This window comes from Nomascus leucogenys, chromosome 7b, assembly GCF_006542625.1.
Source record: "Nomascus leucogenys isolate Asia chromosome 7b, Asia_NLE_v1, whole genome shotgun sequence".
Classification (NCBI taxonomy): domain Eukaryota; kingdom Metazoa; phylum Chordata; class Mammalia; order Primates; family Hylobatidae; genus Nomascus; species Nomascus leucogenys.
In genome coordinates, this window is record NC_044387.1 from 80,705,780 (window position 1) to 80,777,868 (window position 72,089).

A 72,089-nucleotide genomic window follows, 5' to 3' on the forward strand; every position below is an offset into this window, starting at 1 on the left:
GTATTGAAACACCAAATTGTATTCCATAAGTATGTGCAATTACAATGTGCCAATTAAGAAAAGGAAAGCTTATTATGAAATAAATGTATACAAGTTTATTATTATTTTTATAGTGAATAGAGCAGATTTGTTAAGAATACTGGCTATGAAGTTAAATATATGTGTGTTCAAATTTCTGTGGTGAATGCTAGATGACATAATGGTCATAATTTGGCAACCATTAAGGCCTGGTACAGACTAGCTGTTCAATAAATGGTGAATTATCATTGTCATATTTCCTGTCAATTGTTTTGGGTTCTGTGCTTTTATATACAGAATTGTTCTTTCCTGTGTTCCCTTTACAAATGAAAATTTGCTTCTTTATCTTTGTTACTATAGGATAATCCACCCACTTAAATTAATTAAGGACTACTTTCTTAAATCTAATACTAATATTTTTGAGTTTTATAATGTTCACATTAATCAATCTGAAACATAAATTTTTGTATTAAATATAAAACTTATTAATTTAAAATAATTTTTCCATGAAGTAAACTTCAAAATTCGTGATAATTTTGAGGAGATAATTATTTTTCCTGACAAGGAAAATTTACAATATGTATTTGAGCACATCGGAAATGTTGATTTATCAAGTTTCCAGGTAAAGCGACAAGTAATAATTTTTGTGGTTGGTTTCATTGATTTTCCTGTAGTTTGAAAATTTTTTAATTTTTCAGATGGCACTTTTAATTCCCGATGAGCACTATTTGTCTATGATTTAGCAGCAGGTTTGTTCATAATCTATGAAAAACAATGTTAGATATTTTCTAAGATTATCTTTTGTCAGGAAGCAAATACAGCATAATCCATAGTGACGCAGATGCTCAACATGTAATTTTAACGTTGTCAACATGTTTCTTTTAGTATTGGTGTGTTATTGTGAAACCAGTGATGTGTATAACCACTATACTGTCTTGATTCTTATTAAAAGAGGCAGTGGTCTATAAATATGAATGTGAATGTTTCCAAACAACTGAGGGCCCAAAGATGAAATCAATAGAAAAAATGGAAATATAAAAAAAATGAATAATTGGGTAGGAATAGTGTACTTACAGTTTAGCAGGCATGGTTTTGGATGTAGAAGTTAGGGGCAATTACAATCATCTATGTATATATGTATAGACATGACTGGCTTAGATTACAGTAGTAGCATTAGCAGTTGTAAGATTCTGAATCTATTTTTAAAGTTGAAATTTGAATTGGATGTAGACTGTCAGAAAAAAAAAAAAGAGAAAAAAAAATACCAATTGGAGTATGGCTCCAAGGTTTGTTTTGCATTACAAACCAGAAAGATGGTGTTTCCATTTGTTGAAGAGTAGAATAGAAGGCTGGGGAAAAATTTTTGATGATAGTGTGGAAGTAAGAATTGCAATTTTAAAGATGTTTAATTTGAGATGCTTTTAGTTATTGAAGAAATTGTCTGAAAAACTATTAGATACTTGAATCCAGAGTTAAGAGAAGAAATATAAGAAGGAAATACAAATTTGTGAGCTACCATGTAGATTGCTTTTAAAGGTATGAAACAAAAAAGCATATAGATTGGGAATGAAAAAATAGGAAAAAAGAAGAGATCTAAGGACTAAACCTGAGTACCACTCTACACTCTAAGTCATATGAAAAGAATTCCAAAAGGATATATGAAAGTATTTACATATTAAAGGAGTGCAGAAAATTCAGCGGGTGGTAACATATAATAAACCTAAGAGACAATAGCTTTATTAAGATGGTAGTTTGTAAAGATTGCTATGCATATCATTTTCCTATGTTTATTGCCTAAAATTATTTACTTAATCTTAAGGTGAGATATCTGATTATAACAATACTTGATTGAGTTCTTTAAATTTGGATCTTATAAATATGAATAAGTACAAACATTTGTATATTTGTTGAGAAAGAATGGATCTATACCACACGTAATTATATACATTATACTTAGTTGACCTCAGTAACTGTAACCGGCAAAGTATACGATGGGCTCTGCATCAACATTCAGCTTCTTTTCTTAGTAATTAGTAAAGACTATTCTACATTTTTCTTTGATTAGCTTGATTTTTTTCTCCCTTTTACCAGCCTTTTCCTCTCACTTAACATATGCATTTATTTACAGTCTCTTTTGAATTGTCTCTGTTAATTGATTATAGAATTCTCCCTTCAATGTGGTCTACTACATACTGCTTGCTTAATTTATATTTTAACCAATCAAATTTTGATTTCTTGCTATTGCAGAATAACTGTATAACATTAGTTTTGTGTACCCGTTTCTGCATGCTGCTGGCCAATGCCAACGAGAGAAATGTTAGCATTTTTATAAATTAAAAAAATTTCTGATTGGAATGTGAGCTATGTTATGATTTCATTTATTGGGAAGAGAATTGCTAGTATAATTCCTATATTGCAATGTTAAATATACTTACTGCTTGTTTATAAATTCAGTGAGTTTAGAATTTTCACCACATCAATGCTGACATCATGTGGAAACCACTAGCTTACTAAAGTGGTAAATGAAACACTATGTTTCAAGAAACGGCTTGTCTTATACCAAACTCCACATTCTTTCTACTGCCTCATCATGACTCTAGTATGGATCTATCAGGCTTCCATACAGACAAGAAGGAAGTTGGGATTAAAACAAGAAAAGCTTCTAAATATGCTCAGATGTTGGTAATTTAAGTCAAAATTTGTCAGCTTACTCTGTCACTCTTGTAAAAGTATAAATGTTGAAAGATGATTTTTTTCTAATGCTCTGGTCATGAGTCTATGCTTGTTCTCTTATGCAATTCATATGGGAAAATACAGAACTGAATAATCTTACCATTGCCATTGTATTGCTAAACTAAGACAATGTGTTCCTTCCTCAAATCCTGCTAACCCTGCTTTTGAGATATATGGCACTAGTCAATTTCTAAAGGCTAATGATAATCATACAAGATAAAATAAGAACACTTCTTTTCCAGGAGTAGGATATTATAAAATTATAGAAAAGCCAAAGATCACTTAATTTAATATGGGGCATATTAATTTAGCATCCAAGGAAATTGAAATAGAGTCAAATTACTCAGTAAACCTGGGCATCCTGTTCTTGTTTTTATTTTGCTACACTAAAGTTTATATCAAGAGGAGTGTTTTGAGTACTGTGACAAAAAAAATAAGTTTATTGAATTTTGCTTTGTATTGCTTCTGCTTGGGCACATGGAAAACCACACTTACTAGCTTGTTAGGCAGATCATATGACTATTTTTGATGAAAGATTTTGAGCATAAAGGACATTTGTCACTTCTGGCTTGAAGCAATAGAAACTCCCTATGTAATTTTTCAATTTTTCTCCTTTCAAGCAGGTATCTTGATAAAGTCTTTTTGAGATGGCAGAGCCACAAGATTGAAGTGAACTTTATTCCTCCTGCTTGAGGACAGCATTCTTGGGCTTTTTTGAGTGAGAAATAAACTTTGCTTACATTAAGCCACTGAGATATGGGGTTGTTTGCTACCCAAGGAAAAGTCTATCGTTTTCTGACTTATTCAAGTACTTAAAAATGCTAAGGCGGAGCCTTAACATCTTTGCGAATACTAGAGTTAAAAAAAAAAAACAAACCCAGGGTTCTGTAAACTAGAAAAGCACTGACTTAAAGTCAGATGCAAATAGACAACCTTGCAAACTGGGGAACAATTATTTTATTTTATTTTTTTTTATTTATTTTTTTTTGAGACGGAGTCTCGCTCTGTCGCCCAGGCTGGAGTGCAGTGGCACAGTCTCGGCTCACTGCAAGCTCCGCCTCCCGGGTTCACGCCATTCTCCTGCCTCAGCCTCTCCGAGTAGCTGGGACTACAGGCGCCCGCCACCACGCCCGGCTAATTTTTTTGTATTTTTAGTAGAGACGGGGATTCACCGTGGTCTCGATCTCCTGACCTCGTGATCCGCCCGCCTCAGCCTCCCAAATTGAATGCATGCTATGTGGGACTGGTACCTCTGGTTTTATTTCCTTTTAGGATTTACTTCATCTTCCACTGCAACTACATTGCACATTTAGGAAAGGAGAAATGCATATTAGAAGCATAAAAATAGAATTCTTTCCTTGAGTAGACACCACCTGCTCTGTGCAGAGTTTTTTATTCTCTTTTTAATTTTAGCAAAGTGCATTTGACAAGATTTTTTTATCTGAGGAATACTGTCAATGAAGGAAGTGGATCTGCTTTATTCTGGAGAAATGCTATTTAGTAATGATAGTCACAGATCAGCAACACTGTAAGAAGGTATTGCAGCATAATCAAATGCTGCCTGTGGACTAGCAGAGTGATTAAAGAATCAATCATTGGTTCTTGGAGAATTGTATCAGTCTGTTTAAAATAATTTAAACCTACTGATGTATAGATTCTTTTTTTTTTTTTATTATACTTTAGGTTTTAGGGTACATGTGCACAATGTGCAGGTTTGTTACATATGTATCCATGTGCCATGTTGATTTCCTGCACCCATTAACTCGTCATTTAGCATTAGGTATATCTCCTAATGCTGTCCCTCCCCCCTCCCCCCACCCCACAACAGTCCCCGGAATGTGATGTTCCCCTTCCTGTGTCCATGAGTTCTCATTGTTCAATTCCCACCTATGAGTGAGAACATGCGGTGTTTGGTTTTTTGTCCTTGCGATAGTTTACTGAGAATGATGTTTTCCAGTTTCATCCATGTCCCTACAAAGGACACGAACTCATCATTTTTTATGGCTGCATAGTATTCCATGGTGTATATGTGCCACATTTTCTTAATCCAGTCTATCGTTGTAGGACATTTGGGTTGGTTTCAACTCTTTGCTATTGTGAATAGTGCCGCAATAAACATACGTGTGCATGTGTCTTTATAGCAGCATGATTTATAGTCCTTTGGGCATATACCCAGTAATGGGATGGCTGGGTCAAATGGTATTTCTAGTTCTAGATCCCTGAGGAATCGCCACACAGACTTCCACAATGGTTGAACTAGTTTACAGTCCCACCAACAGTGTAAAAGTGTTCCTATTTCTCCACATCATCTCCAGCACCTGTTGTTTCCTGATTTTTTAATGATGTCCATTCTAACTGGTGTGAGATGGTATCTCACTGTGGTTTTGATTTGCATTTCTCTGATGGCCAGTGATGATGAGCATTTCTTCATGTGTTTTTTGGCTGCATAAATGTCTTCTTTTGAGAAGTGTCTGTTCATGTCCTTTGCCCACTTTTTGATGGGGTTGTTTGTTTTTTTCTTGTACATTTGTTTGAGTTCATTGTAGATTCTGGATATTAGCCCTTTGTGAGATGAGTAGGTTGCAAAAATTTTCTCTCATTCTGTAGGTTGCCTGTTCACTCTGATGGTAGTTTCTTTTGCTGTGCAGAAGCTCTTTAGTTTAATTAGATCCCATTTGTCAATTTTGGCTTTTGTTGCCATTGCTTTTGGTGTTTTAGACATGAAGTCCTTGCCCACGCCTATGTCCTGAATGGTATTGCCTAGGTTTTTTTGTAGGATTTTAATGGTTTTAGGTCTAACATATAAGTCTTTAATCCATCTTGAATTAATTTTTGTATAAGGTGTAAGGAAGGGATCCAGTTTCAGCTTTCTACATATGGCTAGCCAGTTTTCCCAGCACCATTTATTAAATAGGGAATCCTTTCCCCATTTCTTGTTTTTGTCAGGTTTGTCAAAGATCAGATAGTTGTAGATATGCGGCATATTTCTGAGGGTCTGTTCTGTTCCATTGATCTATATCTCTGTTGTGGTACCAGTACCATGCTGTTTTGGTTACTGTAGCCTTGTAGTATAGTTTGAAGTCAGGTAGCGTGATGCCTCCAGCTTTGTTCTTTTGGCTTAGGATTGACTTGGCGATGCGGGCTCTTTTTTGGTTCCATATGAACTTTAAAGTAGTTTTTTCCAATTCTCTGAAGAAAGTCATTGGTAGCTTGATGAGGATGGCATTGAATCTATAAATTACCTTGGGCAGTATGGCCATTTTCACGATATTGATTCTTCCAACCCATGAGCATGGAATGTTCTTCCATTTGTTTGTATCCTCTTTTATTTCATTGAGCAGTGGTTTGTAGTTCTCCTTGAAGAGGTCCTTCACATCCCTTGTAAGTTGGATTCCTAGGTATTTTATTCTCTTTGAAGCAATTGTGAATGGGAGTTCACTCATGATTTGGCTCTCTGTTTCTCTGTGATTGGTGTACAGGAATGCTTGTGATTTTTGTACATTGATTTTGTATCCTGAGACTTTGCTGAAGTTGCTAATCAGCTTAAGGAGATTTTGGGCTGAGACAATGGGATTTTCTAGATATACAACCATGTCATCTGCAAACAGGGACAGTTTGACTTCCTCTTTTCCTAATTGAATACCGTTTATTTCCTTCTCCTGCCTGATTGCCCTGGCCAGAACTTCCAGCACTATGTTGAATAGGAGTGGTGAGAGAGGGCATCCCTGTCTTGTGCCAGTTTTCAGAGGGAATGCTTCCAGTTTTTGCCCTTTCAGTATGATATTGGCTGTGGGTTTGTCGTATATAGCTCTTATTATTTTGAGATACATCCCATCAATACCTAATTTATTGAGAGTTTTTAGCATGAAGGGTTGTTGAATTTTGTCAAAGGCCTTTTCTGCATCTATTGAGATAATCATGTGGTTTTTGTCTTTGGTTCTGTTTATATGCTGGATTACATTTATTGATTTGCATATGTTGAACCAGCCTTGCATCCCAGGGATGAAGCCCACTTGATCATGGTGTATAAGCTTTTTGATATGCTGCTGGATTCGGTTTGCCAGTATTTTATTGAGGATTTTTGTATCAATGTTCATCAAGGATATTGGTCTAAAATTCTCTTTTTTGGTTGTGTCTCTGCCTGGCTTTGGTATAAGGACGATGCTGGCTTCATAGAATGTGTTAGGGAGGATTCCCTCTTTTTCTATCGATTGGAATAGTTTCAGAAGGAATGGCACCAGTTCCTCCTTGTACCTCTGGTAGAATTCAGCTGTGAATCCGTCAGGTCCTGGACTCTTTTTGGTTGGTAAGCTATTGATTATTGCCACAATTTCAGAACCTGTTATTGGTCTATTCAGAGATTCGACTTCTTCCTGATTTAGTCTTGGGAGGGTGTATTTGTCGAGGAACTTATCCATTTCTTCTAGATTTTCTAGTTTATTTGCATAGAGGTGTTTGTAGTATTCTCTGATGGTAGATTGTATTTCTGTGGGATCGGTGGTGATATCCCCTTTTTCATTTTTTATTGCATCTATTTGATTCTTCTCTCTTTTCTTCTTTATTAGTGTTGCTAGTGGTCTATCAATTTTGTTGATCTTCTCAAAAAACCAGCTCCTGGATTCATTAATTTTTTGAAGGGTTTTTTTGTGTCTCTATTTCCTTCAGTTCTGCTCTGATTTTAGTTATTTCTAGCCTTCTGCTAGCTTTTGCATGTGTTTGCTCTTGCTTTTCTAGTTCTTTTAATTGTGATGTTAGGGTGTCAATTTTGGATCTTTCCTGCTTTCTCTTGTGGGCATTTAGTGCTATAAATTTCCCTCTACACACTGCTTTGAATGTGTCCCAGAGATTCTGGTATGTTGTGTCTTTGTTCTCATTGGTTTCAAAGAACATCTTTATTTCTGCCTTCATTTCATTATGTACCCAATAGTCATTCAGGAGCAGGCTGTTCAGTTTCCATGTAGTTGAGCGGTTTTGAGTGAGTTTTTTAATCCTGAGTTCTAGTTTGATTGCACTGTGGTCTGAGAGACAGTTTGTTATAATTTCTGTTCTTTTACATTTGCTGAGGAGAGCTTTACTTCCAACTATGTGGTCAATTTTGGAGTAAGTGCAATGTGGTGCTGAAAAAAATGTATATTCTGTTGATTTGGGGTGAACAGTTCTGTAGATGTCTATTAGGTCCACTTTGTTTAGAGCTGAGTTCAATTCCTGGATATCCTTGTTAACTTTCTGTCTCGATGATCTGTCTAATGTTGACAGTGGGGTGTTAAAATCTCCCATTATCATTGTGTGGGAGTTTAAGTCCCTTTGTAGGTCACTCAGGACTTGCTTTATGAATCTGGGTGCTCCTGTGTTGGGTGCATATATAGTTACGATAGTTAGCTCTTCTTGTTGAATTGGTCCCTTTACCATTATGTAATGGCCTTCTTTATCTCTTTTGGTCTTTGATTCTTAATTTAAAATTTCTTACATGCCTAGCAGACTGAGCATTATTTTTTTAAAAAGGTAATAATTAAGAAGTAGTTTGGTAACAGTAGAAACAATTGGCATGTTGTGTACTTGGCCAAAAAAATAGTGGCTGTAATTTGACTTGGTGGCAGGAACATAGACTATTAAAGTGTTGCTTTCCTTGGTATGATGGCACTGGCAGAGGATGACTATCTATTACACAGTTAGGAAAACAAAATAACAAAGATTTGCATTTAAAATGTTTTTAAGAATTTAATAAGATTTATAGCTCGATATAACTGGCAACGATTTGTGGTATATTTATTAAGCATATTTGTGGTATTTTTTCACTAGAAAAACAGACTGTAATTAAAAAGCAGTGGTATTTGTACTTAAAAAAGAGTAGGTGACTCCAGAATATATAATTTTAATTAGCAAATATATTTGTATATATTACAGCCATATTTGCATGTTGTGAGCTTATCGATGAATGGACATTTGAACACTTTGTATGTACTTGTAATATTGATAGATGTTCTCTAAATTGAGATGAATTTGTAAAAATAATATTTTACAAAACTTTGTGAATATCTTTCCTTCATAAAACAGGATCTAGATACGGGTATTAATGTGAATTAACCATCTTCCTTTTAATGTCCTAGAAGTTCCCATTTTAATCTTGGATCCATCTTGGGTTGGTGAAATCTAAAAGGAACTTAAAACTAGACTTACAATACTCTCCACTGAAAAAGTGCTCATTTCTAAGATGGAGCCATGGTTGTAGATTGAATTAAGGCCCCCATTATCTACTCTTCCTGATACCCACTTCCTTTGCTCTATGAATTTTCAGTTTTTCTCACAAACAGTGGATTATTTCACTACACTTTGAATTAGAATTCTGCCATATGACATACTTTGGTTAATAATCTTTCTGCTAGTGGATGGGATATGAGTTGAGACTTTAAATGTTTCATTATGATTGGGACTTCCTTTTATGCCTCTGCAATTACTTGGAGAAGAACATGCTTTAGCTAGACTACTGGTCTAAGGAGGAAGAGAAACATGTAGATCAGGTGAAAGCTCTTAGATCTGCAGTGTGTGGTGTGTGGTCACCACAGGTCGACACGTAACCACCCCAATATACCCATGAGAATAGTGTTGCATCGTTTTAAACCACTGGGTGCTGGGATGCTTTCTCATGTCATGTTACCGCAATGACAGCTGATGAATAAACTAAAGAATTACATAGTTTTAAAAAATTAGAGCTGGATCATTTTTCTGGACTAAGTTGAAAATTTCTAAGATGTGAAAGAACTACTATCATCTAGTGTTCTGTTTCTGTTTATGAGCCCAGCAGCAAATATTAAAATGGGTCAGTACATTTTATTATTTTTGCTCATGGGTGCCAATATCTACTCCCCTTTTTTCTTAAGATGTGGATTTTTTCTATCTTGACACTTGAGACCTTAAATTTCTCTGTAACTTTTTACCTGTATAATATGTCTTTTAAAAATATCTAGATAATTCTGAAATTTCTGTGTTTCATTAACTTTCCTTTTATTTAAGTTATCTACCTCATACCTCAGAATATTCCTATATTCTGACTACACTTAAACTTACCTATCTGATTTCTTTAGCCTTGTATACTATATCCTAGCTATACTTAAAGTTACCTATTACTGTCCTGCTATAAGTCACCAGATAGACCTTAGTACCATATATAGCACAACAATTTCTTACTTTCCTTAAAATTTAAAAATATCAAATTGGTATGTAGACATCTAGCAACATGATTTTTAAAGATATATTCTTGATTTTATTCAGCTCTCATTATATGAACAAAAGCTGATAATCTGTTACTTATAAGGCATCTATGATCCAAGTCTTAGTCTATAATCTGAGATATTTTATTGTTAAAGTATTTATAAATCCTGAGGCTGGATGTAGGAAGCTAAAATTAAAAGTGCTAGAAAAAAAATCTAATATTTTTTTCTTAACATCTGAAGAAGTATAGATAAAAAAGCTCCAAGTAGAGACAAAAGAAGAACTAAAGTGATCAAAGTCAGAAGAGCAATGTTTGCCATCTGCCTCCCAGATTTATTACGGGCGCACCTTATGACTAACTTGTGGGTTTATGTGGGATGTTATTGTGAAAATCACTATAAGATATATAACATGAGCAAATGGAAAAGCAGAAGGCTATTCAAACACATTTGAGCTATAGTCCTTTAGTAAAAGCTGGCTCATTTTACAATTTTTTTATTTCAGGCAGGGGAATATCCTGGCAGCAAAAATCCAAAACCAGTATAAGTTTCTTTCACTTTACAAAAACTTTTCTTTAACAACTATAATATGAAACAATAGGTTTTGATTTTGTGATGCAATTTTAAATTACCTCAGATATAAGTATGTTTGGATAATTCTAGTATATAACTTTTGTGTGCTTGCACATTTTTTTATTATCAGAGATATTTTCTAAAATTATTAAATATTACATTTAAAATAGTTAATTGATTATGTGCTATAACTTTCAGAATACACAGAAATATAAATAATTTTAGGACCAGGCAAGTTATGGAACTATTCATTAGTTTAAACTCTAACCAGACACAATTATTATTCTTCTTGTTTGGGATTTTTTTAACCAAGGAATTAATATTTAATATTGTAGTGAATGTTCATAGGAAAGTAAGATATATTTATATAATCTTTAAGTGCAAGCTTTGATTGAAATATTTTATCTATGTATACATATGCACAAATTCCAAAGGTAAAGCTTCATACATTTTCAGAGTGAATGCACCTGTTTAACCTATACCCAGATATAGCAGTCTAGAAGTTCTTCTTATATGTGTTTTTTTTTTTTTTTTTTTGAGACAGAGTCTTGCTCTGTCGCCCGGGCTGGAGTGTAGTGGTGTGATCTTGGCTCACTGCAACCTCTGCCTCTTGGATTAAAGTGATTCTCCTGCCTCAGCCTCCTGAGTGGCTGGGATTACAGGTGTGCACCACTATGCCTGGCTAATTTTTGTATTTTTAGTAGACATGGGGTTTCACCATGTTGGCCAGGCTTTTCAATACTCAGTAACTTCACTTTCATCAAGAATAACCACTAACAATAGTATATTAAAAATTATTTCAAAATCAAATTTTCGGGAGTTTCTTTTTCTAGTAAGCAAAGTATCTCTTTATGGTATGAAAATGGACTGAGAGCATATGTTAGAGTTTGAAAGTAGCTTATCATATGCCCACTGTAGTGTTAAGTCATAAATGTCCCCAAATCCTTTGACACTCCTCCCATCAAAAGGTGGAATCTATGTTTTCTTCCCTTGAATCTGGCTGGACTTTTGACTATGTAGGAAGAAATGCTGAATGCCTTCAGAGGCTAAATCGGATAGAGCTTCTACCCGATGGTTTTTGAAAGTTCACACTAAAACATAGCCTTCAACCTCTGATAGCCTAGCAGCCATATGAATAGGCCATATAGAGATGCTCCAGCCAATAGCACTAGATGGGGTTCCAGATGATAGTGAGCATCACTTCAAGATAAGTGAAGGGAGAAAACTTTGTGGTGAAGCCAGGCCCAGCCTCCACCTGACTATAAAACTTGTGAGATCCTGGGTGAGAATCACCTAGTTGAACCCACTCAACCCTTAGGAACATGAAAGGTTATAATAAAATGTATGTTACTACTTTTTTGGGTGATCTGTTACTAAGCAATAGTAACTAAACCAATTTTTGTATTTCAAAGTGCTGTAACAAAAATGCACAACTCATGTCATTGGCTTTGGAACAAGACAAGAGTGAAAGGTATCCCGGAGTGTTTTCGGGAAAGTTTAGGGTTGTGAGGAGAGGGTAAGCAGAAGTCTAAAGGGCATCAGGAGTATATGGGGTCTTGAAGGAAGATAACAAAATATTCTGTAAAACTAGAAGAGGACCCTCATTTGGCAAAAAATTTGGTGACACTGACCTGTGGTAACATGAAAATAGGAAATGTAACTAAAGGATTTGAGAGCACAACTACGTTGATTTTCAGGCAGACTATTAAAGGTACCACTTGACTTTCTAGCTGACTATACTCAAATGTGAGAAGAGAGAGGAAAGTTAAAAAAAAAGGAACTGTGCAGTTTTCAAAAAGTATTGAAAATATCTGTGCAAGAGATACAGGCTGTTCAATTAAAAACATAAAAGTGTTTCTCGTTGTTTTTTAGATGGTACCTATGTTTCAAGTTAAAAAAAAATGATAAAATGGGTTCCATGCCACATCCAGAGTAGGACTGTTAGGTGCTTTGTGAAGACCTCAGAGAAATATAAGGTGGTACCTCATAGAAACTTTTAGAAAGATAAAAGGCCTTCTAAGGCTCTTAAAGGTATGTCTTGCAAATCCTCTTCATTAACATCAGAACCTCTAAGAATCTCGAGGACATTGTCCTGCACGTTTTATTGGAGCCCCAGTGTAGAAGGGCATGTGTGGTATCAACTGATAGTTTTTTTTTTTTTTGGAGACGGAGTTTCGCTCTTGTTGCCCAGGCTGGAGTGCAATGGCGCGATCTCGGCTCACCGCAACCTCCGCCTCCCAGGTTCAAGCAATTCTCCTACCTCAGCCTCCCGAGTAGCTGGGATTACAGGCATGCACCACCACGCCCAGCTAATTTTGTATTTTTAGTAGAGATGGGGTTTCTCCATGTTGAGGCTGGTCTCGAACTCCTGACCGCAGGTGATCCACCCACCTCGGCCTCCCAAAGTGCTGGGATTACAGGCATGAGCCACCGCGCCCGGCCGATAGTTTTTTATTTTGTATAAAGAAGTGAACTCCAGTAAGATTGATAGAAAACACACAGTTTTTAAGATATTGTTTCTTTTGGAAACACTGCCAACATGGACTTAAAAGAAAATAGTGTACAGGTTTAAAATAAATTTTTGCACTTCCAACATTTCTGGACGCTGAGTAAGTTGCGAAGAGTACCCGGCTGCAAGCTTGGTTTTCTTATGGAGAAAAGATAGTTGTTTCAAAGTGTTGAATCAACAGCTCAGAAATGAAGCCAAGAGCCATGCAGCATCATTCCCAGGGAAGAGTACTAGGGCCCTATAAAAAAAGTTTAACAGAGGCCGGGCGTGGTGGCTCATGCCTGTAATCCCAGCACTTTGGGAGGCCGAGGCGGGTGGATCACGAGGTAAGGAGATTGAGACCATCCTGGCTAACACAGTGAAACCCCGTCTCTACTAAAAATACAAAAAAAAAAAAAAAAAAAAAAAAAAATCTAGCAATATGTGCCCAGCTAGGTCTCTGAATTGCTGCACACCAGTAACTGCTGCACTCATTCTGCTTCCCGCTTTTTGAATAGCAGTGTCTATTACTATAATGACACTATTGTATATGAAGTTTGCATAGGGCAGATAACTTGTCTTTTTTAGTTCATAGGCTGTTAAGTTGAGAGGAATATTGTCAGGGGAGTTGTTCTCCAGCAAACCCAAACCATCAGCCTCATTTCATCTTGGATTTGATTTAAATGACAAGATCGTGGACCTTAAACTGTGTCTGGTGACAATGATAGGATGAGACTTTAGATGGGTCCTAGGTCTTAATTCCGTCTGTCACTATTACATCAATTTAATTGGCTAAAAGCTGCAGCTTTCTCAGGAGGTCAAAATCCTTGTTTGGAAGGGAAGATTATTAGACATATGAATTGATTTTGCATTATGTAAGATGACAAGTAAATGTTACCTCATCTAGATTCCTGATTTTTTTAATATAGGAGAAATGTGAATAATTTGTTGATTTATTACATATCCCTCAAATACATGTATTTGATGTTCCTCCCTTGAAGAGGTAGAGATTTTTGTTCTTTCCTCTTGAATCTTGGTGGATTTGTGACTATGGAAGGAAAGACATTATATAATTTCTTTCTGGCTCTCTTGAAGCACATTGACTTTGCTATAAAGAAGCCAGGCAGCCACTTGAAGTAGCTGCAAGTGGAGGTCCTATTTGATGATTGTGGAAGAGGTGCCAGCTGACAGCATCAACCACTAGGGAGGAAGCCTCTATAGTTACATCAGCACCAGACACCATCTACTGTAGCTGCATGAAAATTCCTGAGTCAAGAACCACCCAGCTGAGCTGAGTCAAGCATCGGAACCATAAGAAACAATAAGAAAATAACTGCTGTTGTTTTAAGCCACCGTTTTGGGGTTATCTGTTGCAGAGCAATAGTAGCTAGACATTAGATGATATATAAGAATTGAGCTCAATTTAAATAAGTGTAAATAAGTTTAAATAGCAAAAGAGGCTAACTGCTGTTTCCCAACAGTTCAATATTTCTGACAGGACATTTGATCTTCTGCAGTATTATTCTATTTTGTATCAGGGACTTTATGATTATCAGATAATTACAAAAGTCAATAAAAATGCTTTTGACATGGTTGTTGATCTTATTTAGAAATCCAGGTCAAATGGAACTTATTTTCCCATGTATTTGATAATTCTTCCTTCCTAAGCAAGTATTTTGGAAGATAAAGTCTTTATAAAAAGGGTACGTGTGGCGGGAGGGTGCTATAATGCTGCGGAACTATCCCAGAATCTTTAAATCTCCTTATGTACTTTGAATCTGTTTGGATCCTGAAACATATTGTTTTAAAATGTTGCTTAGTATCAGTGTTTTAACCTGGGGTTCACTAAGACATTATTTTTAAAAGTTGTTTAACTTGTCTCATGTTTCTAATATATAAGCTCTTTTTTTTCAGTGATAGTTCGATCTATGCAAATGAAGATACCAACTTCACTTTGCTAGTGTTTTAGAAGGTCACCAGTGCTTTGTGTTCAAATAGCTTATTCTGTATTCCCAGAAAATGCTTGCTTTCTTTTGTAAATTGACTGTTAACAAGGAGTTTATAAACCATTTTAATTAATAAATCAGTGTTTTCCTCTGTGAATTAAATGCACATTCATGTAGGTGGAGCGCATAGTAAGCTCTACTTCAAAGGCAGTCAGGATTTCACCTACAACAGTAATCTGGTCTGAAAACCTCATTTAAGCTTTATCTGGCATTACAAAAGCTCAAAATCTTATATACTGCTTTCAAGTAGAAAGTAATGGAATTTTAATTTTGCTACATAGATTTCTTAGTGATGCTTGAAGAGTTTGATTTAACCAGATAAATGAATTAAGGGGTTGAAAAAGTAAGCACAAGGAATGAATTCTGTATGTGTATACTGGGATATTTTATAGAAAAAATTTAATAGTATTTATTTTTAATGAAAATAGAAGAATAATTTGATTTAAATCTTAACATGAGTCATTGGAGAAGATAATTTGCTGACAGGTTTAAATACCTTGGGAATAATTTCCTGAGGGGAGTTGTAAAACAGCTTTCCCTGGAAGTTAGCAGTTCTTATGAAATTACATAGGTAAAATCCTAAATGCAAAGAAATGTCTATACTCAGAGCTCATTTAAGGTTTTGAATTGTGTTTACTCATATTGCATTTAATAAACTTTTGAAAATCCATGCTCCCTTTTACATATTTGTAAGTTTCATCTAAAGTTTTTCATTGTGATTTTACATAGTTCTCATGCATGTAGTTTTTGGCATGTTGTAAATGTTGACATTGAAAAGTAAAACTGTGACACCGTTTTAAGAAATGCAGGCAATAGAATCTAAATTCCACCTTGATTTGATATCTACCACAATTCAGGTTGAAAAAAAATATGTGACAGCTTTTTATTAACATTCAGAATTTTGCATTTTCATTTTGTCCTTGCAAGAAAGTCATGAAGCATTACATATATTTTGGGATTTAGATAACATAATTATAATGAATACACAATTAATCAAATACATTAAGTGCTTTGTAAAGTTTAATAAATAACCAAGGCAAAATGTAAAATTATATTCAAACTGAATATTTTAATGAGACAAATCCTGATCAATATTTCTCATGTATTTGATAAAGGGGAAATTTAAAATTCATAAGCACAAATTAATCCACTGACTAGCCTACAGTTTTACTTTTTGTTTATAGAAAGTATAAAATATTAAATAGTTTAAATTACAAAATAAGATTAGGAGGAACTGATTAGACTATTTTATGATATTATTTGTTAAAATAAATGTCAGCTATGTTCTTGAATAACACTAATTTGAAAAAAAAAGTTATACAAATGTTTTATCCTTGAGTTTTATTCAATCTACCTTAAAAAGTATTGTTTTCCAGTAATGCATTTTTCTATTTAGAAGAACCAGTATCAATATTCTATATGGTTTTAGCTGTTTGAAGGTGTATTGCTCCTCATATTTGTCCTAATAATGAGTAGTAAGAATAATTAAAAATAATTGGTAATCTGTTAAAATATGTATACATATGTGTGTGCTTACATCTGATGCCCCCTGCTTTGCTCTCTCATGAGTCTCTCTAAAGAAGGAAACATTATTTTTAAAACAGTGGAAAATGAATAAGGAAAATCGCTAAATTGAAGTTGCTTTTATTTGTATTACAGAACTTTGCCATATATCCCATTTTGAGGTAAACACTAACAGAAAGATGCATAAAAGAGACAAATAAATGCCCTATAGATTTATGGTAAGATGGTTATATATTAAAAGAAATTTCTTGGTTGGGCAATCTAAAAATATTTCTATCTTGAGAAAATGAGCCATAATAAGATTTCAAATGGCCGAGGGATAGGTGTACCTATGAAAAGGGCTACTCTGAACTCAGCTCAGGGTTCAAGTGTGGCATACATATATTGCTGTCAGTTAGCTGTCTTTTGCAGACAAGGGTAAAGATGACAGAAATCTGAAAGAAGGGAGTGATAGGAGTCCTTAAGTGGAAGGTCGAAATGAGAATGAGTTAGGATGTAAATTCAGCAAGTTATGTGTGGGAGGTAGGGAGTGAGAAGTCATGCTTTCTTAGTGTCTCACTTGACAGACTGAAAATGGGGTGGTCCCATAAATAGAGATTGAGAATTCCTGGTATAATAAATTTGGGGGACAGATGACTTCTGTTTTCAACCCCAGGACCTCGAGTTAACTTTGAAATATCATGTTAATATAATCAGCATTTACTTGGTGTCTGAAATTTGGAGGAAATGTATCAACTGGAGACATGACTCTTAAATCTATGTCTCCAGCTCATACTCCTCCCCAGAATTTCAGACATATTGAAGGGGACACTGGAAGCGGATGTGAAAGGGGTGCAATGCAGTGGAAGACAAATATCAACCTGTCTTCTTTGGAGATCTGGTTATATATCTCTAGTTTCTACCATAACTCTGCATTCAGATTCCCTGACCCTGACTCAAGTGTAAAAATCTTAAAATTGAATCTGTTATTCTTTCACCACTTCCTCTACTGTGTTCCCTTCATCAGTTATGCTTGTTCTTCCAGTTATCAAGGCTAAAATATCTTTGTTAATCCGTTGCATTGCCTTCTGCCTCCTTCTGATATTAAATCAGACATTATGATTGAGCCTGTTTTACATTATCTTGCTTTTTTAGTAACTTCACGCCTAATTTCCTCCCTTTTTTTTCCTAATGAACTGTCATTCATTCATTTTCCCTATTTACCACAAGAAACATTACCTCCATATTTGTTTTCCTAGGAAAACGTTATAATCATTTCATTTTCTGATTTAAGAACATTTTAATGAATCCATTTCCTTCTGGTAATTATTTAAAAATCTCTCCACCTACTAACTCAAAAATTACTGTGGATGAGTTAATTTTCAAAATATGTGCAAGTTCTTCTTTGTGTGAATGAAAACTTGAAGATATTAATATTTCAACTTTTACTTGTCTTTAAAGTAGGGAAAATATAGGACTCATCTTCAGACCAATATTTTTCATAAACGTAGATGTAAAAATATTCAACAAAATATTAGCAAATTGAATTCAGCATTGTATAAAAAGGATTATACACCAGGATCAAGTGAGCTTTATTCCAGGCATGAAATCTGGTTCAATAACTTAAAATCAATTATTATAATTCATTATATAAACAATATAAAGAAGAAAAGTCATATGATCATATTAATAAATACAGAAAAGCATTTGTCAAAATTTATCACCCATTCCTAATTTTGTAAAAAAATCAGCAACTAAGAATACAAAAAACATTCTAAAATTGATAAAGAAGATCTACAAAATATTGCAGTTAACATTATACTCATTAGTGAAAAACTAGGTGTTTTATGCTAAATCAGGTACCAGTCCAGGACGTCTCATTTCATGACTTCTATTCAACATTGTACTGGCAGTCCTAGTTGATACATTAACATAATAAAATAACATGCATATGTCTTAGAAAGGAAAAAATAAACATGTCTTTGTTCACAGATGGCACAACTGTACATGCCGAAAAATGCAAAGAATCCACAAAAAATCCTCCTTTAACAAATAAAAATTATAAGGTGGCAAGATACAAGGTCAATATAAAAAATCAATTATTTTGTCTATATCAATAATAAACAACTAGAATTTGAAGTTAAAAACACAAGATTATTTAAATTAGCATCTAAAAATATTTAGAAATAAATATGACAAAATATGTGCAAAATCTATGTAAGAAAAGATATAAACTCTGATGAAAGAAATCAAAGATCTAAATAAATGGTAATATATTCCTATTCATGGACAGGAGAATCAAATATTAAGCTATCAGTTTTTACCAACTTGATCTATGGCTTCAATGCAATCCCAATAAAAATCCCAGTAAGTTATTTTGTGGATATCAACAAATTGACTCTAAATTTTGTATGGAAAGACAAAAGACTTAGAATAGTCAACATAAATATTAAAGTAGAATAACAAAGTTGGAGGACTGATACAAGCTGATGCCAAGACTACTATAAAGCTACTGTAATCAATAAAATGTGTTGTTGACAAAATAATAGGCAAATAGATAATTAAAAGAGAAGAGAGAGCCCAGACATAGACTCACATAAATGTAGGGAACTCATCTTTGAAAAAGGGTCAAAGACAATTCAATGAAGAAAGAATAATTTTTTTTTTAAAAATGTTATTTGCAGACCTTACCTTTTCACAAAAAGCAACTCAAAATTTCTCATAGACCTAAATGTAAAGTGCAAAACTTTAAAACCTTCTGTAAGATAATGGTAAGAAATAAACTTTACCTTAGATATGGCAATGAGCTTTTAGATACAGCACCAAAAACTTACTCCATAAAAGAAAAAAAAGAATAAAGTTTGCATCATTAAAATTTTAAAAATCTTTTCCTCAGAGTGAGACACTGTTAAGAGAATATAAAGACAGCCACAGACTAGGAAAAATTGCAGCTCATATCTGTTAAGTAACTGATATCCAAAATATACAGAGATCTTAAAACTCAACAATAGGAAAACAACTCAATTATAAATTGGCAAAATATATGAACAGATACCTCACTAAAGAAGATAAACAGATAAAAAATAATCATATGCTAAAATGGTCAACATTATACATCATTAGGGAATTGCAAGTTAAGACAACAATTAGATACTACTACATGACTATGAGAATGGCTGAAATCCAAAACACTGAGAGCAGCAAATGCTAACAAAAATGTGTAGCAACAGCAAATTTTTTAGAGTCTAAATGATTATTTTTGTATTTTTTGTGTTTTTATTATTTACCATAATGGATACATAAAATTTGTATATATTTATGGGGTATGTGAGATGTTTTCACACTGACATGCAATGTGTAATGATCAATTCAGGGTAATCGGGATATCCATCACCTCAATCATTTATCTTTTCTTTGCCAAAAGGGTGACTATAGTTAAAAAAAGCTTTTTATACAGGATTTTTTTCAGCACCACTTCACCATCCAGAAGTGGCACCTATGCCCTTGCTTTGCTCGGATATGCTCGTCCTGGCAGGCTGTGCTTGGCTTGTGCTGCTAGACCCTGTGGGTGAGCCAGGAACAGAGCGGCGAGGGGTGTGTGAGCAAGTGAGCACGGGCTCGGGCCACAGCACACAGTCAGGCACTTTGGCTGCTATGGTGCAGCGTGCAGCTCCAAGCGCCTGCACAGGCTCGGCTTGTTCCTCAGCCTAGATCCCACAACAACTGCAGGCACGCTCAGTCCGTGGAGGGACCAAGTGTGCCACGAGTGGCCTCCTGGCTGGGCACTGGCGTCCAGATGAGGGGAATGTGGTGGTACCCGAAAATTCAAGATGCCAGCAATCGCCGAGCCCCAACAGGGTGTCACAGCTTCTGCTGGAGGAGTCCCGAGTCTGAGTCACCAGGGAATGCCACAGCTCTCCCTCTCCTTCCCATCATTCACAGCCCTGGGAACAGGTGTGTGTTATAGGTCTGGCCTGGGGAGTCCTGAGGCCTAGGCCCCCAGAAGGGTCACCACTGCTCACTCCAGTAGTCCAGCCCTTTTTGCCCCTGCCATTCAGCGGGTTCTGGGTTTTTTTCCCATGTCCAAGAAGAATGAGGTATGCAGACACCGGAGAATAAGTAAGGCAGAGAAGAATTTTATTAACAGAAAAGCTTTTGACAATAAGAGGGGACCTAATGTATGTAGCCCTCTGTGTGAGCAGGGGCCTGAAATGGGTAGCCCAACGTGTGGCTGAGTTCAGGGTTTTAATGGGCTCCGAATGGGAGAATGTGTGCTGATTCGTCCATGAGTAGTCCTGGAAAAAGCTCTATTTGGTTGAAAGGCATCATAGAGGTTGTAACTCCGGTCAGGGATTCTCTCTGGAACTGGCAGCTTGGTTTTCAGGCTTCAGGCTGTCTTTGGTTTGAAGGTTGAGTTTTACCAGAGACCAACCCCTATTTGCCTAGGAATTTGTCTGTCTCCTGCTGCTGTCAAAATCATATAGCCACTTTGGCAGATAATTTGACTTTTCTTAGAAAACCAAACATATTCTTACCATATGATCCAGCAATCATGTTTTTCAGCATTTACCCATATGAGTTGTAAATTTATGCCTACAAGAGCGCTGCACGTGAATTCATAAATAAACCTTATTCATAAATAAACCAACTGCAGTACTTCCATACAATGTAATATTATCCAGTGATTAAAAAAATGAGCTCCAAAGACATAGAGGAACCCAACTGCATTTTGCTAAATGAACAAAGCCAATCTAACAAGGCCTCATACCATATCATCCCAACTATATGACATTCTGGAAAAGGCACAGCTATGGGGACAGTCAAATGATCAGTGTTTGCCAGGGTTTTAAGGGTACAGAGTAAAGGATAAACTAGTAGAACACAGGAGATTTTTATGGCAGTGAAATAGTTCTACATAATACTATAATGGTGAATGCATGTTATTATACATTTGTCAAAATCTAGAGAATTTACAACATAAAGAATGAGATCTTATATGAACTATGAACTTTAGTTCCTAATAATGTATCAATAATGAATCATCAGTTACAGCAAATATATAACACTAATGCAAGATGTTAATAGTAGGGGAAACTGTGAGGGGAGAATGGGTAGGTGAGAGCTCTGTATACTTTCCCTTTAATTATTTTTTATACCTAAAACTGCTCTAAACATAGAGTCTATTAGTTTAGAATGATGCGATACAGATGCCCAGCTTGAAGTCTTATTAGCAGGGATGACAGATTCCACTGCTTGTGTCCCATGACTTTACTATATCATGCATGGACATATTCTGAGTTTGTTTTTGGATATATTCCTAGGTAGCCATCTGTTTTGAGACTTTGTATCAAGATAATTAACTGTTATAAATATGAAGATGAATTGCTTTGAATATCATCTAGGCCATGATTTTTATCTTGACAGTATGAAATTTGTAGAATACTTAAGTATCTCAAATGCTCAAGCCCACTTTCCTACTGCTTCCTTTTTCTGTGAACATTTATAGACTGAGATTATATTTTTATTTCATACTTTAGGAGTGAAAGTATGTATAGTCTGTGTTCTCTAGAGGGACAGGACTAATAGGATAGATGTATGTATAAAAGGGAATTTATTAAGTTGTATTGACTCACGTGATCACAAGGTGAAGTCCCATAATATCCTGTCTGCAAGCTGAGGAGCAAGGAAGCCAGTCCTAGTTCCAAAACCTCAAAAGTAGGGAAACCGATAGTGTAGCCTTCAGTCTGTGGCTGAACGCCTGAGAGCCCCTGGCAAACCACTGGTGTAGGTCCAAGAGTGCAAAAGCTGAAGAACTTGGAGTCTGATGTTTGAGAGCAGGAAACACCCTGCACAGGAGAAAGATGGAGGCCAGAAGACTTAGCCAGTCTAGTCCTTCCATGCTCCTCTGCCTGCTTTTATCCTAGCTGTGCAGGCAGCTGATCAGATGGTGGCCACCCAGATTGAGGGTGGGTCTGTCTCTCTCAGTCCCCTTCTCAAATGTTATCTCCTCTGGCAACACCCTCACAGACACACCCAAGAACAATACTTTGCATCCTTCAATCAAATTGACACTCAGTATTAACCATCACAAAGCACAAATTGAAAATCGTGTTAACAAGTCAGTGGAAAACATTACCAAAACTCTAGGCCAATTGTGATGTGGGAAAATATGTATATTTTCTAGAAATTTTTATTATTTTCCCAAACCTTTCATTATAAAAAATGTTAAAAATACAGAAAAGTTTAAATGTTTGCACACAGAGCTCACATATACCTGTGATCTAACTTCTAGAATAAAAATTGTTGCTGTATTTGCTTCCTTATATATTCAGACATCTGTTTATCTTTTTTATCAATCCATTAGTTCATCTTATTTGGTGCATTTCAATGCATATTGGAGTCATCAGTACACTTTATCCCTAACATCTTAGCCACAAAATTATTATGTAGTTTGTTTTTGTTTTCCTTTTGTTTTCAAGAGAGAAAAATCACAATTCTACCATCTTTTGCATTTTGACAAATAAAATACTCCTGCATTACCCAAACCCCATCAAGATTCAGAACACTGCTATCAAGCCAGAAAGTTCTCTCTAGCCCTTGAGTAAAAGCAATCACTCTTCTGATTTAAAAAAAATTAATATATCTTTTTTCTAGACTCCATATAAGTGAAACCACACAGTATAAACAATCTTATTCAAGGTATTTTTCACTCGGCAAAATATCGATCTATGTTTGTTTCTTTTTATCACTAAATAGCATACTACATGTGATTTCTCATTCTTCTGTTGGTGGAAATATGAACTACTTCCAGTTTGGAGCTATTGTTTATAAACTGCTATGTACATTTTTGAACGAGTCTCATGAATGAATAGACAAAGTCAATTGTCTACTTATATTGTTTGCTGAAATTTGAAACTAGAAAAACATCACTTTACAACAGCATGAAACTACGTATAAAATAAATAGGTATAAATCTAAAAAAATGTGCAGAATCTATATGTCAAGTTAATAAGACAGTGATGAGAGAAATCAAAATTGTGTAAGTAAAGGATATTTGGGTTCATAGATCAGGAACCATTATTAAAATGTCAATTATTCCCCATTTAATCTTTAGATTCAACACAATGACAATCAAAATTCCAAGTTGTTTTGGGTAGGTCAGTAAACTGATTCTGAAGATAATGTAAAAATGTAAAAACCCCTCAACAGCCATCACAAGATTGAAAAGTCAAAATCAGTTTTAATTTGACCAGACTTAAAAATTTACTAATATAAAGCAATAATTATCAAGACAGTGTGATATTACTAAAAGAATAGACAAATAGTTTACTGGAAAAGAATAGAAAGCACAGAAATAGACCAATACAAATATAATCAAACAATCTTTGACTAAGATGCAAATACAAATCAATGGATAAAGAATAATCCTTTCAACAAATGATGTGGGAAAAAGTAGATATCCACATGGAAAAAAAGTGTATCTGGACAGGGTCTTTCAGCTGCCACCAAAATTAACTCAAAACGTATTGTAGACCTACATATGAACTATAAAACTATAAAACTTCTAGAAATAGAAGTAAAATAAATTCTTCATGACTTTGTGCTTGTCAGTAAATATTTAAATATAATATAAAGAATCCAATGCATGAAACTTAAAAATGACAAACTGGATTTTATCAAAATTCCAAATTTTTCATTGTGAACAATTTTTAAAGGAAATAATAAATGATTTCTGTATGTTAAAACAACCTTGCACCCCAGGGGTAAACCCCACTTGGTTAGGGTGTGTAATCATCTATTTGTACTGGTGAATTTGGTTTGCCATTGTTTTATTGAAGATTATTGCTTCTATGTTTATCAGAGACACTGGCTTGTAGTTCTCTTTTCTTGTGGTATCTTTGTCTGGCTTTGGTATCATGGTAATGTTGGCCTCATAAAATGAATTTGGCAGTATTTTCTCTACTTCTACTTTATGAAAGAGTTTTAAAGGGGTTGGCATAAATTCTTCTTTGAATGTTTGATAGAATTCAACCAAGAAGCCATCTAGTCCTGGTTTTGTTGGGAGTTTTTGATTACTACTCAAATTTCTTATTTGTTATGGGTGGGTATATTAGTTTGTTCAAGTTTTCTATTTCTTGATTCAGACTTGGTAATTTGCATGTCTCTAGGAATTTATCTGTTTAGGCTATCTAATTTGTTGGCATATAATTGTTCATAATAGCCTCTTATAATCCTTTTTATTTCTGAGGTACTTTTTATTTCTTGAGACATTGTAATGTCTCGCTTTCAATTATGATTTTATTCAATTCTTTTCTCTTTTTTCTTAGTCTCTTTAAGAATTTGTCAATTTTGTTGTATCTTTTCAAAAAACCTCTTAGTTTTGATAAATTTTTCTGTAGTTTTTCTATTCTCTATTTGATTTATTTTCTTGTGGTTCAATAAAAATGCATTATATTATCATTTAAAAGTATCCATAACATACTGGCTAAAAGACTTATATCGAGAATACACAAATAACTTTTAAAACTCAAATATAAACCATATAAAAAGGTATAAACAGCATTTGTCATTAGAGAAGTGCGAACTAAAATGAAAGGCACCACTACACAACTATTAGAATGGCTGAAATCCAAAAAGAACCTGACAATATCAAAAGTTGGTGAGGGCATGGAGGAACAGAAACTCTCACTCATTGGTCATGGAAATGTAAAATGATACAGTGGAAATCAGTTTCATGGTTCTTCTAGATTTAAACATAGCCTTACCATATAATCCATCAATTATGCAAGTTATTTAGAAATTAGTATCTCCACTAAAACCTGCATATAAACATTTATAGCATCTTTACTGATAATTGCTCCAAGCTGGAAGTAACCCAGATGAACTTCAGTATATTAATGGATAAATCGTGATATATCCATACAGATGAAAACTATTAAATAAGAAAAAAGTAACGAACTACTGATTTATATAACAATATGGTGAGTTTTACGTAAATTTTTCGAGAGAGAATTTCACTTAGAAAGAAGTCAGACTTTCACATATTGTATGATTCTATTTATATGATATTATGGAAAAGGGAAAAAACAGATCAGTGGTTGCCAGAGATTGTGGAAGCAAAAGAGTTTCATGAGAAGCAGCATAAGAGATGTTTTAGAGTGATTGAATTAATTTGTATGATGAAACTTAGTAAAAATAATCAGCCATGTGTTAGGGAATCCTACAAACTGTGACAAAAGAGTGTAACAGTATTTCAATTGTGTACAAATGACTTAATTTCAGTGGTGAGAAAAGATGGTGCTGATCCAAATAATTTTGGAAAACTGTTTTGACTGGAAATGGTAGGACTAAAGATAAAAATGGTTGTACATAAACATTGTGCTTTAGCTGACAAAGTAATTACTAATTCCATTATAAGTTAACATTCTGAAGCTGTTGTAAATGTATGCTGGAATTAAACCAATGAATGAATGGATGACAGATAGCGGAAGCCAGGTATCTCGTTCTTGAAATAGAAAGTAACAGATAAGAAAAAGGGGAAGACTAGAATCAACTATGTGGTACTGGATTAGAATGAAGACATCAGTATTAACTCTTGACTTAATTAACATAGATACAGAGCAATAGATACAAAAATACTTGTATTTATAGGTATAAATGGGTTAGTATTCATGCATATATTTCCTTCTTTCCACTGACAGCAACTAGAAGCTGCTTTGGAGAATAGTGATGCTAGCTCTGGGGTAAGAAATATACAAGATGAACCTGGAATATTTCATAGTGACAAAAAACAAAAAAGTATACCAAAAATATGGACATGTTAAAGGGACACAGAAGTCAACCTGAAAGAGTTCCCAATAGCCAAAGTTGGAACAATTAAAGCAACAATATAAGTCATATAGAATTATATTATTACTCCAAATAGAAAATGATATAAATATCCGATTGACTTAAGCAAATGAGAGAGAAGAGACATATTTTCTATATAAAAGAATTTCAAGTAATTTAGGTACATAGTCTCTCTTAAGGAGGTGGACCTTAAATACCCTTGCCCCTCTAATATGTGGGTTGCCCTTACTTACTTGCTTCCAGATAGTACAGTATGAAAAGGGGAAGAGGAGTAACTTTACAGTGATTAAATCTGGAAAACACTCCCTTATCCAGGTCATCAAATTTAACACTATCAATAATAAGTCATGTTGATAGCTTGTGCCCTTGATACTTCCCTTCTGTGGTCTTCATCCCCAAAATACATAATGTCAGTTAAGCCATGAGAAGAATATAAGATAAACCCAAATTGGAAAAATATTCTACCAAATATTAATACTTGACCAATACTCCTCAAAACTGACAAGGCTATCAAAAATCAGAAAATCCTGAAAAACTGTCACAAACCAAAGGAAGATAAGACTATGTGACAATTAAATGTAATATGGTGGTCTGCTTGATTCTGGAATAAAAAAAGGACATGAGAGACACACTAGTGAAATACAAATAAAATACGAAGTTTTGCTAAAAAAAAAAAAGAATACTGAGAGATCACAAATAATAATAATAAATTAGGTTTTCAAAGATGGGCTTAATCCAAACCTACAGATATTTTCATATTCATTAGCTTTATTTCTCATCTTTCACTTGTGAAATTGACATTTTTTCTTCCTAGTTGTTTATATTATTTATTAAATATGTTATCAAAGCCATAGAATCATTTCTTCAACATCTCCCATTTTGTATATTTTCTATTCATATATACTGCATATTTCTACATGTACACACACAGACACACACACACACACACACAGTTACAGTTCTTAAACTTTTTTCAGGCATTCATTTGGCTCAGAAACATGTATTATCTAGCCACATAGCCTATATTAGAACTGTATTTTTGTCAATACAATAAATAGCCAAATCAACAACAGCTTAAACAAACTGGAAGTTTGTTAGTCTGTTGTGTAAATCTAGTTTAACATTTCAAAGCAAAAGTGGCACCTCTCTGGTGTCAGGGACCACAAAACTCCTATTTTGTTGTTACACCATCAGAAGAGTATTCCTTTTCTCCATTTTGTAAGATAATTTTTTTTTTTTTTGTACAAGGTAGGGAAGCAAATGGCTCATTGGTATTTATGTTTTTAGAACAACAATGGATTGAGTCCCCTAGTTTTACTTACATGAGGTAGTAAATTCTTTATATATCAAGGGACAAATTCTCATGGTCCTCATTGTCTCTCTGGACCTGATGGGAGATTGGGCAATTTATTAAATTCATTTCTTTTAAATTACAATTTAAGTTCTGGGGTACATGTGCAGAACGTGCAGGTTTGTTACATAGCTATACACGTGCCATGGTGGTTTGCTGCACCCATCAACCCATCATCTACATTAGGTATTTTTCCTAATGCTATCCCTCCCCTAGCCTCCCACCCCCTGACAGGCCCCAGTGTGTGATGTTCTGCTCCCTGTGTCCATGTGTTCTCTTTGTTCAACTCCCACTTACGAGTGAGAACATGCGGTGTTTGGTTTTCTGTTCTTCTGTTGGTTTGCTGAGAATGATGGTTTCCAGCTTCATCCATGTCCCTGCAAAGGACATGAACTCATCCTTTTTCATGACTGCATAGTATTCCATGGGATATATGTGCCGTGTTTTCTTTATCCAGTCTATCACTGATGGGCATTTGGGTTGATTCCAAGTTGTTGCTATTGTGAACAGTGCTGCAATAAACATACATGTACACGTGCATGTGTCTTTATAATAGAATGGTTTATAATCCTTTGGGCATATACCCAGTAATGGGATTACTGGGTCAAATTGTATTTCTGGTTCTAGATCCTTGAGGAATCACCACACTGTCTTCCACAATGGTTGAACTAATTTACACTCCCACCAACAGCATGTAAAAGTGCTCCTATTTCCTGACTTTTTAATGATTGCCATTCTAACTGGCCTGAGATGGTGTCTCATGGTTTTGATTTGCATTTCTCTAATGACCAGTGATGATGAGCTTTTTTTCCTATGTTTGTTGGCTGCATAAATGTCTTCTTTCGAGAAGTGTCTGTTCATATCCTTCGCCCACTTTTTGATGGGATTGTTTGTTTTTTTTTCCTGTAAGTTTAAATTCTTTGTAGATCCTGGATATTAGTCCTTTGTCAGGCAGATAGATTGCAAAATTTTTCTCCCATTCTTTAGGTTGCCTGTTCACACTGATGATAGTTTATTTTGCTGTGCAGAAAGCTCTTTAGTTTAATTAGATCCCATTTGTCAATTTTGGCTTTTGTTGCCATTGCTTTTGGTGTTGTAGTCGTGAAGTCTTTGCCCATGCCTATGTCCTGAATGGTACTTCCTAGGTTTTTCTTCTAGGTATTGCCTAGTTTTAGGTCTTATGTTTAAGTCTTTAATCTATCTTGAGTTAATTTTTGTGTAAAGTGTAAGGAAGGTGTCCAGTGTCAGTTTTCTGCATATGGTTAGCCAGTTTTCCCAGCACCATTTATTAAATAGGGAATCCTTTCCCCATTGCTTGTTTTTGTCAGGTTTGCCAAAGATCAGATAGTTCAAAGATCAGATCCTGGGTTTAAGTGATTCTCCTGCCTCAGCATCCCTAGTAGCTGGGATTACAGCAACACAGCACCATGTCCAGCTAATTTTCGTATTTTTAGTACAGATGGGGTTTCACTGTGTTGGCTAGGCTGGTCTTGAACTCCTGATTTCAAGTGATCTGCCTGCCTCGGCCTCCCAAAGTGCTGGGATTACAGGCGTGAGCCACAGTGTGCAGCATTATTTTGTATTTTTGTTAAGAATTGATGATGGTTTTTGTTGAGAATGAAAAATGGATTATGTCAAGTGTCAAGTGTTTTTTCTACATCTATTGGAATAACAATATACTTTTTATTTTTTAAACTCTATTAAGAGACCAACTATATTGATGATAAAATGCATTGATTGACTTTTTAATATCATATCAATCTTGGATTGACTTTTTAATATCATATCAATCTTGTATTTCTGGAGTATCGATACCTGATTTGTTGTCGTGAAAAGTGGCCTCATATTATAAGTTGTGAAATAGTCTCTCTTCTTTAATTTTTTGAAGACTTATAACTTTTATCACTTTCTTCCTCAAAAATTTAGAGTAATTCATTAATATATGTATAGCAATTTGGGTCTAGTGTTATTGAAGGAAAGCTTTAAAAACTGATTTAATTTATTTAATAAAGGGCTACAGAGATTTTTCTTCCAGACTGAGATTTGGTAGTTTATAATTTTCAAGTAATATGTTAATTTTATCTAATTTGTTTAATCTATTCGCACATGTTTTTCATAATATCCCATTATTACTCTGTTTTCAGACAGTATGCTAGGGGAATCATAGGCTTCTTTAGTTGTTTCTTGCTTTTCTGGAAGCAAGAAATAGTGCAGCCATTCTGATAAGTGGCTTGTCAGTTTCTTTAAAAAGTAGCATACACCCCAGCAATTAATCAAATTGCTCTGTCTTTAAAAATATCCTTAAAGTGATAGAAAGTAAAGATAGAGGGTTGTAGTTCACAATTAAGAAAATATTTGAAAGTACACTCTTGCCTTTGTATCCATGGGGGATTGCTTCCAGAACCCCCTGCAGATACCAAAATTTATGGATGCTTAAGTCCCCTATATAAAATGGTGTAGTATTTGCATGTAACCTATACACTTCCTCCTGTATTCTTTAGATTATCTCTAGATTACTTTTAATACCTGATACAATGCAAATGGTACACACATAGTTGTCATGCTGTATGTTTTCAGTTTGTATTATTTTACTGTTGTGTTGTTATATTTTATTGTTTTTTTCTTGAATAATTTCAATCCACAGTGGTTGAATTCATAGATGCAGAACCCGTTGACAAGGAAGACCAACTATACTATTTATTGGATTTTAGAGTCCAGGAAATGGAACACTGGAATATTTAAATATAATACACATTACATTAATAAACAATAGGGTAACCATTTTTCTTTATTCAATTACATTCAGCAAATATTTAATATTTTCAAAGGAAAATTAATGCTTAATTGCTCCAATGACAAACATATAAAAATCTGTAAGAAATTTAGAAAAAAAGTAAGCTATAGTATCTGTCCTCAGTGAACATATAATATAATGGGAAAGGAGCCTAATACATATAAAATAATTGCAAAAAGATTAATGCTAAATTCCAAATTGTGTGGTTTAAGAATTATATATGATACAAGGTAAGGTTTTATAGACTAAGGACTTAGATATTCATGGAAAAGAATAGTTAGAAAAGCATCTTTATGCCAAAAAAAATCACAGAAATGAATAAGGAAGTACTAAGAAGAAAATTCTCAATGTGGAATAAGAGCTAATGAGAACTTAGAATTCTATTCCACCAGTATACTGCAATTGTTACCAATCATTCTAATACCCATTATTCTTTCAGCTATCAATAAAATATAAATCTTAAGTTTTTTTTCCTTCATTCCTCTGAGCAGACTGACCTATTCGAAAAATGTTTTCTTGAAACCAAGGGCTAGAAAAATAGAAAACAAGAAAATACAACAATGTTTTTTAAAAGTAATGTACAGAACAAATTTTTTACATGACTGGAAAGCACAGTGAGAAATGTAATAATTATCATAGCTTTTATGAAGTTCTTAATGCTAAAAAAACTAATTCATTTTCATCTTATTTAATATCTACAAATAACGGAAGATTATAAAAAGCTATGTGACTCTCTTTAGTAAAGGCCAAGTATAATAATGTGAACCTTGAATAAACAGTGTAATTTTTTATTTTTTAGAGAGGTTCACAGAAAAATGATTATTAATTAGTGTGGGGCCTACACTTCCCAAGTTCTTACACAGGATTAACTCATATTTTAACATTTAAAATTGGTTAGAAAATTGTAGGAATTTTTTTAAAGTTGCCATTCTTATGCACTCATTAATCTAAGTCAAATACATCTAAACTGTGTTAAAAATATATAATTTTTAAATTATATGTTTTAAATATTTAAATCCTGTGAGGATTAGTGAACTACAAATTGTTCTATTCATATAAATATCTCCCTAATGAAGCAATCTAAAAGTGTAAGGAATTTTTCAACAATCTATATGCCAGGCACAAAAATTGGTATGGAAGATGAAAAAAATTAAAATAGATAATAAATGCCTTTACTAAATTTTAAATACACATAACTACCTTATAACTTGGCAGTCCAACTCCTAGATAGAGGAATGTAGAGTTCCACCATAAGGCAAGAACATTCATAGTACTTTTACAGCAGCCTAGGACTGGAACTAGCCCAAATGGCCATCAATGATAGAAAACATACACTTACTGCAGTATATTCATCCAATGGAATAGTACACAGCAATGAAAAAGAACAAACTGCCGATACCACAACAATACACATAATTCTCACAGAACTTAAGAAAATCAGATGAGAATAACTACATATTGTGTTATTTTGTTTCGAAGAGATTAAGAAGAAGCAACCCAACTGATGACAGTGTAAGTGGTTACCTCTCTGTGTGTGTGCTATGAACTGAATTGTACCCCTTCAAAATTTACACATTAAGCCCAGTCCTCCATGAACAGACACATCCCAAAAGAAGACATTCATGCAGCCAAAAACATATGAAAAAAAGCTCTCAACGTCACTGATTATAGAGAAATGCAAATGAAAACCACAATGAGATACCATCTCAGGCCAGTCACAATGGCCATTATTAAAAAGTCAAGAAACAACAGATCTGGTGGGATTGTGGAGAAACAGGTTCACTTTTACACTGTGGTGGGAATATAAATTAGTTCAACCATTGTGGAAGATGTTGTGGCAATTATTCAAATGTGTAGAACCAGAAATACCATTTGACCCAGCAATCCCATTTCTGGTATATGCCCAAAGGAATAAAAATCATTCTATTACAAAGATACGTGCACACGTATGTTCATTGCAGTACTATTCACAATAGCAAGGATATGGAATCAACCCAAATCCCCATCAGTGATAGATTTGATAAAGAAAATATGGTACATATACACCATGGAATACTATACAGCCATAAAGAGGAATGAGATTATGTCCTTTGCAGGGACATGGATGAAGCTGGAAGCTATTACCCTTAACAAGCTATGACAGGAACAGAAAACCAAACACCACATATTCTCACTTATAAGTGGGAGCTGAATGATGAGAACACATGAACACAGGGAGGGGAACAACACACACTGGGGCCTGTTGGTGGGTAGGGTACGGGAAGGGAGAGTATTAGGAAAAATAGTTAATGTATGCTGTGCTTAATACCGAGGTTATGGGTGTGTATAGGTGCAGCAAACCACCATGGCACATGTTTACCTATGTAACAAACCTGCACAGATACCCTAGAACTAAAAATCAAATTAAAAATTAAAAAAAGCCTGTGCCCTCAATGTGATGTTATTTGGAGATAAAAATCTTTGGAGATAATTCGGTTTAGATGAGGTAATGGGGGTGGGGCCCTCATAAAGAGATCAGTGTCTTCACAAGAAGAGAAATCAGACAGCTTGCTTCCTCTGTCTTCCTGCCGTGTGAGGACACAGTGAGAAGCCAGCTCTTCTGCAAGCCAGAAAGAGAGACATCGCAAGAAATGAACCATGGTGACACCTTGGACTTCTAGCCTCCACAACTGTGAGAAAATACATTTCCTTGTTTAAACCACTTGGTTTATAGTATTTTGTTATAGTAGCCTGAGCTAAGACTCGTGTGTGTGTGTGTGTGTGTGTGTGTGTGTGTGTGTGTGTGTTGGGGTTGACTGGAAAGGGGGTGGTGTGGATGATTCTTCTGGAGTGAGAGTTAAATAGGAGTATGTCTGTGTAAAATTCCACAGGCACTATATTTATAATGTGACTTTTATCTACCACCTTACTTTATAGACCACATACTTCAAGCATTTTATATACATTATATATATATCTTCTAAGATTTCTTATAATAATTTTGTGTACAATCATATGGCAGTGATTTAAATAAGAATGTTTTAATGCTAATTAATCATATTTAAGGTTTAAGATTGTTCACAGAACACATATACTTACTGAAGTATTTTGTTTTTAATTCCTCCCAGAACAATATAATGCAAGCTCACAAATTCTCTTTTTGCATCATTGTGGAGTGTAGTTAAATCTCTTGGCTATAGACAGCAGAGTTTTTTTAATCAACTAAACTTTTGTTGGTAGAAGTTGTTTTTAATAGACATAGGTATAATTTTAAAGTCAAGTTATATCAGGGTTAAGAGCTGTTTGAGAGTTGTTTCAGTTACTTTATCTCTCTTATTTAGGGTCTTAAATATTTATTGCCCAATTCTATTTTTATAAAGATTACTGAAAATTGTTTTAAAATGCTTTTCAATATCTATTCTACCCTAACTGTACTGCATGTGTTTTTATGATTATATAAATTATACATGCTTTTCATAAACAATTCAAACAATATATCAGTAGTCGGCCTTAAGTAAAAAGCCAAATTTAGAAATAATGTGGAGTTAATGGTTCTATCTTAGACTGAACTACATGTATGGCATGTTTAAAATATATATGGTCTGTAGAAATGAGTAGAAATAATATATTTTTCTCAAAGTGAATTAGAACATTCTCATTCCATTCTTGAATAGATAACGAATGCTTAAAAATAAATAATCAAAAGAAATAATAGGTGGGAAAAAAGATGGCCAACTAGGTGAAACCCGGGGGAATATCTCACACTGAGGGACTAGTACATCAGGAAGACTGGCACCCTGTGAGCAGATCTTTGGAGGGAAGGCATTTAGAGTGGACAGAGGAAGGACGCAGATGCTAGGCTGAAGGCAGGAAGACAGGAACCCTCCTGCATGGAGCTACCAAGCACTAGGACTCATTCCTGGCCCACAGGGACTCCTGGGGAAGGGGTGAGTTTAACAGGTAAAGAGCAGCCTGTTCCTGCCATGGATCTCTGCTATCTTAGCAGTAGGAGACCCCATGACTCCCATGGATACTTGAGCTGGCACAGAGATCTGCTGAGAGAGATGGCAGAGGTAGGGCTCCAGCCTGTGTGCAGTCCAAAAGATTTGCTGTGGGAACAGCTGCAGTGGAGCATGGCTAGGGATACGTATCACCCAAGGCTTTCCATGATCCTGATCCTCTAGGAGACATTAGTTTTAGGGTGACTGTTGGACCTGCGCAGAGCAGGATGGTCCTGACCATAGGGTGGGGCCAGTCTGGTCTGAGCACTCTCCTGTCTGCTGGCTTCTCCTGGGTCCCTGGCCTGGCTGCACCTGCTTGCAGTGAAGCTGGAGCCCTCATTATAGCTCCTTTGTCAGCAGACCATGCATGACCCTTGGAGAGCTCTGGCCCTTGCTGACATGCCCCATTCCACCCACACCCACCCCCGACTCCAACCTTCTCCCACTGCTTTTCCGACATGCACTCACCCACAGCCTCCTCCACTGCTTTGCTGGTGCACATGTGTAGGTGGACCTTGCTTTCCCTGCTGCCATGCCTGTGTGCATGCGCTCCACCATGCCACCACTGCCAGCATGAGTGCACCCCATTGCTGGCACAAGTATACCCCATCACATCACCATCATTGACACAAACATATCCACAGATGTTGACAACAACACACCCACTGCACCAGTGCTGCTGCTGCCGGTGCGAACACACACATGGATGCCAGCAACTCCGCTCCTGCCAGTTCTCCATCCCAGCCAACGTGTGTGCACTTCACTGCACTCCTTTGGTTGCTGGCATGTGTGAGTGAGTGTGGATCCCACTGCCACCATCTGGACAAAGTGTTCTGGCAACTTAAAAAGCTAGAGTGCCTTATATCCAAATGACCAAACTAGCTCTCCTATGACGGTTCTTAACCAGGCTGAAATGGCTTCAAATGACAGAAATAGAATGCAGAACACAAATGGGAATGAAGATCATCGATATTCAAAAGAAAGTCAAAACCCAGTTCAAGGAATATGAAATGACACAGGAGCTGAAAGACAGAATGACCATTTTAGGAAAAAAGCAAATGGATACAATACAGCTAAGAAATTCACTTAAATAATTTGATAATACAATCCCAAGTTAAGAACAGAATAGACCAGGCTGAGAAGAGAATCTCTGAACTTGAAGATCATTCCTCCAAAATAATTTAGTGAGACAAAAATAAAGAAAAAAATAATAAATTAGAATAAACAAATACCCCTGAGAAATATGAGATTATGTAGAGACCATATCTATGACTCATTAACATTCCTGGAAGAGAGAGCGAGAAAGCAAACAACTTGGAAAATATATCTGGGGACATTGTCCATGAAAATTTTACCAACCTCACTAGAGAGGTCACCATCAAATTCAGGAGATGTAGAGAACCTGTGAGATACTATACAAGATGATCATCCCAAAGACTCAAGACACGTTGTCATCAGATTCTCTAAGCTCAACATGAAAGAAAACATGTTAAAGGTAGCTAGGCAGAAGTGAAAGCTACCTACAAAGGGAACCCATCAAGCTAACAGTGGAACTTCAGTAGAAACCCTTTAAGCCAGAAGATATTGGGAGCCTGTATTCAACATTCTTAAAGAAAATAAACTCTAAACAAGCATTGCATATCCAGCCAAACTAAGCTTCATAAGTGAAGGAAAAATAAGATCCTCTCAGACAAGCAAATTCTGAGGGAATTTATTACTACCAGACCTGCCTTACAAGAGATCCTTAAAAGCATGCTAAATATGAGAAGAAAAGACTGTTACCAGCTTCCACAAAATATACTTATGTACATAGACTATTGACATTATGAAACAACTACACAATCAAGTCTGCATAATAATCAGCAAACAACATGGTGACAGGGTCAAATCTGCACATATCAATAGTAACTTTGAGTGTAAACAGGCTAAATACCCCAATCAAAAGGCAGAGAGGGGCAAATTAGATAATAAAGCAAGACCCAACTATATTCTGTTTTCAAGAGACTCATCTCACATGCAGTGACACTCATAAGCTGAAATAACAGGGATGGAGAAAAATCCATCAAGCAAACGGAGAATAGAAAAAAGCAGGGGTTTCTAATCTAATTTTAGACAAAACAGACATTAAACCAAAAAATTATCAAAAAAGACAAAGAAGGGCATTATATAATGGTAAAGGATTCAATTCAACAAGAAAACTTAACTATTCTAAATATATATAGGCCCTTGTCTTTTTTTAATCTTTTTTTTGGTTTAAAGTCTGTTTATCTAAAATTAGAATAGCAACCCCTGCTTTTTCATATATATACGTATATATGTAATGTATACATATGTAATGTATATATGTATATAATGTATATATATGTAATGTATATATACATATATATGTAAAAAGCAGGGGTTGCTATTCTAATTATACACACACACACACACACACATATATATACACACACATATATCTAGACACACACATACACATATCTGTGCATGTGTGTGTGTGTATCCAACACAGGGGCATTAGGATTCATAAAGCAAGTTCTTAGAGACTGACATAGATAATGAGATAACTACACAATAACAGTGGGAGACTTCAACACCCCACTGATAGTATTAGATAGATCATTGAGGTAGAAAACTAACAAGTATATTTGGGACCTGAAATGGGACACTTGACCCAATGGACCTAACAGAATGTAGGCCCATTCTCCACCCCAAACAATAGAATGTACTCTCCACCCCAAAACAACAGAATGTACGTTCTTCTCATCTGCACATGGCACATATTGTAAAATAAATCACACAATCTGCCATAAAACAATTCTTAGCAAATTAAAAAATAAACAAAAATCATACCAAACACATTCTTAGACCACAGTGCAATCAAAATAGAAATCAGTACTAAGAAGATCACTCAAAACTATACAATTACATGGAATTTAGGCAACGTACTCCTCAATGATGCTTGGATAAACAATGAAATTAAGGTAGAAATGAAAAAAATTCTTAGAAACTAAAGAGAACAGATAGAACACACTAGAATCTCTAGGATACAGACGAAGCAGTGTTAAGAGGAGTTAAACTCTTAACTAGAATCTCTAGGATACAGATGAAGCAGTGTTAAGAGTTAAGACTCTTAACTAGAATCTCTTAACTAGAATCTTAACTCTTAACTAGAATCTCTAGGATACAGATGAAGCAATGTTAAGAGTTTTAACTCCTCTTAACACTGCTTCATCTGTATCCTAGAGATTCTAGTATGTTCTATCTGTTCTCTTTAGTTTCTAAGAATTTTGATGTGAACTAAATGGCCACATCAAAAAGTTAGAAAGGTCTGAAATTAATAACCTAACATATACCTAAATGAGTTAGAAAACAAAAGTAAACCAACCCCAAATATAGCAGAAGAGAACAAATAAAATAAGAGCTGAACTGAAGGAAATTGAGATACAAACAACTATAAAAGAGATCAGTGAATCCAGGAGTTGGTTCCTTGAAAGAAGAAATAAAGTTGATGGACCACGAACTAGAACAAAAAAGAAAAAGAGAGAGAATAGCCAAATAAACACCATCAGTACTAACAATGGGAACATTACCAAGAACCCCATAGAAATACAAGAAAATCCCCAGAGACTATTACAAATACCTTTTTTCACACAAACTGGAAAACCAAGAAGAAATCTATCCATTCCTGGAATTATACAATCTCTCAAGATTGAACCAGGAAGAAATTGAAACCTTGAACAGACCAATAACATGTTCTGAAATTGAATCAGTAATTAAAAGTCTACCAACAAGAAAAAGTCCAGGACCAGAAAGATTCACAGCCACATTCTACTAGATGAATAAGGTGAGGTGGTACCATTACTACTGAAACTATTCCAAAAATTGAGGAAGCAAGTCTCTTACCTGACTCATTTTATGAGGATAGCATCATTCTGATATTAAACTTGGAAGAGGCACAACAAAAAAAGAAAACTTCAGGTCAATATTTTTGATAAATATAAATGCAAAAATACTCAACAAAATACTATCACACAAAATCCAGCAGCATATCAAAAAGCTTATCTACCACAGTCAAGTAGGTTTTGTCCCTGGGGTGCAAGGTTGATTTAACATACATAAATCAATAAATGCAATTCATCACATGAACAGAACTAAAAACTAGAACCACATGATTATATCAATATATGCAGAAAAGGCTTTCAATAAAATTTAACATACCTTCCTAATAAAAAACCTCAATAACCTAGGCACTGAAGGAAGATAACTCTGAATAAGAAGAGCCATGCATGGCAAATCCAAAGCCAGCATCATACTGAATGGACAAAAGCTGGAAGCAACCAAAACAAGGATGTTCGCTTTCACCACTCTTACTCAACATAATACTGAAAGTCCTAGCTACAGTAAGCAAGCAAGAGAAAAAAAAAAGTTATCCAAGTAGAAAGAGAGGAAGTCAAAATATCTCTGTTTGCAGAGGATTTAATTCTATACCTACAAAACCCCATACTCCATGTGCAAAAGCTCCTACATCTGATAAACTTCAGCAAAGTTTTAGGATACAAACTCCACATACAAAAATTGGTAACATTTCTACACACCAGCAATGTCCAAGCTGAGAGCCAAATCAAGAATGCAATCTCTTTCACAATACCCACCAAAGATATAAAATATCTAGGAATACAGTTCACCAGGGAGGTGAAAGAATTAGTGACACTGCTGAAAAAATTGGAGATGACACAAAATAAGTGGAAAAACATTCCATGCTCATGGATAGGAAGAATCAATGGCCACACTGCCAAAACCAGTTTATGTCCTTACATTTTTAAGTATGATAGTCATTTTAGGGAATGAAGTCAAGAAAATTCAGCTTATACTCTTTGTATATACACTTTATAACTTTGTGAGAGAGAAGTAAATCTAATAAAAATGTCAAAGAATGAAAGTTAAGTGAGTTCTTGGGTAGAAATGAAGAGGCAGTTTCTGATATGGGGCCAGCAAAAATCAGATTAAGAGATAGGACAGTGATCCATAAAAAGTGATCTTTATTGGCAAAGTGAGAGAACATGTTTATATTTACTTATATTAATGACTATCCTATATTTAAAGTGAAATTTTATACTTTCTTCATTGTCTTGTAAAGTACAGTTCATATGAAAAGTTGACAAAAGTTAAGGATGGTACTAGATTAAAAAAATAACTCTTTCATTACTTGACTTTCATGACTTCTTTCATGACTTGCTAGTAGCAAAAGCGAGCTGAACTTATAGGGAGATGAGGTAGTGGGACATGTGAGAATTCAGGGCAAAATCAGTCTGAAATCAAAGAGGGTAATAGATGTTGGACTGGGTTGTTGGGAGACTAGTTGAGTGTAGTAGTTCTGTTACTTCCTTCTCTACCTCCATTCATGTGCCAATGCCTTTGGTAACTCCTGGGGAATGCTGAGAACTGCTGAGGTTTGGACTTAAGGAGAGCGGGTAGGTAAGCTAGACTCCAAGGAGGTAGCAGTTGTGTAGCGTGTAGTCTGGGGTTAAAGGAGGGAAGCCTGATGGCTAATGGCATTGAAAATGTGCTTAGAAGACTTTGCCCCTACAGAAGATGGTTATTTTATGAGTTTAAAGCTCACTGGTCAGGAATGTGGTAGGAAATCCCAGGGGATTAAATAGTAATGGAAAAAGCTGGGATCAATTTCAGTTGAGGAGAACCACACAAAATTTATCCTAAGATTACCCAAGTCAGAAACATATATCACTTCGCAGGCCATCTTAAAAGTAAAATTTTAAAAACACGATATATTACATAGCTTTAAATAGGAGGATATCGAATGTTCCCAACACAAGGAAATAGTAAATGTCTGAAATGATGGATACGCTAACTGCCCTCATCTGATCATTATATGTTCGGCAACATCACTATGTACCCCATAAATATGTACAATTGTGATGTGTCAATTAAAATTAAAAAAAATTAGAAAAAATTAGTTCAATTTATAAAGGACTGGCTTTCCTAGTACAGATACTTCATGATAATTAATTACAAATTTCCTCTGTATACTCATAAGATGGAGGCTAACTACATGAGACTTGACTAATTCTGATTTAAATAATTGTTTTAAAATAAACTGAAGCTAACTACTTAAAACAAAAAAAATTAAATATAAATATTTTATTCATTTGCTAAAATTTGAAGAAATGCTACAGTTTGGGAAAACAAGAGTTTTAATTAATTTTAATTATAATCTTACCTCCATATTGTTCAGTTTTTAATGTTCTTTCATCTGGGCTTTTCTTGAATAGCTAGTCCTTTCTTGTGTTTGAAATTGCATTATTTCTTGTCATATTGAAACAATTGCAAAGTTGAATTCTGCTATATTTTAAGTAGATTTTTACCCGAAGGAATAGTTTTTTTTCTTCTGCCTATGTCAAACTTTATCATGCAAATCTCAATAATAAATACTGAGTTGTGATTCCATCTTTGAGGCAATCTGTCCATCAGGTGGGCAGAGGAATCTTAATATTTTTTTTCAGGTCTGAAAAGATTGTCACCATAGCAGACTTAGACAATAATACAAAAGAGAGAGCAAGAAAAACAAAGCATACATTTTAACCTTTTCTTTCTGATTGATTCTTTATATTTTAATATATGGACTGTGAGATAGTTTTTGGGAACCTCTTTCATGATTAAGAATGAAGAAGAGTAAAAGATAAGGTGAGGTGTTTATATACACTGCACAATGATCTCCATCTTCTGGAAAAGAAAACAACCACCATCACAAGTAATTTGGATAAATATTGTAGATCTCAAACTGTAGTTACTCAAGAATTCACGTTGAAGAGAGAGCTGAGAGTACTTTCATCACACAATTTAATAATACAAGGCATGGCGATTCTCTAATTAAGCTAACCAACTGTATGTGTGTTGCTAACTATTGATAAAGTTTAAGGCCAAGTTTGAAATGATTTGTCTGGGAAGGATGTTGTAGTTTTTTTTTTTTGATCTTCCATGAGGGGAATAAATGTTTTAGTTGAAAAACTATTTTAATAGTCTTAATTTTAGGTAACTTTAAAATTACTAGTAAAGACATTTTGAGAAGATAAGTTTTAACGACAATATTGCTAAGGGTAGCTAATATTTAGAAAAAAAATCTATGCAGTCTAATGGCTATGTTTGATTCTAATTAGGTATTTTTAATATTTAATTAAAATCCAAAATTTTAGTTCAGTTTACAAAACAAGAGATATTGAGTATGGAAATATCAAGCAAACATTGATACAGTATAAACATGTATGATGTAAATTAGATTATGATTTTAAGATAGAGGCTTAATGACAGCTCTAATCCATAATAACAACATAAAAATTCAAGACCAGTGTATGATAGAATAAGATTAGAACGTATTATACAAAGTAGGATGTTTGGGGTATAAAGCCTATGATTTTTATTTTTTTCTTGTATATTTGGTAGGTAATTTTCAAAGAGTAGAAAAATACATTACACCCTTTCACCCTTGACCTACTATTTCTCTTCTTGTAGCCATACTGGCATTTTTCCATGCCACTGTAGTCAGAAAGATCAGTTATAAATACAAATCCCCTTATTAAATTTCTGCTGAATTTCCCTGCCTCTTTTCACTTTTGCATCCCTTCCACAACTTTAAAATCCTCAAGCATTTTACATTGCTGTTAGGATAAATTTCAAAATACTTACCATGACCTACATGTCCTTGGATGATGAAATCTTTGCTTTCCATCTTCACTTCACCCTTCTCCTCCTTGTGTTTCTATCCTCTAATCACTCCAAGGAACTTCTGATTGTCCTCAGAGGCTTTATATACTCTTCCCTTTATATGGAAGCATCTTTACCGTCCCGTCTGTTAACTTCTATTCATTTTCCTTGGCTGCCAAGGTCCGCTCAGGTTTCCTGTTAATGGAAGTACAAATTGCATTATTCTTTTTCCTTCTAGACTTTAACATACTTTGAAATAATGTTTTTATTTGTGTGATTATTTAATATCTCTCTCATCTCATTGGAATGTTAGTATGCAAGTGCTCAGTACACTATAATTAAGTGATTAATGACATATGATGTTAAACTTTGCATTTCAGATAGTTGAAGTGAATCTAATTAGTAGAAAATATTTTATAGACATGCTCATTAATTTCACTGCTCTTCTAAAAAATAGAAATGATTGGCAGGTTGATTTTTTCTTAGGTATGCTTTGAAACAAAAAAGCTTTTTGAAAAGACCTATTTCAGATTATATCTAATGAAATTTGTCAAAAATCTATTGTCATCTGCCATAGAATCGGTAAGACTAAAAGATATTTTTACCCCTCAAGATAAAAATATTGTTGGGGATATAAATCTAATACTAAAAACATTATAAATTGTGCTCTCAATTTTCTAGTTCTGGAAAGAATAAATAAACAGATATTTTACAGAATAATTATAGTAGAATATATTTTCTTTATTATTTGACCAAAATTTCAACAGTTAAAAATATTATATCTAAAAATTCCACCAAGCTAATACTTCACATTATTTTCTTTGCGTTCTTGTTTTCTTTTTATTGTTATTTTTATTAGCAAATTCAGAACTTTGTAAAAAAAGTAGCAAGTTTTAGATATTCTTGCTGAGAAAACTGTTCTCAATCTGGGGATCATGGCCAATTTCTCTGCCGATATTTCCTATTAAAACTGAAGTAGGAGCTACCGCCTCCAAACTCCAAGGCTGGAGTAGTCCTGCATAGACACTAGTCTAGATGCTAGGAACATTCTTATTTGAGCCAATTTACTACATTAATAATCTCAGAGCTCCATGACATATAACACAACCATGTAAAAGAGTAGAGTAGACTTAGTCATAAACAAGGTACTCATTTTTCTTTCTCATATTCCAAGCTAACATAGATTGGTCAAAATGTATTTCTGAACTTAAGGCTGAAAAACTATAAAAAGTTTTCTTTTTATCTAAAGGTCCCTGGAAATTCTCATAAGAGCCTGTACACAAGGTATAGGGCCTATTCTGTACTTATAAACAAGGATTTGGGGGATGATATTTTAGAAGAATGTTTAAAATGAGTATTAGGTGGTCAAGTACACGCTTAGTTTTTTATAATATTTGTTTCTACAATTACAAATTTTACAGAAATATTGCCAAAGTACCTATGCACTAACAATATCACATGGCAAACAAAGAAAGCTTTAACTTCTTCCTACTTCAAAAATTAGTTCTAAAGCTACTCTGTCTTTTTCTAATTGAGGATCTACCTTCAATTAGTCAAAATGTCAGTGATTGTCTTCTCACAGCCCAGCTCCTAATTTAAATTGATAAATGTACTTTTAAACCAATTTCTGGAGACATCTTCATCTCATCAAACCCTGAGTTTCACTATGGGCTCCCCAAATTCCTGCCTTTTACTCCATAATTGGCAATCCAGTGCTAGAAAATAGTATTGCTCATCTCTTTTCTATATGACCTTAGAGTCCAATTACTAACATTTCAGGGACCATGCTAAGGATTTTCACCAGCATCTGTCTATTACTTAAAAACAAGAATGATTTGTCCTGAAAATTGGTCCTTAAGTTGAAAGGCTGCTTGGCTGAGCATGAACATGATTGAGCTACTCTGTCTTTGCTCCAACATCCATGAGGCCGATTTGCCCTTTGTCTTTTTCTTGACTAAGTTTTTCATTTTATAAACTGTAGTCAACTTTTTCTATTGCACAGCACATCTAAGATATCAATGATTTCATCTCACTTGTATGAATAAATATGACAGAAAACATGTTTATAATTCTCTGCTGACACCTCTATGAATGCACATGGAATGTTTATAAATTTCACTTTGCTGAGCCTTTGCAAACTTGGATACAATAATAAGGATGCCAATAAGAATGCACCAGTTGTGTAGCTCAGATGCAGTTAAATGTTTCTGCATACAAAAGAGATACAAATAAAGGCCAAGATAAAATATTGGGGGAGCTTTCAAAAGGTACCTGGGAGTTTAGAGGCCAGCTACAAGAATGAAGCAACCTGGGTAGTAGCTGAGGAGAGAAATTAAGAAACATATGATGCTGATTTAATGTGAGGTTTTGCTTGATAAATCCCATTACCTCCAGCTCCCCTCTGTAATCTTCAGTAAGCATCAATTTCTCATTTTTTATCTGATGAAATGAGTTTTCTTTGTTGGGGGAGGGACTGATGAGCTCCATAAATAGCTATGCTTTCAATGGACCAGATGCAGATGGATTTTGTTGTGTGCTTACTTTGTGTGCTTAGCAGCTCTCAACCACATGGTTGTTTATTGCTGAAATCTGCTGATCTAGAATATTCCACCCCCCACCCCCCGCATTTTTTTTTTTTTTTTTTTTTTTTTGTAGAGATGGATCTCGCTCTGTCACCCAGGCTGGAGTGCAGTGGCGCGATCTCGGCTCACTGCAACCTCTGCCTCCTGGATTCAAGCAATTCTCCTGCCTCAGCCTCCCAAGTAGCAGGGACTACAGGTGCACGCTGCCAAGCCTGGCTAATTTCTTTTGTATTTTAGTAGAGATGGGGTTTCACCGTGTTGCCCAGGCTGGTCTCAAACTCCTGAGCTCAGGCAGTCCACCTGCCTCGGCCTCCCAAGAGTATCCCCACTTTTTATATCTACCTAAGGTTCTCTCAACACCATTTTTTGAACATTGATCTGCAGAACAGGGCCAAGAGACCAGCATACATTCATCTGAAGTGCTCGTCAAAATCCAGCCTCCTGCTCATCTGTCTTCAGCATTCAAGGTTCAAAAGTTCTGGATTGGGGCAAGAAATCTTATTTTTATAAGTTCCCAAAAGACTGTGAATCTGACCCAGGGTAAAGAATTACTCCTTTATGATAATCTGGCCACAGGTTTGACCTGGATCACTGCAGTTTTGTTGCTGAGTTGAAATCCTTGTCCTCTACTTTAGCTGTGCTATCTGGGTGAATTATCAAGCAAAGGAGACATCCATGAAGCCACCAGCCATCAGAGTTGAGCCTATGACAAACTTAACTGCTTCTCTCTCTTTTTCTGTTTTTCTTAACTAGACAAAATTACAACCACTTTATCAGTTAAAGTAGTCTTTTTCTCATACAATGAAAGTATAAAATCTTTTTGCCACTTCATATAAACAAAATAGTCAATTCTCTTTTATGCAACTGCCTGAAATTTAGAATATATATATTCTATATATATTATCTCTCTATATATCTATATATTATATATATATAACCCTACCACTGCCGTTCCAAAACACTGGATACAAAACATAAACATGTAATCTGGATTCCATCTCCTCATTTTTTCTCAAGGCTTTCACTTCTGCATAGTCTCTCTGCTCTATTAAAAATTTCCCCCTTTGTATTCATTTATTTTGTCACTGGGGATAAGGGGGATGAAGTATACATCTCATATATTAAAATAAAAGCAAACTACATTCATTCTACAACCCTTCAGCTATTATCCTATCGGATTGATCTTTGAAACCAAATTTCCTTTTTGTCTTCATCTTTCTTGCCTCTCATTCATTCCTCATCACATTTCTATTAGATCTTGTACTCCCAGAAACAACAGAAACTTCCAAGTCGCCATATCCAAAGGATATTTCTACATTCTAATTTTACTTGCCCTCTCAGGAGTAACGAATCCGATGCCCACTTCTTCATTGATGAAACTCTCTTCTCTTTGATTTCATGACAACAGACTCTCCTTGTTTTCCTCCAATTATTCTGGTCACACTTTCTCAGCTCCCTTTGCTTGCTCTTCCTTATGTATATTACATCAAAAGTCTCTGACCTAGCTCCACTTCTCTCTATTCCTTATTTTTAGGTGGTCTCATTGGGTTCAGTGACTGAAAATAGTGACTACATGCTGGTCTCTAACTGAGTTGTATTTGAAGATGTGACTCCTCTAAATTCCAGATCCTTATAGCCAGCTCTTTGTTTTACAACTCTATTTACATGACAATTGGACATCTCAACTTTATATATATATATATATATATATATATATATATATATATAAAATTCTTAGTTTCACCTCTCTCCAAACATCTTTCTTTTTTATTCTTCTATATATTATTAAGGGTTAGAACCAGTTGCTCAATGCCAAAAAAAAAATTCCTCTTTCCCCCAGTGAGCACTATGAACCTCACTTAATGTTGTCTTGCTCAATCATCCATCGTCCCACCTTCAATCATTCCTCTGCCCCCATGCTCCACAACAGTCAAGAAAACATATTGATTTTAACTCTAAAATATATTTCAAATTTGTTTAATTGTGACCATCTCCTTCTAATTTAATTTAAACTACTACTATCTTTTTATCATTTGGACTTTTAAAATAGGCTTCTAATGTTTATTTTTCACTTTCTCCAAAGCATTCTATACTTCAAAAGTAAAAATCATATCATTCTTCTAATTACTGCCCTGCTATGTCTTCCTGTTGTACTTAAAAGAAAATCAAACTCCTCAACGTGGTCCTCAAGACATTTTATGATCAAGCACCTTGGTTGTTCTGTTAACTGCTTCTTTTTTGTTTGTTTGTTTGTTTTTTCTTTTTTTGAGACGGAGTGTCACTGTGTCACCCAGGCTGGAGTGCAGTGATGCAATCTCAGCTCACTGCAACCTTCACCTACCGGGTTCAAGTGATTCTCCTGCCTCAGCCTCCTGAGTAGCTGGGATTACAGGCGCACACCACCATGCCTGGCTAATTTTTGTATTTTTAGTAAAGATGAGGTTTCACCATGTTGCTCCAGCTGGTCTCGAACTCCTGACCTCGTGATCCACCCACCTCAGCCTCCCAAAGTGCTGGGATTACAGGCATGAGCCACTGCGCCCAGCCAAGGAGGTCTTTTTAAACTAGAGAACAACCCCACCACTATGTGCCCACGTTGTTTATTTCCTTTCCTGCACTTAGTGCAGTTTGTAACTATCTTCCATATTCTCTATTAATCTACTTGCTTTTTCTGTCTTGTCATCTCCCCTTCCAAGGGAAGAGATCTAATCCTTGTGCTCACTGCTGAATCCCCGGAGTGCTTCGTGCAACCTCACTATTAGTAGAACTTAATACATACTTGTTGACAAAGAAAGGAATCAATGAATGAATGGACCAAGGACACCTTCAAATACTGAGTCTCTATAGCTTCTCATGAGTATGCCTGTACTTTTACAACCTAAAAATAAATCACTATAAGGTTTAAATATAGTCTAAGGATTTTATGTATTCCTTAGATATTTTATCATAATTCAAGAAACCAAGTTGTTAGAAATGGCCTTCTGACATATGTGTTTTAATCTTTATCAAATTTCTGTTAATATAGTCTAAGTGAAACTCTATTTCTCTTTCTTTGTAGTTTATTTCCAAACAGATTTTAGATAAATAATATAAAAGAGTGCTATCTTACTAAACAGAAAGATAAGCATCTTTCTTTGGACTGATGATGTTGTCTTGCCATCACATTCCTGACAGTGTCCTAAAAACCAAGTGAAATTGCTTGCAATCTCTGTTAAGAAGAGTAGGTCAAACAAAGCCAAAATCATTGTCTTGAAAGATATGTTTTGGCACTCAAATGGATAACTGTCAAAATAGTGTGTTGACTAAGTTTACTCATTTACCTAGTTAGCATGAGTGTGGCAACTAACTTAACCAAAATTCTGACTGGGTTAGAATTTGGTTTTATTTTTGTCAGTGGCATATGGGGGTTGGGAGGACAGTAGATGTCCATTCTGGAAGGGAGGAATCTTTTAACACTGACATTATTTAAAATTCCTGCACATAGTAATAATAACAAGCAGGGTGAATTCTAGTCAGTTTTACTGTTGCTTAAAATTCTCTACAAAAAATACACTGCCTTATTTCACATACCAAAGGCAGACTGCTCTCAAGATACCTCCCTCCCCTTTCATTGCTAAGGCAGTTTTTTGAATAAGATATTTCTTTCTATATATATCAATCATATATAACATTTGACATACATAAAATGTATACATATATACATCTTATTAATTGGGTATCCATCAAGAGATTTTCATATAATGCAAGCAAGAACTAATATATCTGAAATAATTACCACAAATCATTAATATTGCTAAAACTGTATTTTATTCAGAGTTAAATCAAGACAGAGGCTTGCTTTCCTGACTATGAAGAACAGGTGCACTGAGTATGTGTGAATATATCATATATATTATATGTCACACTTATAGTTTACATTTTATATAATATAGTATGTGTGGATATATCATATATTACATATCACACTTATAGTTTACATTTTATATAATATAGTAGGTCTGAATATATCATATATATTACATATCACACTTATAGTTTACATTTTATATAATATAGTAGGTCTGAATATACATATATATTACATATCACACTTATAGTTTACATTTTATATAATATAGTAGGTCTGAATATATCATATATATTACATATCACACTTATAGTTTGCATTTTATATAATATAGGTCTGAATATGTCATATATATTACATATCACACTTATAGTTTACATTTTATATAATATAGTAGGTCTGAATGTGTCATATATATTACATATCACACTTATAGTTTACATTTTATATAATATAGTAGGTCTGAATATGTCATATATATTACATATCACACTTATAGTTTACATTTTATATAATATAGTAGGTCTGAATATATCATATATATTACATATCATAATTTCAGTTTACATTTTATATAATATTGTATGTCTGAATATATCATGTATATTATATATCACTTATATTTTACATTTTATATAATATATATTTCCTATATTCACACCATATTATATACACTGACAAACCCCTTACTTTTTAAATTTATATATTTTAGTATATTTCTACAGTACATAGAGAGCTTCCTCATTTTTTGTTAGCTACATAGTATTTTATCCTATTTATGTTCTGTAATTTAATTTCCATAACTAGTTTCCTATTGGTGAAATATGGATAATTTCCAGACTCTTTAATTATAAAAATACTTCAATGAACAGTCATTTGTGCAAGTCATTTGTGCATGTGTAATTCTAGGATGAATTCCCAGAAAATGGATTAGGTCTAAGGTTATATGTTCTTTTTAATACTGAAGATAAAAATCTAATTTTATAGTGCAAGTACAAATTTCAGATTTTTGACCCTGAACTTTAGCATTCCAATTTTTAAATATTTTATGACATGGGAATTCTAGAGATTTAGTATAATACATTAAGTTGTTCATTTAACAAGCTCTGGAGGTATTTTTCAAATTTTCTGTTCTTTCTTGCATGTATACCTAAGCCCTAATTGACATTGAGAGTATTTTTTTCTTTATCCATTATTTTTGTAGCAAGAATGCAAGCCAAGAACATACAGCAGATCTTTTAATTTAAAAATAAAATATATTTTTAGCAACAGACTTTGTATGAAAAGCAGTAGGTCTCAATTGTAGTTGTATATTGTAATCACCTGTTGAGCTTTTAAAGGGTATTTTTTTTTTAAATTTCCACCCTAGGCGATTATCAGATGGGCTTCATGCACTGTCTGCTTTTGTGTTCCAAGATTATTCTTACACATATTCTTATTTGGTAATGATTGATCTTAAGTATATGAGAGTTTGAATAGTACTATTACATAAAATCTGCATTTCAGTTCTTAGGCAATGATCTCACTTTTAAATTGTTGTCAGTGATGCACAATCTTAACGAGATAATTGAAAATCTAGTTAAATACCTTAGAGGACACAATAACCATGTAATATATGTGCTAGTCCACTGTAACTCTACTTGACATTGGACATATTTACTGTTACCACACACAATGCGCAGGGTATTCAAAGTTTGAATTTTAGAAGTAACATTAACTTATTTTCTGACATGTAGTCTCACATATCTTACATTGTAATGCAGAGCCACGTTAGTTTGCTAGTAACTATAATTAAATAATGCTACTTCCTAAAATTCTATTTTATGCAGAATTAATAAGTCAAGACTTGGGCTTACCTTCCTCACTATGAAGGATAGATTAGAATAGAATATCATATGTAAAGGGATGAAGGGATTCCTAAAATAGGTGTCAGTTTAGTTGATAATAGGCAATAAAGCCCGAGGGCAGAGACACGATAATAATTTCTAACAAAGATCAGCAGCAAACTGAAGGTTAAGACAATTTATAACACAAATATCTTTTTTTAAAAAAGTCATTAAACAAAGAAGAAAAATCAAGTCATAAATTTTCAGCTAACCTAATTAAAATATTAAATAATGACTTGCTTCATGAGAATTTACTTTGACTTTTGAAAATAGACTTGTATTAAATGGTTACTTTATATCAACAATATATACTAAAAATAATTTCCAAAATAGAATTAACACTGATAAAATGTTTCCTGTATAATGTAATAAAATGCTGACACTAGAAACAAAGAGTGGCTTCTAAAGCTACTTTATCTTTTTCTGAAAAGAACCGCTCAATATCCTCAACCTTAATCTCTAACTCACATTGCCAAGGGGATAGACATAATAGTTTGTTTTGAGTGGCATATCTTACAAGAAGTTAAGATACTTGAATCACTGTCAGTGCTTGTGGATAAGAACATGGACTATCTAGCCCCTAAGTTTAGGCACCTTTTGCATGAAGTGATGGGGAGACACTCAAGATGCTTTCCTCCAGATCTTTTCTGTATCTTATTCTCTGTTACACTCTTCATGATATCAACTTAAATGTTGTTAACACTGATAGAATATTCCTTTTGGAGATTTAAACTTATGAATGCTATGCTAATAATATATTCTTGGCATTGAAAAAGCCAACACATTTCTACAGGTCCAAAATATTATTTCAGCCTTGTTATGTCTCAGGTATCATTTTGCTTTACTTGAACTTTGCTGGGCACATGATGTCTCTATGTTTAAAAAAATGCAATGGCATATTTGAATATAAATTGGAGATATGTGAAACTAAGACAACTGTATTAATCAGATACCACTGAGCATGCTAAAGTAACTTGGTTTGGGGAAGAAATCTTAAATCATGATATGTCCAATTTTAATCTTTATATTTTCTTGCATGTTTTTACTTTAAGTCACGTTAGTGGGGTTTTCATCGATATTAGTACAATCACAAAACAAGAGCCAACAAGTCTAAGAGAACTTAGACTACGTATACTGAAATATTCTGATTTGGTAGTCTTGGGAAGTTGATATAAACTGGAATAAAATTCGTAAATAAAATACTCTTGATTTTTCACAAAAATAACCTGATTTTCTGTTCCTTGTCATCCTTTATCTTTTTTCAACTTTGTTCTTTTAAGAAAGTAACTAGTTTCTACAAACACAACAATTAATTTTAAATGTTGATATGTTCAACAGCATGAAATTCATTTATTACGTCCATGGCAATAATATAGATGTTTTAGAATAGTTGTGAATAAAAAGTACACACAAATGCTGTTTTTTGGTTTGTTTGTTTGTTTTAGATGGAGTCTTGCTCTGTTGCCCAGGCTGGAGTGTGGAGTGCAGTGGCACGATCTTTGCTCACTGCACCTTCTGCCTCCTGGGTTTAAGCAATTCTCCTGTCTCAGCCTCCCGAGTAGCTAGGACTACAGGTATGTGCAACCACACCTGGCTAGTTTTTGTATTTTTAGCGTAGAGATGGGGTTTCACCATGTTGGCCGGGCTGGTTTTGAACTCCTGACCCCAAGTGATCCACCCGCCTCAGCCTCCCAAAGTGCTGGGATTACAAGCGTGAGCCACTGTGCCTGGCCTAAATGCTGTGTATTTAGTGAATATTCTAAAATGGGTTTGTGCCAAAATCCTTGGAAATATATAACAAATAATATCCACTAGTGTTCACTTTTCAGGATAGTACAGTGTTTGAAAAAAAAGAATAATTATATTTCTTCAACATAGAATATCCAACAAATAGTTAGCTATTGAGTAGCTAAGCAAAACTCCTGTATGAGATAACAATTGATGGCAACAATATAACTAAGAAACCTATTAGTAAAGAAAATAATCTTAATAATAATTTTACAGTGTTTAAAAATTTATAAAGTGCATTCACCTGTATTACTTATTTGAATTGTTACATGTCCTGAAAAATGCCTTTTTCTATTCCAGTTTGCCTCCAGTTTTGCTGGTGACAGGGAAGGAATCCGAATTAGGATTGGGAAGATTTCATTTCCCATCCTGGTTCTGCCACTTGGTGGTGGGATCAGGTAGAGTTTAACTTTTCTATGAGCCTCAATAATTTGACTCCTAAGATAAAGATCTAGATGACTTCCATTCTCCTTTCTTATTGTATAATGTCCTGATTTCTTAAAGACTAATTATACCGTTTTGAGATAAAAGGCTATTTATCTCCTGGTGGCATCCTTTAGTAATCCCTATTATTCATTAGAATCTTTACATCTTGTAGAGCAGGGATTGGCAAGCTTTCTATAAAGGGCCAGATAGTAAATATTTTCTGCTTTGGGGGCCAAATATAATCTGTCATAACTGCCAATTCTGCTGTTATACCAGGAAAGCAGCTGTAGATGGTAAATACATGAATGTGGTTGTGTTTCAATAAAATGTTATTTACAAAACAAAATAAATGAAAAAACAAAAAACAGGCAGATAGTCAAAGGTCACCCTCTCTGTTTTGGGGGAAGAGAATAAGAACAATAGAAGATGACTTTTCAGAACATTCTTCAGAAGTGAAGTTTGGATGAAGGACAGGGAGGAGATAGTGATAAAGTCAAACTTTCGATAATACTACATATTCTAGTCACTGAATTTTGTGAAATTAGTTAACCTATTTACTAACATTTGCAAAGCTTAAAGAAAAATGATAGGTTTTCTATTCGAATATTATGACATAAGTTGTGTATGAATTTTACATAACATATGTTAATGTCGAGTTAGCAGATTTCAGGATAGCCACATTTTTTCCTTCCAAATATCTCTCTGTCTCTTTCTCTTTCTCTCAGTATATATACATGAAACATAGAGGGTTGGTCCAAACATGTGGGTTGCTATGTTGTGGTCTCCAGCTCTGTGGAGGGTGGCAAGTCCTAAAGGGGAGCATCGGCAGGGGTGGCAGTTAGACTGGTTTTGGACAATGAGATTCTGACCTCACTGCATTCCTTTTACTTCCTTCCTTTCGCTTCCACCACCACTGGTAGTCTCTTTGGAATCTCGGAGTGGAGGCATCTTTGGGGATCATGACTGCTGTCTAGGATTTCAGTGTGGGAAGTAGAGGCAGCCTCAGCAGATGGAGCACCCATGGCCAGCAGGTGTTGACAAGATCTGTCACCTGTAATGTTTTTGGCACAATAACATTAAATGCCAGTTTCAAAATAATAATGAGGATACTAAGAATATATAAGATTACATAGATATATATAATCTGCCTCTTTCTTTTTTATTTTTATTTTTTTGAGACAGAGTCTTACTCTGTCACCCAGGCTGGAGTGCAGTGGCGCGATCTAGGCTCACTGCAACCTCCGCCTCCCTGGTTCACGCCATTCTCCTACCTCAGCCTCCCGAGTAGCTGGGACTACAGGTGCCTGCCACTGCGCCCAGCTAATTTTTTATATTTTAATAGAGACGGGGTTTTACCGTGTTAGTCAGGATGGTCTCGATCTCCTGACCTTGTGACCCGCCCGCCTCGGCCTCCCAAAGTGCTGGGATTACAGGCGTGAGCCACCGCGCCCAGCCTATTCTGCCTCTTTGTATGTGCATAGAAAGAGAAGAGAGAGTCTAATATGAATAGTTTTGTGCTGACTTTTGACAATTAAAATGAGCTGTTGCTGCTTGTTTAAACTTTTAAAAAATATATTCTATTTTTTATAGATGAGGTCTTGCTATGTTTGTCAGGCTGGCTGCTGCCTCAGCTTCCCAAGAGGCTGGGATTACAGTGGCACGCCACCGCACTTTTTTTTTTTTCTTTGTAGTTCACTAATAGGTAAAATCCTGTCCATATATATAACTAAAATATTTGTGATTTTCTGAAGCAGATTAAAGTATAAATAGTTTAGGATTCAACTTATATTTATTTTTAGTCATTTGATTCACCTTAACGTAAATGATCCAATAAGTTACTTTTTCTGAATTAAAAAGAATTTCATTTTTATGAATCAGCCATCTTCAATGATTGATATCGTGCTTTTTATCTACGTGATCTTTTCAGAATTTACCAATCTCTGCAGGTTGCACCTAATAAAACCTTTACGTTACTAGACTTATTGAGTCCATTAAAAAAATGGTACTTGTAAAGTTCTGGTAATAGTTTTGTAAGTGGTCCCTGCTTTTAAAGACAAAACAAATGGGAAACCTCTTGTGGTGTTTGTTACATTTTCCCTGCTACAATGAATTGCTTATTTCCCTGGAAAGCTTGTCAGGAATATCTGGAAACAAATTAGAAAGTTGCTCACAAAATGAGGGAACTTATTTTAGGAGTCTTGATAAAATCACGTGAAATATAAAGGTATCTTTTATCAAATTTTGTGTTTTGTTTTTACAGAGATTAAATAAAACCCTGGGCAGTGGCAAAGATTGTTGGGAAGGAGCCGTGTCATAGCCACATGTTTTTCAACCAGTATGTTAAAATAATATTTCATGAAATGAACACAGGGGTGCAGAATTTTATGATTACACATTGGTATTTTCTTTTGTTTTCTTTCTTTCTTTCTTTCTTTTCTTTCTTTCTTTCTTCTTTCTTTCTTTTTTTTTTTTTTTGACAAAGTCTCTCTTTGTCACCTAGGCTGGAGTGCAGTGGCACAACCCAGGCTCACTGCAACCTCTGCCTCCCATGTTCAAGTGATTCTCCTGCCTTAGCCTCCCCAGTAGCTGGGATTACAGGTGCCTGTCACCACACCCAGCTAATTTTTGTATTTTTAGTAGAGACAGGGTTACACCATGTTGGCCAGGCTGGTCTCGAACTCCTGACCTCAAGCAATCCACCTGCCTTGGCATCTCAAAGTGCTGGGATTACAGGTATGAGCCACTGCTCCTAGCCTGTTATTTTCAATAAAGCAATTTTCATAGCTTGAGTTTTTAAGCAGCAAACTTTTCCCTTAAAAATATATTACTAGAATAACCATAAAATATAAGGGCGTTTAATCTGTACAATTTTCCCTCATTTTCCATACAGTTATTTCTATAAAGCATTCTCTAAATTTCTGACTAGAAAAAGTTTTTTTGTAAGTATTTTTTAAATATACAGGAAAATCTGTACTTAATACTCAGATCATTTTTTCTGCTGATCACAATTATTTCAAATATATTTTGACAGCTTTAGTTAATACAATGATATATTAAGACTTTTAATCAGTATAGATCTTTTAAAATGTTTATTCTCATGAAGTACCATTAAGTGTAAATTGTCAGGGCATTTAAACATCAGTCATATAAATCACATTAAAGTTGCTACTTAGTCCCTGAATTATTTTGAACACCATTAAATCTTATTAACATTCCAGTTATATAGTTTTAATATTAATTATTATGGATATTTGTGAGATACCTTGTCAACATAAAGTCATTAGAGATAAATAGCACATGAATATGTTGTACCAAGTATTTATCTGATTGTGTGTGTTTAAAGTCTTGCATGAGAAAGATAAAATATAGAAATTGACATTCAACTTTCTAAAAATTAATGTAACATTTATTAGAAATAAACTTTTTATTTAGAATTTGGTATCCAAAGATAAGTATGATACGGCTTAAGTGGTAATTTGGAAAAAATGAGTCATGTAATTACAGGGTCATTTTCATTTTATCATTTTGAGGTTTACCTGTATTATTTATAGGATATATTTAACATGATTTATTACATGATTGTACAGATTACATTTAACAAGGCAATAAAATCATACAACTCAACACTAAGGTGACCTTCACATGAACAGTGTTGCTGAACGAGTTGTTTTTTGAAAAATGAGTGTTTTGGGTCTCTTATTTGTGCCAATAGAATTATTTATATTTTTGTAATAAATTCGATAATGAGACTCAAAATAGCATTTTTCTAATACAGTATATTTTGAAAGAACCGAAATAGTAAAAGTAGGCTTCCAACTACATTAATGCCAATGCTGTTCCTTGGAAGGTTTCTTGATATTATTAAACTGCAATAAACTAAGAGGATTGTTTCTGAATATGCGACTAAAGCTTTTTTGATTTTATTTCTTTTGATAACGCTTTTTACCCAGTTTTGTTTTTATTTCTCTACATATGTGTATCAAAAGGAGGAAATGCAAATTGCTTTATTAAAAGCCAAGTGAAAGCTCAATTATTGTCCCCATTTTATGCATTTTTTTCTTATGTTCCTTCTTTGTGGAATGTCTTCTCCACTGTCTTCCCAATTCTAATTCTCACCTCCTCCATACTTTGTTCTTTTAGGCTACTGCATCATGCATTTGAATTGCTCTGAAATATCATTAACAATTTTTGTCTGCATTATTAATTTTGGCCTTATATTTTACAGTCTTTGACACATAATTGGCTTTTAATAGATATTTATTGAATCAATTGAACTATTTCGAGTGTACGGACTCCTGAATAGATTATAAGCTTTGTAAAGAAGGGGACAGGTTTAATTCTGTTTTTACATCTCTCATAGTACTTCTAATTGTACATTTCAAACCTGCTTTTCAATTCTCATTTTGTTTACTTCTCTGCAGTGTTAGAGAATTTTAAAACATCCTATAGTTCATGGTATTCTTCGATCTCCTGGATTTGACCATATTGCTTTCTAGGCTATTTTGTGCATGTTTTCCTGGAAGTATTTTAAGTTTTGGTATCCTCAGTGTTTCCAATTTCTAACTTATTCTGTTTTCTTTCTCTACATTTTTTTTCTGGCCAATCTCACCTCCTTTTATTACTTAAACCATAGTTTTCCCCTGACAAGAATAATAATGAGTAACATTTTAAAAATGCTTTCATGGATCTAGGAAATTTATTTGCATTATTTCATCACATTCTTTCCAGACCTAATTTTATAGATTATCTTATTCTATCCATATCGCAAATTAAAAAAAAAAGAAGAGGTTGTTTTCCTCACTCAGAGTCATACAGGTAATTGTGTTGAAGTCAGGTTACAAATACAGATTGCCAGATTATAGATGCTGAGCTTCTAGCCAGTACCTTAGTGTACCCTCACACAAATCAAACTCAACTCTTGAAAATAGATATGTTTACAGTTTCATTATGTTTCCTGGTCATTCAATGTTTGCATCATCCATTCAGTTATCCAGGCTAGAAACCACAGAAGAACCATTATGAAATTTGCTCACCCTCCATAAGCAAACGGTCTTTATGTCTTCTCAGGTTTTACTTCAGAAATATCACTGAGATGAATTATCTTCCTATTCTGAGTCCAAACTGTCATTGTCTCTCTTAACTAACTATTGTAATTCAGGCATACTTCAGAGGTATTGCAGGTTCAGTTCCAGAACACTAAAATACAGCAAATCTAGAAATCAAGTGAGTCTCCCAAATTTTTGTCTTTCTCAGTGTATATAGAAGTTATGCTTACACTATACTGTAGTCTATTAAGAGTGTAATAGCATTATGTCTTAAAAATACTAACTTTAATTAAAAATGCTGTATTACTAAAACATGTTAACAATCATATGAGCCTTTAGTGAGTTGAAATCTTTTTGCTAATGGAGGGTCTTGCCGTGATGTTGATGACTGCTGACTGATCATGGTGGTGGTTGTGGAAGGTTAGAGTGGCCATGGAAATTTCTTAAAATAAGACAACAAGGAAGTTTTTCTTATTGGTTGACTCTTCCTTTCATTAAAGGTTTCTCTGTAGTGTGTGACACTGTGTGGTAGGATTTTACCCACAAAACTGCTTTCAAAATTGAAGTCAATCCTCTTAAGCCCTGTTGCTGCTTTAATAACTAAGTTTATAACATGTTCCAAAATTTTGTTGTCATTTTGACAATGTTCAAAGCATCTTTACCATGAGTACATTCCACCTCAAGAAACCCCTTTATTTGCTCATCCATATGAAGCAAGTCCTCGTTTTTCATTATATCATGAGATTGCAGCAGTTCAGTCACATCTTCAGGCTCTACTTCTAATTCTAGTTCTCCTGCTATTTTCACCATACCTGCAGTTCCCTCTGCCATTGAAGTCTTGAGCCCCTCAAAGTCATCTATGAAGATTGGAATTAACTTTTTCCAACTATTGTTAATGTTGACATTTGACCTCCTCCCATGAATCATGAATGTTCCTAGTAACATCTAAAATGGTAACATTTTTACATTTTTAACTTACTTTGCCTAGATCCAGCAGAAAAATCACTATCTATGGCAGCTATAGCCTTATGCAAAATGTGTTTCTTAAACATTAAGACTTGAAAGCCAAAATGACTTCTTAGTTCATGGGCTACAGAATGGATGCTGTATTAGCAGAAATGAAAAAGACATTCCTCTCCCTGTACATCTCCATCAGAGTTTTTGGGTGACCTGTTGTACCATCAGTAAATAATAATATTTTGAAAGAAGTATTTTCTTCTGAGCAGTAGGTCTCGACAGTAGACTTAAAATATTCAGTAAACTATGCTGCAAACAAATGTTCTGTCATGCAGGCTTTGTTCCATTTATAAAATACAAGCAGAGTAGATTTTGTAGAATTCTTAAGGGCTCTAAGGTTTTTGAAATGGCAGATGAGCATTGGCTTCAACTTAAAGCTGCAAGCTGCATTAGCCCCTGACAAGCGAGTCAGTTTGTCCTTTCAAGATTTGAAGCCAGGCATTGACTTTTCCTTGCTATGAAAGTCCTAGATGGCATCTTCTCCAATATTAAGCTGTTTCATCCACATTAAAAAAAATCAGTCATTTAATAATGCCACCTTCATGAATAAACTTAGTTAAATCTTCTGGATAACTTGCTGCAGCTTCTACAACAGCACTTGCCATTTTCCCTCATACTTTTGTGTTATGGATACATCTTCCTTCCTTAACCTCATGAACCAACATCTGCTAGCTTCAAAACTTCTTCCATAGCTTCCTCACCTCTCTCAGCCTTCATAAAATTGAAGAGAGTTAGAACTTACTCTAATTCAGCTTTGACTTAAGGGAACAGCTGGTATGATCTTCTACTCACACCATTAAAACTGTCTCCGTGTCAATAATAAAACTTTTTCATACTCTTATCATTCATATGTTCACTGGAGGAGCACTTTTAATTTCCTTCAAAACTTTTCCTTTTCATTCAGAACTTGGCTTTTTGCTGCAGGCAGTGTAGTTTTCCAGCTATCTCAGCTTCCAATTGCAGAGATATTAGTTGGACTAATTTTAGTATTTTGGTGTCTAAGGGTATAGGGAGGCCTGAGGAAAAAGAGAGATGAGAGAATGGACAGTCTGTAGAGCAGTCAGAATACACATTTATCCATTAAGTTTGCTGTCTTATGTGGGTGTGATTTATGGCACCTCCCCAAAATTGCAATAGTAATATCAAAGGTCACTGATCACAGATCAACACAACAAATATTATAGTAATACTAAAGTTTGAAATATTGTGAGAACTGCAAAAATGATGTGACACAGAGCTATAAAGTGAACACATGCTGTTAAAAAAATGGCACCTTGGCTTGAGTTGCTCAACATAAGGTTGCCACAAATCTTCATTTTGTAAGAAAATGCAATAGCTGCAAAACATAATCAAGTGAAACACAGTAAAACAAGATAGAACTGTAGTTTTTTTTTCTTCAAATTCACTCTTAATTATGGTATAAAAGCCATTTTGGAAATTATAGGTTTGAATTTATTTTTTATGTAAAAATGTCATTGATTTTCTCTTGTTTATTTAATAAAGCTCAAACATTTAATAAAAATATACAAAGCTTAAATCACTCCTACTGACTTCTCTCTTGCAACTTTCTTCCCCACTTTACTTTCAGGAACACTATGTTCTTGACCCCAAGAATTTTAACACTGTAATGAGTATCCCATGCTTTCCTGTTCCTCTGGGCCTTTGTTCTTGTTGTTCTCACTGCCTGAAATTTTATTTCCTTCTTTCAACCCAGTGGAATTCACCTGTCTTTCAAGGCATAACTTAAATTACATCTTCTCTCTGAGATCTTTATGTTACCAATTCCCACTCCTCCATCTTGGCAGAATCCATTACTCCTTCCTTAGGGCTCCAAAAAAGGCTTTGTATTAATCCTTACTATAGAGCTTATTACAATATATTTCATTTTATTTTTGTGCTCTGAGGCATGGCCGTATTCTCCCTTGACATTTAAGAAGGTTTAGTATAATCAGTTTTCTGTTTTAACTTGAATATGAATACAAAAAAATCAATATAAGGAAGGAACAAAAATGTTTTCCATATATTGCACAAAAAATATATGAAATTTCTTTTCCTTTGTCTTTTTTTTAATGCTATGCTCAAGCTTAGCCAATTTGGGACTATGATTATAATGGTAAGATATTAACAAGCAATTAGAATGAAATAAATACAAACATTCATCTAACTTTTTTTCTGAACGTTTGTATTTGGCCACTTGTTAATAATAATTAAAGATGTAAATTTAATTCATTAGAATTTCCCAATTCTCTTCATACAAATAAAGATAATTTTATTATTCCCATAGTGTCTATGATATAGACAATTTTACATCTATGCCCCTTGGTAATTTTTATTGTGAGCTGTACACGTGTCAGTTTAGATTAATAATTGTCACTAAGAGCTTCTTTGCTTTATATTTCAAATTTATTTAATGACTATTATTCAGGGGTTTTTCAAGCACAACAGTTGAGAAGAAGTTTGAGATCATTTAAAGAATAAAGACTTTGAAATAAAACAGACCTAGGATCCAATTTGAGTTCTACTACTTAATTGATTAGAGGCATATACTAAATCTCTCTGAATTTCAGTTTTGGCTTCTCTAATATGGAGTAAGAATGACTATTTGGAAACCTGTTTTGAGCTTTAAAAATTGTGTAAATAAAGGTCCTACCCTAAAGCAGTAGGCCCTCCATAATTGGCAGTTATTATTACTACTCATATTACTATAGGGAATAGATTGTTCCTGGAGTCTTTCTAAAATTTTTTTCATCATCTACAATGTCATCATGAATCATGCAGTGTCAAGGTTACGGTAGGCTTGTCTTTAGTGTTTGACTGAATTATGTGTGCTGTGTCAGAATGGAAGTTACATGATGAATGTGCGAGTAGAAACCTCTCCTACGCTGTTGATTTACTTGTGTTCTCTCTGAGTCGTGAAAGCAGCCTTACTAGCTGACTTAGACTTTGAGTCACTTTCCCCTTCTGATTCTCAGTTGAAGAAAGATTGAATCTTGGAATGACAACACCTAATTCTTTTTAAAAATTGATAGAATGTAGTGAGTTATTGCTTACTTCAAATCCTCTACATTAAGTGTTTGCTTTAAACTTGGCTTCAGAATATTCTTAAAACACGTTTTTGAACACTTTTATGCATCTGCATTTCATCTTGTTTGTTTTTTGAAAAACTGAAGTGGCTATTCTTTATATTCTAATGGCTGTAAAAAAGAATGCTTATAGTTCTTAATGTTTGTAGTAGTTACCTAGTAATACAAGAGCAGGTATCCATAGATGATAACATACTCAAGCAAAAGAAAAACAGTTAAACTTCATATTTAAGTTGTTAAATTTACATATTAAGGAGTGAATGAAGAAGCTAGAGGGAGCTATTTAAGATGGAGATTAGCACTGGAGCAAAGGCTTGGCACTGTCTGAGAATATGAGATGCAGTGGTGAGAATAATCTGCTAGGTTTACTCACATCAGGTGTATGCTATGGTGGGAGTGAAAGAATGACATTAATTTAAAATAGAAGATCATTGAAAGAGAGGAGATCCAGGTGCTGACAAGGGAGCAAAGAGATCATCTAGGAAGATACTAATATCATAAAAAACAATGTAAACATTAGTGTAGGAAAGAATTTCCTCGAGTAACTGAAACTATTAAGAAATGAGAGTGTTTGGCTTAGATACTTGTAGATAACTGGGACAACAATGGGTTGACTAAATGAAATTCATATGAGATTCAAAGGTGGAGTTCTTAATTTCCTCCTTATCAGCAAATCGTTTTATCCTGCGAAAATATAGTGCTTTGCTGCTTTCAAAGTATATCCTTTTACTCTATTGCTGTTGCTGTTGTTTTTCTCATAGAAAATAGCTTTTTCTCATAGACGAGAGCTTTTCTAATGTTAATGATTTAGCTTTACTTCCCTTTCTGTTTTCAGGCTGCTCCCTGATGTTGCCACACAAACAGGATAAAAATTCTTATTGTCATTCCAGTCTCCCTTTAATCCTACTTTTGCTCCCTTTCTTTGCATCTACTGGAGAAATATCATTTTCAAAATACTGATAGTTTAGAAATTCAAACCTTATAAAAAATAGACAAAATTGGGTTATATAATCAAATAAGTTTGGGGAAATGTGGGCTAAAAAAGATAGAAACTTCTCAGTCTTTAATGAGCTGATGGCTTTGTGTAAAAGATGTACATTAAACTTTGTTTCTCCAATGCTTTTATCATGTATCATCTTGAAGAATCAGTGTTTCTCAAAGTCGGTTTTGATATATTCTGAACTTAAGCTATGTGGACTTCATTTACTCTGTGTTTTGGCTTGTAAATAAATGAAAAATTACAATATCCAAAACTTACAAAACACTTTTCTGGGGAGAGGGTGTAGATACTCTTTTATGTACTTTTGTATATATTAGCTTATTTAACCTTCATCACAATCCAATCCTATAATGTGGGTATTATTATTATTATTATTATTTGAGACGGAGTCTCGCTGTGTCGCCAAGGCTGGAGTGCAGTGGCGCGATCTCGGCTCACTGCAAGCTCTGCCTCCTAATGTGGGTATTATTGATGATTACTATTTTAGAGATGAACAAACTGAGGAACAGATAAATTAGGTAACTTACCCAAGGTTACATAGCTGGGAGGTGGTAGAACCAGACAGGATTCTGATCCTGGTAGTTTAGCTTCATGGTCTGTACTCAACCCAATAAGATTAAATGAAGATTTAGTGGTCCAACTATTGTGGAGTGAGGATAGAAAATGATGACCAGAAAACCATAAGATTAGTTACAGACAAAGAATATACCTGCTATGTATTTGTGAAGATATTGTCAAACAACCATTACACGACTACTTTCACAGCAACTTTTGTTGGGCTGAAAAAGTATGGACAAGACCACATGGTAATCCCTGCCTAACATGCTTTGGTATGCAGGGCTAAATGTCCAAAGACCTGATTTAAAAAATATTTCCATAGTGGTTCTATCCCATGTATGGGGAAATAGCCCAGAAATAGTAGAGATAATGCAGAGGAGTGTGTAGGCTTTTATGTGATGTGAGCAGTTGCACTCTCCATATTTAATACTAAAAGTAGAACCTGTTTGTGCATCTGTATGCGTACAAGTGTGTGTGCCCGTATTTGTGTGTGTGTGCATGTGTGTTTATTTTGTTGTATTTTTAATGCCTAGTTGGCTTACTGTATATTTTTATGTTTGCAGTGTTTGAAAAGCAGCCATAGCATTTAACCTTTTGCGAGCTGATGTCTTTAATTACAATTGGTCTTAGGCAGGTAAGCACAGATGTTTTGTTTTAAACAGGCTGACAGTAAGCCTAACCCTTAACTTAAGGTCCATAGACTCTTCTACAAACAACCTAAGCTAAATGCAAATGTGTTTGTCTATAAAAAAATTTACTAAACTTTTTGCATATACAGGCATTTTTCTAAGGGAGATGCTATATTATTCATTAGATAACAGATCCTTTACTCCTGGGTCTTCCTGAGACAGTAAAATTTTTTCCAAAGTTATGCATTTCTTTCTCTCTCTGTTTCTCTCTCTCTCTCTCTCTCTCTCCCTGTGTGTATGTAATATGTAGCTCTGATACATCAGGGCCACTTAAGATTTTGATATACAACATTATAGATGAGAGTAGACATTTTGATTGAGTGTCTTCTTGTCTTCTGAAACGTTCTGCTGTCTCCAATTCATTCTGCATTGTGTAATTTGAGACAGTTTGAAATTAACTTTGCTATGTAAATTACAGGCCACGGCGTTTTTGTTGAATTGGATCAAATAGAATTGGAGGAGAAATTGGTTACAGTTAGAAACTACTACTCACAAACTTCTCATTTGGATCTTAACTATAAACTTTCTTTTTTTATTTGTAATTAAATTAAATAGGGAGAAGAGACTCTAAAATTAAAAGTGATTTGAAGAAGTTGAAGTCTTTTTAGGGAAAAACTCTGTAAAGGAAAAGATAAACATTTAGTTTTATTTTTGAGACAGGACCTTGCTCTGTCACCCAGGCTGGAGTGCAGTGCTGCAATCATGGCTCATTGCAGCCTCTACATCCTGGGCTCAAGCAATCCTCCTGCCAAGCCTTCTGCTTAGCTGGGACTATAGGTGTAAACCACCATGCCTGGCTAACTTTTAAAAAATTTTTGTAAAGACAGGGTTTCACTATGTTGCCGAGTTGGTGTGGAACTCCTGAGCTCAAATGATCCTCCTGCCTCAGCCTCTCAAAGTGTTGGAATTATAGGCATGAGCCATGATGCTTGGCCCCCATTTTATGTTTTGAATAAGAAATTATTTGGCTTCAAATTAAATTATAAAAGACAAGTACATGGAATTTTCATTTAATATTTAGGGCTCTCAAGTATTAGTATGAACTACATATATATTCTAAACACCAGTAATTTTGTTGTTGTTGTTCAATATTTCCTTTGGAAAGTGCACTTAGTATCAACCATAACAATGAAATGCTATCATCAGAGGTTTTTCTATTGTCTTGAAAATAATTTCAATACCTTTGGGGGTGTGAATAAAATAATGCTCAAACTATTAACAATTGCTTTTTTCAGGTATTTTAATCTCTGTCTATAATCATTTGGCAACTTATTTTAAAAGCATGTTGACTAACGTGTTAAATATTACAAAGTCTGAGTTCAAATCATGTTTCTCATTTGTTGCTCAATCCATTTTTTGTAAAATAAAAAATGTTTGCCCTATTTATAGGTTTTATAATTAGTAGTGGTAAACCAATTCCACTGCTAGAATTTTTTAAATGAATTATTACACAAGGGCTATATTGACTAAATTCACACCTGTGTTATAGTGGAATGTACTAAAAATATCACTTACTTGAATTTTTCAGTGCTTAGCAGTGCAAGTTTAGTAAGATTTATTTCATATTCTTTTTAAAAGCTTCATAAACCTCATCTGTTTGCATATTCTATTTTCTTCCACTCTAAATCTGACCTATTATTGACTTGTCTGTGTCATTTGCTATATCTAGTTGTAGAAATTTAAGACACCTTTATGCAATTTGCACCGTACTTATATAAGCTACTTTTTCATTTATGTGATAGCTTTGAAAAATATAACATTAAATATAATTTAACATTTCTGTTTATTTAAATTTTTTGGTTCCAGAGGTTTGGGGCATTATGACTCAACATCTGCTCTGATTATTTTAAAATCCTTCCTTCCTTCCTTCCTTCCTTCCCTCCTTCCTTCCTTCCCTCCCCTCCCCTCCCCTCCCCTCCCCTCCCTCCCTCCCTCCCTCCTTCCTTCCTTCCTTCCTTCCTCTTTCTTTTCTTCCCTCTGTTGCCCACGCTGGAGTGTACTCGGCTCGCTGCAGACTCCCTGCCTCCGGCTTCGTTGGCCAGGCTACTTTCCAGCTCCTAGCCTCGAGTGCTGTGCCTGCCTCGGCCTCCTGAGGTGCTGGGACTGCAGACGGAGTCTCGCTCACTCTGTGCTCGGTGTTGCTCGGGCTGGAGTGCAGTGGCGTGATCTTGGCTCGCTGCAGCCTCCGCCTCCCAGCTGCCTGCCTTGGCCTCCCGGGGTGCTGGGATTGCAGCCTCTGCCTGGCCGCCATCCCTTCAGGGAGGTGGGGAGCGTCTCTGCCTGGCCGCCCATCGTCTGGGATGTGAGGAGTGCCTCTGCCCGGCCGTCCCATCTGGGAGGTGAGGAGCGCCTCTGCCCGGCCGCCCCGTCTGGGAAGAAGTGAGGAGCGCCTCTGCCCGGCCGCCCCGTCTGGGAAGCAGTGAGGGGCGCCTCTGCCCGGCCGCCCTGTCTGGGAAGTGAGGAGCACTTCTGCCCGGCTGCCCCGTCTGGGAGGTGAGGAGCAACTCTGCCCGGCTGCCCCATCTGGGAAGTGAGGAGCGCCTCTGCCCGGCCGCCCATCGTCTGGGAAGTGAGGAGTGCCTCTGCCTGGCTGCCCCGCCTGGGAAGTGAGGAGCGCCTCTGCCCGGCCGCCCAGTCTGGTAAGAAGTGAGGAGCAGCTCTGCCCAGCCACCCGGTCTGGGAAGAAGTGAGGAGCACCTCTGCCCGGCTGCCCCGTCTGGGATGTGGGGATCCCCTCTGCCCAGCTGCCCCGTCTGGGAAGAAGTGAGGGGCGCCTCTGCCCGGCCGCCCCAACTGGGAAGTGAGGATCGCCTTTGGCCGGCCGCCCCGTCTGGGAAGAAGTGAGGAGCGCCTCTGCCCGGCCGCCCCGTCTGGGAAGTGAGGAGCGCCTCTGCCCGGCCACCCCGTCTGGGAAGTGGCGGGGGGGGCGCCTCTGCCCGGCCGCCCATCGTCTGGGATGTGAGGAGCGCCTCTGCTGGGCCGCCGCATCCGGGAAGTGAGGAGCGCCTCTGCCCGGCCGCCCCGTCTGGGATGTGGGGAGCGCCTCTGCCCGGCCGCCCTGTCTGGGAGGTCTACCACGGAGTCCAGACGCCATGTGGGGGCTGGACGTGGTGGCTCACGCCTGTAGTCCCAGCACTCTGGGAGGCCGAGGTGGGTTGATCACTTGAGGCTGGGAGTTCGACACCAGCCTGGCCAACAAGGCAAAACCTATGAAAAATACAACAGACAAACCAACCAACCAACCCAGCGACAACAAAACAGGTCTACCCTGGAGTCATACTCTAATTTTTCTATTTTCCTCCCTTTCTGATCCTTTATCCTACTTTCTTTTTCTTCCTCTTCCTTCTCCTTCTTCTTTGTCAAATAGAGGATTGAGTTATTATCATTGATCCATACAAAGTCCCTCTCTCATTTATTTTCTTTAATTCCCACCCCCCATTTCTATTCCCCGTCCTCCCGTGTGCAACCTTCCTGTTTGATATGCATCTTTTTGTTTGTATGTATTTTTAGAAAATGTTTGTTTTGTGTGCAAAGAAATTAATAAAAAAAGAAAAAAATAAAATAAAATAAAATAGAATAGTAATAAAATTTAAATATTATAAAGTGCTCTACATAATTTGATTTAGAAATGGTCTATTTTGGAGCATTGAATGTAATGTGGATTTATCTTGTATATGCACATATGTTGGAAAATATTTGGGAATACACATACATATATGTGTAACATAATCTACATTTTCAGAATAGAATTAGTATTAATAAAAATTCCTATGTCCTTCTAAGTGAACAATATTACACACTAAACACAATCAGTTGGCTAATGATACTGTATGAATTCAGAGTGGATTACAAGAAAAAGCAACGACAACTAAAGGGATGAATAACAGGACTTTTTTGACAATGTATATAGTTCAGGGGTTCTTATCGTTTATTAATGAGTGTGGGAGTGTGTGGATTAAAGTGTATTTTGATATAATTGACTTCCTTTGTAATCATATTTATTTTTCTAAACATTATTATGAGAAACATTTCATTAGACTTCCAAAGGAGTCCATGGCACAAAGAAGTTGAAAACTCCTGATTGGACACAATAAATATAGCTGTTATTTTATCATTGTTTACAATGTACCTAAAATCCTAAGATTTTAATTGTATTCATTTATGTCATTCTTCCACCAATTCTAGGAGGTAGCTGCTGTCACTAGACTTCATTTTTCAGGTTAGGTAACTGGGGTCACAGGGAGATTAAGTAACTGGCTAAGGGTCACACAGCCATAGCTGGAATTCTGCTACAGAGATTGTGTCTTAATACTATATTGTATCTAGATGTATTAGAAGCTTTTAAAATACAATAAACAATTATAATGCGTTTTAAAAGACATCAGAAAAATTACCATAGATATTTATGTTATTCATATTTTAATGAAACTTCTTTAAATACATGTATTAAAATAATATTTTGCTTACTTATAGTCTACAAAGGAATTTATTTAAGTTTCCACTGAGGACTAATTAAATTTGTACAGCTATCTATTTTAATTTACACCTTTTAACTTGTCATGAATATTTTTACTCTCAGAAATCTGTATCGGTTACAACTTTCAGATTTTCAATGAATTATGGAATGGAGAGAAGCACCAAAGCAAATATCAATTATACATAAATGCATTATCTGTTAGCATTATACCACAGGCCTTTACCTGATTACCATCTAGTAATCCTCATGAATTGGTTTGCAATATTTTAACCTAACGAGACTGACATAATAGTCTGAAAATTGTTGCAGTTTTATATGGCTCTTTTAGTTAACGAGGTATCATGGGGTTTCTAAATGAATGCATCAATAAAACAACTTCTATTCCTCTGCTTTGGCAGAGGAATGTTCACCTACCTTAACTGCTGAATTTAGGGAATAAGTTCTAAATCACATAACTTCTAACCATGAGAGAAATCTAGTGCTTGCTGACATGATATATGTTTTATGTATAACACAGGTGGATACATCCATCTTTTGAAAGTCTATTTTGCTAAAAGAATGGTAAACACTTGTATTTCTGCTTCTATTAGCTTTAAAAGGAATAAAGCAAAGGAGCACAATTGTTTCTTTTTTTCCCATTTAATTCAGTGTGGCTGTCATGGCTATCAACCAGCCATGCTACTGTTGCAGTTTTACTACCTAGACTGTGTCTTGATTTATTAGCTTTCAGAATCAAGCTCTGCTGTGCTGTTACATTCTTTGGCTTACACAGCACCTGTGTAGACCTCTGGTGATATTGTTTTATTTATTATTCATGCAACATTAGAGGACAAAAGGGATTCAAGCTGGTTCAGAGGTCATCAGCACCCTTTAAGGTCAAGCTATTTGGCTTCTGAAGTCTCTTTCCTAATATTCTTTCTGATATTCTCTTAAGCAGGGCAGTCCAATCTGCTAAAACGTCAGGAAAAATGTCATGGCCTTTGAAACAAGGATAACCTAAATGAAAAAAATACTTAAGATATGGCATTCTTGTTCATTTTAACTTATGTGTTGTTATATCTTATGTAGGCAGGGTGTGCATATGGAGACTATTAAAAGTCATCAATCTCCAGAAAGAATACTCTAAAAAGGGGGATTTTTGCCAAGTTGAATTTGACCATTTGTTATCATTAGAGAACTGTTTGTAAAAAACAGAATTTTCTTCTTAGCTGACAGTGCAGAAACATCAAAAACCTAAATAATCAAGGCTCAGGAAAGAATTTTAGATTCCTCCATCGTTCTTGAACACAAAACTCCCCTTCTAACTTCACAACACATGTGTTTTATATATTACACCTTAATCATTCTCTGCACACCTAGAATCGGAGTGACTACAATTTGAATAGAAAGTGACTCTAGAAGCAATTCATCAGAATCTTTTCATTTTTAGAGATGAGATAATGCGAGAACTACTGTGAGACAATAAATTATGTTACACTTTATGAAGAAAGATACAACTAAAATCTCTAATTATTGAGTATACAAATTTTGTTCTTTAATATATGCATAAATGTCAGTAATGACATTTAGAGACTTTGCACAAATATTTAATTTACCTTTTAATTCAGCAGGTATCAGAATAGCTATTCCTCTGAAACTTTCATCTCTATAAATTGTACAACACAAAATCTGGTTGCTACAGTCAGAAACTTAAGGTTCTTTCATGTCCCACTCTCTCCCTTTCTTCTCTCCACAGTCCTTTAGGTTCTAACTACAGACACATATCACTTATTTCTTCCTTTGGCATCACCAGTCTGGTGCAAGCCGCCATCTCCCCTTACATGCTTACTCTTACAGTCCTAACTGGCCTGTCTAATTTTACCATTGCCTCTATAAAGCCCATTCTCTACCAAGCAGCCAAAGGCATCATTTTAAACGTGTAAATCACATTGTATTATTTCTGTGCTTAAAGCAATTTTACATCTCCTTGTTTTAGTCACAGGTAATTCCAGACTTTCTTCTATTCCCTCTAAGGGTCTTCGTGATCTGGCCCTTGCCGACATCTTATTCTACAGATCCTGCCTCCCTTCCAAACTGGCTCATATTTGTATAATAAACAGTGTGACTCCAATTTTTAATGTTTGAATGCTGATGGATTGTAAGCCTCACCTCTTCCTCTTCCCTCTTTGTCCTACATGTGAGCAACTGATTATCCTATCAGGATCCTGCTTCCTTTAGTACCAGATCTAACCACCGTAAAAGCCCTAGACCAGTATCTTTTTCATTTTCTCTCCTTTCGGTGTTTGGACCCTCTTAGAAGCCACTTACTGTACCCATACAGCCTTACTATGTGAGTAGGAAACTTTTTCATACACTTATGAGGAAGTATGTGGTGCCATCAGTCTCAATACAGGGTTCAACTCTTGGTGGGGAGAGCATTCATTTTGGTTCTGTGGGGCAGTAGAATAATTTGTTATGATACTTTGGAAACATACTTCTGTCAGAAGATATTTTCTTAAAAGACAAAACTAACGGGTACAGAAAAATAAAATTCTTTATTCTGTATCTTCAGGTATAATCTCATAACCATTAGGGTTAAATTTAGTTAGTTATTGTCTTTAAATGTAACATATTTGTCTGTTGAAAAGCAAGTCTTAGTACAGCATTGTGTCACTATGTTTATAATTGTTAATGATACCAATCAATAAACATTTATTTCATAAATGAATCATTTATTCTTTTATGGATGAGAAAGATCAGAATCTTCATTCTGACTTTTCAAGCACTCTAATATGACTATTCTCTCATTTTCCTATAATTATCCCAAGAACTCTTATTTTTTGGTTATCTTTTCCCCTGAATAACAATTGGTATAAACATAAGTACTTGCACTTTAAAGATAAGAAAATTCAAGCACTGATATTGCTGCCTGAATTATAGCTATTTAGTAGATGCATATTCTGTATTTTTGATTCTATAGCCCTTTATATTTGGTTATACCACACAAAATAACATTTTTGAATCTAGCAGAAACAGTACTTTGAATCCTCAAGCAAATTTCAATGGAAAGGAACTTTGGAATGTTGCTGGGGGCTGGTAGAGTTTATTAAATGCAGCATTTAGTTAAATACTCTGAATGTTGATCAGATAGTTATTAGCAAATATGGTGGGTTTATAAAGCTGAAAGTAGTTTGAAGTTCAATTATTTAGGCATCAGATTTAGAAGGAAGTCTATTTCACAGACATCAAGAAGAGGGAAATTCTTATTTATTCTTCTTCCCTAGATTTGAAATTATCATGCTGATGCCATGTAGTAGGAGGCTATCAGGTTGTCTTGAATTTTAATCTGAACTATATGGGTCATTTGTATTAAAAAGATAAATTTCCTACTTTGGTGTATAGAGACATGTGCAAGCTTAATTTGAAACAAATCTGTTGCAGGAGATGAGGATATTTTAGGCTATCAAATTTGCAAAGTAATAATCTT